We start from the raw sequence: 69,822 nt of genomic DNA on the forward strand, positions 1-69,822 counted from the left end.
TTCTCCCTTTAAATACTTGCATTGAAAAATATGGGGTTTGGTCGGATTGCTCAGACCCCTGCTTAGACGGTGTTTGACCCCGTGAGCCCCTGGTCCCTCCGTGCTTCTGTTGCCACTGCTAGAAGCCACCCTTTAAAAGCACAGAGAGATTGGTGACCAGTCCCCCAGCCTTTGTCACCCCCTTGGTGCCTCTCCCACGCCCCTTCTGTATCCACAGACAAGACCAGCGCGGTGCTGCTAGAGCACGGGGCTGGCAGGAAAGCCGTAAGAGGAGACCAGTAGCAGGGTGTTTCAGGTGTTCTCCAGGGACATGAAGTGATTTCAGCTCTGCCCTGGCTTAAACAGGATTTAAATCATGACTTTTTCTTTCCCTCAGCTACTCCATTTCACAAAGTTCCCTTCACCAGACCCCCTCTCCTTGTCTTCTCCTTGCTGATGGGCGCTGCATGCTCTGCGTGGTGACGACCCATGCATTCATCTGTCCTTGCGTTAGAAGTGACTGCCCCTGAGTCGGGGTGGAAAGCCTGGGGCTCATATAAACCTGGGGCTTGGAGGCACTGATTTGGTTCCTGGGAGACCTTAGGGGCGGCTTCTTGCATCTTTATGCACCCATTTTCTTATTCTTTCTGCATCAGATATCCCTTTAAACAAGAATTGGTTAGTGTTAGGGTTGAATAATTTTAATAATTTGTTAGGGTTTCCTGCAGTCTTAGCTGGTTCTCTGACTCGGTTTGCTTAGTTTTCCAGTATGATGGAACTCCTCTTGGAGCTGAGGCTTGGCTTAATTCTAAAGGCAGGTTGAGGATGCAGCACCGAAAAAGCAAATAAACAGCTGTGCCTCACGAAGGGGAAAGGAGCCTCTCTGAAAATGGATAGAGAAGAATGTCTGTGTGCGCACATCTGCCTGCGTTTCTCTTGCACACGCCGCCTTGCCCGTGCCTTGGGCTTGCGTTTCAGCTTGTGGGTGGTTCATTAGCAAGGGAAACTTTGCTAGCGCGGTGGTTTGGGGTTTAAAACCCTTACATTGTCAGGCCCCTTTGGCGCTAATGGAGCCTGACAGTTCTGGGAAGCAGGACTTGTATTTCACGACGTGCCTGACATTCCTCTCTTGTGCAGGTCGGGAGGTGGCTGCCAGCCCCTCTGGGTTAGGGATGGAGAATATTTCTCAGCTGAAAAGCCAGAGCTGCCGGCAGGATCCTGAAACGCAATGGCTAGCCAGCGAGGGACACCGGTGGGGTGACAGGACTTCCCCAGACCAGGGGGACTCAGGTCCAGGGGCAGAGGAGGCCGGAAGGGGACGGTGGGGTGAGCTCAGAGGTCTCCATCTGAGGACATCAGTGAGTGCTCTGGCTGTTGGAGACAGTTCCCTAGGGTGGGAATGGGAGAGGCTTAGTTCTGTGTTCAGTGGTGCAGGGGAAAGGAAGCCTGAAGGCTGAGGGTTGAGGACTTGGATGGAGTTCAGGTACCAGAGGATCCAACTGGGGTTGTGAGGGACCCCCTGCTCACCTGGGACCTCGCCCCTCAATTCCAGAGACACCAGTGCCAGGCATCCCGAGTCCAAATGCACTGGCTGCGTAGGCTGCTTCTAGATTCAGCCCATTTCTTGAGTATTCTTCAATTCACCTCCTTGTCAAGGTGAGCTCAAAAACAGGGCTCCCTAGAAAAGCCTATTTCTCTGCCTTGTCTGCAAGAGCAGCCTTGGGCAAGAAAGCTCAGGTAAGGCTGTTTACTTTGCCAGCGTCTGAAGTTGTGAGATTTCTCTCACCCATCTATGAGTTTGAGTCCTTCAGTCTCAGACCCTGCACCTTAGTTACAAGATCACGTGTCTCTTCCCGTCTCATGGTGGCTATCTGCCAGGGTTCCTCACCCATCACGAAGGTAGATGCTCTGGGTAGCAGGCTCTACACACCCCTTCTCCCCCAAATTCTCACTCCCCACTGTACCCTCCAGATGGAGACAGCTTCTCTAATTCAACCAGCTCGCTCAGGGGCAGAGCTCGCTCTTGTTTTGGTCCTGATGGGACACGTCCTGCTTGGAGGCACGTAGATGTGGAATTAACAGTTTTGCAAACAAGCAGCTCTTGCCAGAGCTGGCACTTGAGTGTTTATGTTTCAACCTTGGGGGTAAATGCTGTGTGGTTTGTCCCTTCCCAAACTGTGGCTCCAGGCTGCCTGTTGACCTGGGAAGACAGCGCTACCGCCGTTCACATCTCATTATCCTCGCTAGCTTGGGCAAAATGACCAGCGTCGTTATTTGTACCTTGAAATCCAAAATTCCTGATCGTGTGCGTGCAACCCAGGACATACCACCTCCAACACAGCCGTGGTGCACACGTCCCTGAGTCAGATCCGGGTTTCTCCACCCCGTTGAGCTGGTGCCTGATCTTGCTGCAAGATCCCTCTGGTCTGGCTCAGTGATACTGGGTTGCTGTGCTGCTGGGGATCTGAACAGCAGATGGAAACTCCTTCTGCTCTCTGAGCCCGGCAGACCGAGAGGGACACATTGCTTCCTTTGTAGCGTGCCCTTGCTTTCAGCTGACTCCTCGCTGCAATTTGTTGTATTGGATTTCTTCCTTCGTGAAGCCAGAATAATTCAGAGGCCTCGGAGACGGTCTCTTGCCTATTGGGTTACTTCCCATGAGCACATCTTGGAACGTAAAGGGGAAAATGCCAATTACTTTTAAATGCTTTAGAATTGCAAAGCTCTAGCTATATTTCTGTGTCAGTAGAGAAAAGCCTGGCATTTGTAAGCCAGCCAGCCCCTTCATGATTTAGGGGTTGCAGCCCATTGAAAGCTAATTGAAACTGGGCTCCCAAACAGCTTTGTTTTAAAAATTAAAAAGCCCCAGTGATTTTTTTTTTTTTTCCCCCCAAAGCACCTTGGATCCATCCACTGAGGAGGCAACTACCGCAGCCTGATATTGCTGCTGTGGTTGCAGAAGAGGGCAGGGCCGTGGCTGTGGAAAGCCCAGCAAATGCAGGGCTGCTTGCATGTTTGTGGGGCTTTTGTGAATGCATCCTTCTCTGCCAGAAGAGTCCAAGGGGGTGGGCTGAGCTCTGGGACCTTGCACATCTTAGACGGCTGGACCCTGTCTCAGCTGAATTCGCACTCTCCCCTCTTCCCGGAGTCTGAAGGCACGTGGGGAGGCAAGTCAGTCTAGTACGTGTGGTGGGCTCGGGAGCTGCCAGCCGTGGAGGGATCTTCAGCTCTCGGAGAGCCCCAGGCACATCCCACGATGCCCCCGATAGCTGCCTGCAACGCCGAGGCACGCCTCTTCCAAAGTGCTTCCTGCCATATTTTCTGAAAAAAATATTAAGAAATAACATTTCCGTTTTCCAGTGAGAAATTTAATTAGAAGGAATTAAAAGGTATAGTTTATTTAATAGTTTATAGTTTAATTTAATGTGATGAAAAAAGGATTAGCTCCCTCCCCCTCCTACCCAAATCCCAGCCGAAGACGATGGCAGCCTGGCCTCCAATTGCATCCAACAGCCACAGAAGGGAAACGCTTACCAAGAAGAAAAGGGAGAGAAATTCCACCCCAGATTTACGACTTGTGAAGCAGAGGTTGCATGGGTTAGCCTTATTTTATGTCGCGCTGGGTCCCACAGACTCGACTTTGTTGTGTGCCCGGGAACGGGCTGAAAACTGATTTTTTTGGCTGCTTTCGCAGGTCACTTGTGTGCTCAGGTGCTATTTTGGGCCACTGAGGTTCTCGGTTGTGTGTACGTGGCGGAGCGTGTGGTTCAGACATGCGGGGAGCATGCGCGCTTGTCCCTGCAAGGTGGGGTTTTTCCCTCCCAGGCGGTTTCCCCTTTTTGACTTTTTCTTTTTTTTGGCTAGTGACAGTGATTAGGAGCATCAGGCAGAAGTGAATGGGAGGGGTTTGGCCCCAGGGACATTGGCATCGTAGGGTTTCCCCCCTGCCATGCTCAAGCCAGTTGGGTGGCAAGTTCTGTTGCGCAGGAGAAACGCTCTGCCTGGTGGCCCCTGCTCCAGCCCTTCTCTATCATAGACTTTCCAAAGCAAACATCTGCTGTTCAGGGGAGGAACCCAGATGTGGCTTCTTCCTTCAGGATCGGTCAGGCTCGTGGCACAGCCCGATGCAAGGGAGCTTTCTGCACCCTCCCAGCCCTGGTGGTTTTGCCCTGAAATGACCTCTGGGGAATCCTTGCACAGCTCAGGACTTCAGCAGAACCAGGAAGACCTACGGCAACGGGTAACAGCATAGTCGTGCCGATTATCTTTGATTGTGCCGCTTATTTTGCTCAGAGGCAAGAGGTGGTGGGGATGGGAGCCCTGCTCTGAGGTGGCACAGGGAACCCTCCTCCTGTCACCCTGGTCGTGCTTTGTTTCTGCACCAAGGGCTAAGTTGATCACCAGAGCTGGGACCGGGATGGAGCTCGCCTCCTCCATTACCTGGAAGTTTGGGAAGCAATGCGGCAGGATCTAAATGGGTTGGCCGGGAGGCACACGAGGCCAGAACAAATGACCCAGTGATCCTAGAAAGCCTCTAATCCTACCACAGTATCTACACTTGCTGGCAAATGTGCTCAAGGCATTCTCCCCAGGTGTTGCACCAGGGGCACCCAGGACACATGGGAAGAGGGGGCCCAGCCACTGCCTGGCCCGGTACTTCACCCAAAGTGCAGCACTGGGAAGTGGACCCTGGGACATGCAATGAAGTGCAGATGCCACCTTTGAAAATGCATCCAGGCCTGGAGGACAGGGACTACGCCTGCTGCAATATATTTGCTCTCTGCCCTATGCTGGATAAGGTGGAGAAGGCAAAGGCGATGTGGAAATGCCATCGTCGGCCTTACAGGGAAAGCAGCACCTGAACGCATGTACGGTGACAACCTTCTCCTTGAAGCCAGGGAGAAAATGGACATGTTCTGCAAATGAGTCGTCTTCTCCAAGGAAAATGGATGTCTTTTTCTTTTTCCAGCTTTTGAAGAAGTGCAAATTTCTTTTAAAGAAAAGTGTTGGTAGATTTTTTTTTTCTTTTTCTCTTTTTACAACTTTTTTTCCCTGTATGTGAAAAGGCCAGGTGATTTCTGTCCTTTTCACTACTGGAAGTACTTCCAGGTGTGCTGGCTCTGCAGAGGGACAGGGCAGGGCTGGTGTTAACTGCTGCCGGTCCCACACCCTGCAGGTGAGAGGCTTCCAGAGATGGCAGAGGATGTGGTCTCCCTGTGTGTGGGCCATCGCTTAGATGACTCCCTTCTACAAACCAGAGCAGCTACAACCCCATGGACTCGTGGTCACGTGCTGAGGTATGGTTGCTTTTCTGAGGGACGTGGAGGCACGCACGAGTGGGGTCAGGTGCTCGGCTGCTGGAGCAGGATGGGCCTGGGAACCTTGCTGAGCATCGCTTTCCTGCAGGATGTGTGGCTGGGGAGGCTCCCTGCTCTCTCCTTCCTCCCAAGAGGATGTTGTAGAGGCAACGACCGAAACAAGTCTGGCCCGGGGGGCCCATATGCCTATCTTTACTGCAAGGTCTGCTAAAGGTTAATAGCATAAATAATGCAGAGAAGGAGAAGCTACTTTCTACACAGGAGAAACTACTTAAATATCTAAAATAACTGATACAACCCCAAAACTGAGACAAACAGAAGGAATTTCATTTTCCTGAGAAAAGCAGCAGATATAGTCCACGTGCCCAGGGTATACCAGGACCTGCCGTCTCCCCGTCTCCTGCTGAACCACATTTAGGGAGGTCTCGTGCTGCAATGCTGTGGAAGGGAACGGCCCTTGGTCTCCATCCGGTGTAACTGCTTTTGTTTGAAAGGCTAATTATGGATGTAAACTCCTCCCTCCCCCAAAGGCCAGAAGAGCCTGTTCCAGATGACCGGGATATAAACTGAGAGGACTTCCATTGATTTAATGGAAAAGGCATATTTTAACAGAGCTCTTTTTGTTTCAGAAGACTGACTTGGTCTAGCAGGAAATGGATGGGAAGTGGTACAGGCGAGCAGAGTGGAGGAGCTGCAGAGTATCTCTCAATTCCTGGGCTGGCAGCCTAGCCACAGGGACTGTTTTCTGGCTAACAGCTTTACGTTGGATTGGTTGGTGGCAAGAGGTGCTTAATTTCTTCTGTGCTTTCAGGTTTCTCTGCTTTTTGGAACAGCATCTGCTGATGCTGGAGACCAAGTGTCGGTTGTGCTTGGGAGGAGCTGGGGATACACGGCGTATTGCAGAGCTGTCTGGGAAGGAGAAGCTGTTTGGATAAGAAGCCGTTGCTCCGAGCAAGAGGTTCCAAGCTGGTCTGGCTTTAACCTCAAGAGGGAGAAAGGAAGTCTTTCTGTCCAATTCAAATAATCTCGGCGGTACTTCCAGTGCACGTTACAAAGCTGGAAACTGGAGTCAACCTGAGGTAGGTCCTTGGTCAGCATCCGTACATGGAGAGTAGGAACGCACAGGTGAGAACCAGAAGTGACACTGATGAATTGTGAATGAGCAGCACAGAGATGCTAGGCTTTGTCTCATTGCATCCTCTTAAAGGCAGACAAGCAGCCTTTAACCATTTGCATGATGCTTTTTCTTTTTTTCCACTGGAGAGACGGCAGTGGGAAGAGAAAAAGCCCAAGATGCTCCTCTCCACAATACCCGAGTTACTCTGTTGACCACCACAGATGTCTGTGCTGCAGTCCTCGTCGTAAGGATAGATGGGAAATGAATGACAGTGCTGTTTTCATAGCTCTCAGCTACTATGATGTCTGAGGATGTGGAGGACAAAGAATGACTCCTCCATCTCGAAGTGTCTTGTGAGTCTGATGGCTGGACATCAGAAAAATGGCATTAGAGTCAAGTATGTTTGAAACAGACAGTATCAACAAAGCACTCAAATGGTTAAATGCATGTATAAAAATGTACATAAACTGTATCATGGGGAGAAAGGTGAAAGTAAACAGACTGACAACAAATAGTGAATATAGAAAGGCCATGATGAACTCCTTTCTCCTGGCCTTCATTTGCACAGGTATTAAAGTCTGTAAATTTGGGAAACTGGAACAAAATGCTTGTAAAAGTAAGTGTTTCAACATATACGTTAACCTGAGAATAATCGCTATGATAGTGTGTTTTGACTTTGTGTCAACACTGAGGGAGATAGCTAGACATCCTCACTCCACTGGTGCTTGTGTCTAGGAAGTCCCAGGAGGTAGTGGGAAATGATTGCTTCAGAAAAAATGTAAAGCTAGGCAAGAGTGAGCTTGGTGAGCTCTCACCTGGCATATCGCACTCCAGCCTCTACTGGAGCAAGCCGAGACCTCATTTCTTTTCGCACTGGTTTTATAGCCATGTTGGTTCATAGAATCACAGAATCGTTTAGGTTGGAAAAGACCTTTAAGATCATCAAGTCCAACCCTTCACCTAGCACTGCCAAGTCCACCACTAAACCCTGTCCCTAAGCACCTCATCCAAATGCCTTTTAAATACCTCCAGGGATGGTGACTCCACCACTTCCCTGGGCAGCCTGTTCCAGTGCTGGACAACCCTTTCGGTGAAGAAGTTTTTCCCAATATCCAATCTAAACCTCCCCTGGTGCGACTGGAGGCCATTTCCTCTTGTCCTATGGCTTCTTACTTGGGAGAAGAGACCGACCCCACCTCTCTACACCCTCCTTTCAGGCAGTTGTAGAGAGCGATGAGGTCTCCCCTCAGCCTCCTTTTCTCCAGGCTGAACAACCCCAGGTCCCTCAGCCGCTCCCCATCAGCCTTGTGCTCCAGACCCTTCCCCAGCTCCGTTGCCCTTCTCTGGACACGCTCCAGCCCCTCAAGGTCTCTCTTGTAGTGAGGGGCCCAAACCTGGACACAGCATTCATGGTGTGGCCTCACCAGTGCCGAGTACAGGGGGACGATCCCTTCCCTAGTCCTGCTGGCCACACTATTTCTGATACAAGCCAGGATGCCATTGGCCTCCTTGGCCACCTGGGCACACTGCTGGCTCATATTCAGCCAGCTATCGACCAACACGCCCAGGTCCTTTTCCACCGGGCAGCTTTCCAGCCACTCTTCCCCAAGCCTGTAGCATTGCATGGGGTTGCTGTGGCCCAAGTGCAGGACCTGGCACTTGGCCTTGCTGAACCTCATACAATCGGCCCCAGCCCATCGATCCAGCCTGTCCAGGTCCCTCTGCAGAGCCTTCCTACCCTCCAGCAGATCAACACTCCCGCCCAACTTGGTATCGTCTGCAAACTGACTGAGGGTGCACTTGATCCCCTCATCCAGATCACTGATAAAGATACTAAACAGAACTGGCCCCCGTACTGAGCCCTGGGGAACACCGCTTGTGACCGGCCACCAACTGGATTTAACTCCATTCACCACCACCACTCTCTGGGCCTGGCCATCCAGCCGGTTTTTTACCCAGAGAAGCGTACGCCTGTCCAAGCCGTGAGCAGCCAGTTTCTCCAGGAGAATGCTGTGGGAAACGGTGTCAAAGGCTTTACTAAACTCTAGGTAACCAACACTCACAGCCTTTCCCTTGTCCACTAAGCAGGTCACCTTGTCATAGAAGGAGATCAGGTTGGTCAAGCAGGACCTGCCTTTCATAAACCCGTGCTGATGGGGCCTGATCACCTGGTTGTCCTGTACATGCTGCGTGATGGCACTCAAGATGATCTGCTCCATAACCTTCCCTGGCACCGAGGTCAGGCCGACAGGCCTGTAGTTCCCCGGATCCTCCTTCCAGCCCTTCTTGTAGATGGACACATTTGCTAACCTCCAGTCAACTGGGACCTCCCTGGTCAGCCAGGACTGCTGATAGATGATGGGAAGTGGCTTGGTGAGCACCTCCGCCAGCTCCCTCAGTACCCCTGGGTGGGTCCCACCTGGCCCCATAGACTTGTGTGTGTCTAAGCGGTGTAGCAGGTCGCTCACCATTTCCCCTTGGATTATGGGGGCTTCATTCTGCTCCCCGTCCCTGTCTTCCAGCTCAGGGGCTGGGTACCCAGAGAACAACTGGTCTGGCTATTAAAGACTGAGGCAAAGGCGGCATTAAGTACCTCATACTGTTCCTCATCCTTTGTCGCTGTGTTTTCCCCCCACATCCACTAAAGGACGGAGATTCTCCTTAGCCCTCCTTTTGTTGCTGATGTATTTATAGAAACATTTTTTATTGTCTTCTACAGCAGTAGCCAGATTAAGTTCTAGTTGGGCTTTGGCCCTTCTAATTTTCTCCCTGCATAACCTCACGACATCCTTGTAGTCCTCCTGAGTTGCCCGCCCCTTCTTCCAAAGATCACAAACTCTCCTTTTTTCCCTGAGTTCCAGCCAAAGCTCTCTGTTCAGCCAGGCTGGTCTTCTTCCCCGCTGGCTTGTCTTTCGGCACATGGAGGCCTGTTCTTGTGCCTTTAAGATTTCCTTCTTGAAGAATGCCCAGCCTTCCTGGACTCCTTTGCCCTTCAGGACTGCCTCCCAAGGGACTCTGTCAACCAAGCTTCTAAACAGGCCAAAGTCTGCCCTCCGGAAGTCCAAGGTAGCAGTTCTGCTGAACCCCCTCCTAACCTCTTTGAGAATTGAGAACTCTGTCATTGCATCATCACGGCCACCCATGACCCCATCATCACCGATTCACTGCCTAGTGCAACATGTACATCTGCACTGCCAAATCTCTTTTGGGTTGTCGTAACTGCAGGCTCACACCTGGCTCTTTGTGCATTGTCTCTCCAGAAATCTGGGAGAAGGAGAGATAGGACAAGAGAGGAAAAAATTGCTCCCTTTTACCTATCAGTTAATCTGGAATTCTTTTGCAACTGATGTGGAGCCCATCTGTCTTTCAAGATCACTCTTGCTGTGTTATGTTTAGCTGTAAAACCCAACTGTGCTTGGATTTTCCTCTGCAGTTCTTGCAGGAGGGATTTTTCTCCTGTCCCCTGTTTAGCATCCTTTCCAGATTTCACTCTGTTGCGCTCACCTCTTGCAGGCCAGGCTCTTCACTGAGAGTTACACTTGGAGACGGGGAGGAGGACTGCAAGGAGAGATAGATGTTATTTAGGTTGGACAAAGATGCATAGCCCTTCCTGGGGCGTGCAGCTTGATATAGCAGGAAGGTTTATTTGTTCTAGTTACACTAAGAATTTTATTCATGCTTCTTGCTGCTCCTGGCAGGGCGGGAGCTGAATAAAAGTACCTCTCTGTCCCTTCAGCAAACAGGCATGGGTCCAAACAAAAATGTCCTGACAGGAGAGCAACGGGATAGCTCTTCTGGAGGATGCACCAAGACCTTGATTTAAAGTGATCCTGAGCAGCCTGGATGCTGGGAAGCTGCTGACCAGAGAAGAGCCAGAGGAGATTTTCCAGTAGTGACAGGTTTTCACTGTGATGAAGCTGTGGCTGTCACCGTGCATGGGTGGAGTGGGACAAGGCAGAGGAGAGCAAGAAATGCCCCCTCGATGGCCTCAGCATCCCTGATGGGGTTCCCAGTGGCTGCAGGGGCAGCTCAGCTGAGGAGCACCTCGTGCCGGAGACCAGCCCTGGAGCCAGGAGGAATTCATGGGCCGCCCAACGTGCGCGGTTCGTAGGTAGCCCTGTGCCGATCAGGTAGCCTGGGAGGAAGGAGAGGTGTTCTTCTCCAGTTTTAGTGTTCCCTAGCGCTCAGCTTTCCATTCCTCTCCACAGAAGTGTCAAGAAAGGGCTGGTTTTATGTTTAACTCCGTTAGACGGAAGGCTGTAAACTCAGAGCCCACGTTAATAGGATACTTGTCTTTCGGAGCCAAAATGGAGGGTGAGAGACCAGGGTCTCTCGCAGCTAAATACTGTTCTATTGTGCTGCATTTTATATCTGCTGGTAGGAGCGACCAAAAGCTGTGTGGGAATGCGCGTTAAATGTGTTATTTCGTTAAAATGTCACTTTCTCAAGTATCATGTGCTGTATTTGCACGGGGCTTGCGGGCTCTCAGTATGCGACTGTGGAGAGCAACTGGAGCATAGGACCACCCGAAGGCATCCAGCTGCTTCCAATGCAGTGCCGCGGAGGGGGGGACAGCCCGCGGTGGAAGGCGCGTGTGAACTTCCATTGCTGGTCTCAGCATTTGCGTCTGCTGCCACCCGGGCTGGCTCTGCTGGTGGCTGGGCTTTGTGGGAAAGCCACTGTGTGATGCAGGAGAGAGGATGTCTCCCCGGTGGGAGAAAAGCGTGCTTGGAGAGGGAAGGAGCCCCTCCAGAAGGGCTAAAGTCCTTCCCAGGTTCATGTAGATGGGATGGCTTGATGGCCATGCAGGGCTGAGTCCCAGTCACCTGCTGGTGCTTGTGCAGAAAAGGAGTCCGGGAGCTGGAGGCTTTGTTGCACTGTTAAATGCAACAACATTTTTGGAAAGTGTTGGGTTATTAAGTGCAGATTTCTGTGCCCAATTAAGGCTGAAATATGCTGAGAAGGGAGGGGGGTTTATGTCAGGTATCTAATGCCCACTGTCATGGTTTAAGCCCAGTCAGCTTAGTTAAGCCCACACGCAGCCGCTCGCTCACTCCCACCAGTGGGATGGGGGAGAGAATCGGAAGGGTAAAAGTGAGAAAACTCGTGGGTTGAGATAAAGACAGTTTAATAGGGAAAGCAAAAGCCACGTACGCAAGCAAAGCAAAGCAAGGAATTCATTCACTGCTTCCCATGGGCAGGCAGGTGTTCAGCCATCCCCAGGAAAGCAGGGCTCCGTCACACGTAACGGTGGCTTGGGAAGACAAACGCCATCACTCTGAATGTCCCCCCCTTCCTTCTTCTTCCCCAGCTTTACATGCTGAGCATGACGCCATATGGTGTGGGATATCCCTTTGGTCGGTTGGGGTCAGCTGTCCCAGCCGTGTCCCCTCCCAGCTCCTTGTGCCCCCCCAGCCCACTCGCTGGTGGGGTGGGGTGAGAGGCAGAGAAGGCCTTGACTGTGTGTAAGCACTGCTCAGCAGGAACGAAAACATCCCTGGGTTATCAACACTGTTTCCAGCACACATCCAAAACAGAGCCCCATCCTAGCTACTGTGAAGAAAATTAACTCTATCCCAGCCCAAACCAGCACACCCACCGGAGTTCACTTCCAGCTCACTCCCAGGGCCTGCCCAGAAAATTTTTCCTTAATTATTTTGTGCAAGGCCAAAGTGCCCTTTCTCATGTCAAAGATGTAATTTGCTTTCCTGCCACCCCTTTGCCTCCGCTACTGTGGACCCCCACATCTCCATATACTCACAGTACTTGCTTTGACTGTCTCCTGGAGCTTGGCTCTCTTTTTACAGCCTTGCACTCATTGTCAAGGCTGTAGACACACTTGCTTGAGAAAGCTACAAGGTCAAGCAGGTCAAGCACTGATGCATCCGCTTGCTGATGGTCCTGTTGCTTGTTCTGAAGTCCCTGGGTGGTAAAGACCACTAGAGGACTGTGATACTGCTAAAGTTGTTTAAGAAATTGTCCTCCTTTGAGCTGTATCTTCTCTAAAGCATTGGGAGATGGAAATGGAGCGTCCCAAAAGTGTTCCCAGGCTCAAAATCAGGGATTAATTGACACGTACATTTATATGTGATTGGCTCTGACTCCTCTGGGGGGGGTTGCCTTAGAGGTCTGGAGGCTTTTTTTTGCTGTAACAGGAAACAAGGTGTTGGGTACGGTGCTAGGCTTTATCTGGCCAAGAAGATCAACATCTCTACAGACATCTAAAAGCAGGCAGGCAAATCTCGGGCTTTGGAAGAGCAGCTTATTACTAAACTCATGAGGAGGGAATCCTGGAGTGGGCCTAAGCCATCCTTAGAAAAGTGCAGAAGAGGCCGTTCAATGGACACTGCCTTGCTTGGCAGAAAAGGCATCCAAAACAGCAGGGTCGCTTGAAAGGGGGGTGGTGATACATCTGCTGTTGAGTCAAAGGACTGTGTCAACGCACCTTCTAGAAGAGTGGCTAAGCTGCCTCCTGATTGCTGAGAGCAGCTTTTGTGGGGGACAAAGAACCTTATGCATCTTGTAAGCATGTTGCAGGACAGCTGGCTGCCCCAGCGAGCCTTAGGTTTGGAGGAAGGATATTCTGACAGGTTGACCTGGAGGAGCTTTGCAAGTAGGTCTTTGCTGTGCCCCAGCCTTAGTTTGTGATCCATGAATGTTCCTGCCTCACAGTTCTGATCCAATGGTGGCACCAGGAATCTCTTTCTGCCATACTCTTTTCTCCTGCCTTCTGGCAGCTGCAAGTTGGACATCTGAGTTTCCAAGCCAGAGCTCAAAGACAGACTTGTGCCACCAGAAATCAATCTGTAGGCGTGATGAGTGGGACAACTCTCCACGGCAGCCCTTGCAGGGCAGGAGGAGCAAAATGTTGTTGGAGGCAGCTAGACCCCTGCTTTGGGGTGGGGACTGTTCTGTTTGCCATGTCTGGGGCCCTGGGGGTGGCTTGGGACCAGCATGCTGCGGTAACAGGAATGAAGACAGATTCAAATAAGACAAGTGATATGTTACCTTTAACACCGGGGAAAGCAGAAAAGGTTCGGTGAAGCTGAGACAACATTTCTGGAGCAACGTAAGGTTTTTTTAAACAATTTCCTGATTACTTTGACTGCTTGATCTTACAGCCTAAGTATTGCCCTGGTGTTATTTTTTTGCATTTCATTTCCTAAGACGTCCTGAAGAGCAGGGAGTGAAAAATAAAATAAAAACCTGGCATGTATTTTACAAGCTGCGCTGGCTTCTCCCACAGACCCCGTCAACCCTTTGAACCACAGCTGCTCCGATAGCTGAGGTCACTGGAAAGGCTCCTACTGACTTCAGGGGCTTTGAACCCAGCCCGTAAGTAGTGATGCAGTTGCAAGTGTGACCCAAAGGCCATTTTCATGGAAAAGCTCCCACTGGCTCCAGGAGAGGCTGGGTCAGCCTGGCCGTGGGCTTTGGTGATGGAGGAGCCACCTTCATAACGCCGTCGCTGCTGCCTGCACCGCAAGCTAGCGGAGCTGCATCAGCTATGTGCCACCCACTGCCTGACAGCAAGGGAAGGAGAGGCACCTCGTTTTCAAGTCTTTGGGGTGGATCAGGGTTTTCAGCCCATGGCTGGGCTCCAGTCATCTTCCTAGAGTGTTTGTGGCAGCTCCTGAGCATCAGTTTTTTCCTCTGAGCTCCACAACAAGAAGTGTGGTTAGAAATTTTTTTGAATGGGGAAAGTTTCTTGCCTCAGGCCAAGTGCAGAAATGTGGAATGGATTTGGATCAAACTTTTTTTTTTCTTTTGGAATTTTATTTAAAGAAAAAAAAATAGTGCCTTGGGCAAGAACTGAAGCATGGAAAATTTTATCCCAAAAGGTGGATGCTTTGTGAAATTACGAGCGTGTGAAAACAGGTGGTTAAACTGAAATGGTTTTACAGATTTAAGTACAGAGGGTGCTACCAAAAACCTGTTATAAATCCTGGAGTGAACTCTTCTTGAAAGGCAGAGGTAGAAGAACAGGCCATCAGCAAGTAACCTGAACCACTACCAAACCCACAGGCGGCTCCAGAACCGGTAAAAAAGCCAAGCAAAATGAGAAGAGGCTTTCTGAAAGGTCAGCAAGGGAGCCAAGTCCAGGCCTGGGCTTCGGTATTTAAACTCAGTCTCAAAAACGACACCCTAGTGACTGGTGTCTGGCTGGGACAAGTTTTACTTGCAGCACCTGATCCAAAACCTGCTCGAGTCAATGGCAAGCGAACTTCTCCGAGTGTTGGATCACGGCCTTTAACGTGCAGCCAGGAGGAAAAACATGTAAGGACTGTGCTGCAGCACGTTGCACGGTGGAGGAAGGGCTGGTGCTACGCAAGAGCCAGAACCGCACTGCCCTTTGCCGTGAAAACCAGTGGGCGTACTGCTGAAATGAGTCCTGGTGGAAATAGAGTCCTGAGGAGAAGAAAGTCACGGTGAGTTGGAGGTCTGCAGCTGTGAAAGATCAGGAGGGAAGGCTTTACGGCCGTTATTAGTGTCATTACAGCTAAAGGGGCTAAGTACATCAAGGCTTTGCTGTGCAAGGTGCTGTATAAACACATGACAGGAGAAGGACCCTGCCCTGCGCCGATCTTGGCTGGCGGCACAGAAAAGGGGTAGCAGTGCTTTTCAGCTGCCTGGATGGTTTCCAATGAGCACGTGTGGCTGTCATTGTCCTCTTTGTGATGGACTGTGTTCCTGCTGGAGCCTGGGGCCTCGGAAACACATCTTCTCTGTGGATTAAGTTAAACTAAGTAAGAAAATACATTTGCTTGTTCAATTAGTGGAATGATCTGTGAGTGAAAGTCCCTTTTCTGTGGATGAACATGCCTACATGTGTGCGTATATGCTGTAAAGGATGCTTGACTCCATTTTCTATACTTGGGGACTGAATATTGTCTTCACATGCCCAGATTGTTTTCCTATGCACTGACGAGAGAAAAAAAATCTATTTTTGCCCTATTGTCTTATCCCTTCTTCAGATGTCCTCGCAGAAATGTAGGACCTTCTCAATGTGCCTTGGGGAGCCCAGCTCATCGCAACAGTTAGCCTCAGAGACCTGCCAAGAAAACACGCACTGGGAAGCGTCCACCTTCGTGCAGACCTGATGTAGCTCAGCAAGGGCCTGCCAGGGAATAAGATGCTGCTCCCAGTCCCCCGACTCCCTCGGGTTCAGCCTCGTCCCACCGATGTCCTCCCAGAGGACCACTGAGGACAGCAGTGGGGGGCAGTGGTGCTCCAGCTCGACGCCTCACTCCCAGCTTCGTTATTAATGCACGCTGGTGTACTGCTTTTAGGCTCCCCATGTCACTAGGAATGAGCTGATTTCTGTCGTGTGACTAAAATGTAAGTGTGATTATGAAGTGTTATGATATACGGTCTGCAGAGTTTTACAGCTGTGTCTTAAAGGGCTCATAACAAGAAAAAAAAAAAGGGGGCTTAAACTAGAGGCCAGGAGTATAGTCAAATTAAGGAGTACAATGGCAACGCTAATTAAGACCCCTCGGAGAGAAGAGGGGGAAGGAAATGACCTAACTCCCAGCGCTGTCACAGGATGGTTATTGCCCAGGGACTAAACAAGGGAGAGGCAAACCAGAGGCTGGAGAGACTAGCTTGAGCGATGGGAGATAAAGCCTTAACTTCTCCTCTCTCCCCTGCCGCAGAGCAGGTGGGTATCCTTGCCTTGTCAGGAGAGCCAGGAGGGACATACCAGCCACGGGGAATTTGCCTGTTGCCTGAACACTTTGATGCATGGAAGCCATTAAAGAAGACCTCAACCAAGGCAAAGAGTTGCAGCCTGCAGCACTTTGTCCTAAGCATTTCCATTATTTCTTTTCACATTAGACAATAAATCTTTTAGACATCCACAGAGGAAGTTGGTTAAAAGTGTTTCTCTGTAGTTCTTACCTCGTGAGAGCATGGCTGCAGGCTCTGTGCTCTCCGCCTTGGTAAAGAAGTGTGTGCTGGCATCTTCCTGGGAAGTCCAGTGACCAAGAGATGGTGGGCTCCATGGCAGCCTGCAAGGGCTTCCTCCAGGTCCTGGGTGTAGGTAGGGTAACCAAGTGTCTGGACTGTAAAGTACAGTTTGCATGGCTGAGTAGCAGTGGAAAGAGGGTTTGAGATTTAGGGTATGAGATTCTTTTGCACCCCTCACAGTCAAACCATGAAAAAATTAATAAATGAGCATGGCACTCTTCAGAACAAAAGCTGGAACTTTGTCTTTACTAGCAAGAAAGAAGTTGTAAGGTTGCCATTTTCCTGCAGAAGCAAATTGTCTTCCTATGCACTCAGGAGAGAAAAATAATCTATTTTTGCCCTATTGTCTCACTGTTTCTTCACATGTCCTTGACTGAAAGGCAGGACCCCACCACCGTGCTTTGACCCCTCACAGCTTTGTCTTGAGTCCCTGTGAAGCAGGATGGGTCTTGAGGTTTCTCCACCAGCCTCTCCAAGAGGGCCTTGTTCAGCCACCTAGTTTTGACTCAGAGTAGCATCTCTTATTCCAAGCCCAGACGGACATAGCACAGCAACCGTTGGGCAAGTAACTGTCCAACCACTTGGGATTTCTCTTTGTGCGTCCAAGCCTGGCAAAAAAAAATCCCAGAAAGTGTGAGCCTGAAGTACGCCTCTGAGGTCAGTGTGAAACCTGCTGCAGGGGGATGGGATGCTCCATTTCAGCCTTGGACCTCACATCCCTCAGGAGAGCTCCAGGCCATTTATTCATGCCTTGGCTCCAAGCTTGGCTTTTGCCTTCAAACCAATCCAACTGGAAACTGTTTAGGAAGTGCTAGCCTTGCTGTTTCGCATTTCATCTGTTCAACACAGTATCTTCCATTCTCTTTGAGGTTTAGGAGTTTACTTAGGTGAGCCAATACTTTCTGATCATAGCCATAACTTCAGCATTAGCTGGGATGAAGGTGCAGCCTTTTGTGATGACTTCAAGTTCACCATCCAGGTTTTCTTAGAGGTAAGTAGGAGTGGATGAGACTTTTTTACATGACACCACTCAGCTGGGCTGCTGGATTACACAGCTTGATCCAAGTCTGTCCAAAATCCAGATAAATTTAGATCAGACATTAAGCCCTGCCAACGACTTGCAGACCAAAGCAATAAGAGCACTGGCATGGGAACACAATAACATTCACTATGTTGGCTTCCTCTCCAGTTCTGCAACAGATCTCTGTCAGTCTGGGGCAGGCCATCTCCCTTCCACTGCTTTGATTTAAATGGGTAGCAACTCGCAGCACCATCTTTGTGCATTTTTTTCAACAGTGGAGCTAGGGCTTGCAATAGTGCCGATAGAGATCAATAGTAATGATAGAGAAGAATTAGTAGGGGCTAATAATGACTATTTCTCCATCTGTTGGAGACTTGCTTTCTTATATGATCAGGTACAACTGTCTTTCTCTTCCTGTGTTATTGGCCTACAGCACTTTCTGCGTATTTCATAAGTGTATTTGGCCGCGTGAAATGCCACGCTACATTTTGTGGCATTGAAAGCCTCACTTTCTCAGAGTTAAAGAATTGTCCTTACAGACTCATTTGTGGTACCGCTAATGCACTATCTCAAGTGAACAGTGAAAATATCCTGTCACCACAATGAGTAAGTAACCACGATAGATCTTTATACCTTGCAAAGTTGATCCACCATACTCTGCATATGGGAAAGCTAATTTCTCTCTATTTTATTTTTTTCCTACGTCTAAAATGACTCAAACCCTTTCCTCTGTGTTCTGGAAGGATGTAATTTTCAAGGTGGAGAAACCTCACAGCATCAGGAGCTGAGTAAGTTCACAGAGAGCTGATCACACTTACTTGCAAGAACCCATGCTACATTTACTTCTCCTGGTTTAATGGGGGAGAGGAAAAGGAAGGAAGAGGATATTTCTGACAAAGGATCCGGCAGCACAGCATGTAAGGTAGGGCTCATTTGAAGGCAGTGCCCAATCAGCCCGAGGCAATTAGCACCAACGATGCAGCAGAATGTAACTGATCTTGAAGACACTGTCTTCTCTTAAGCTGAAGGACTATCTTGTTTTAGGACAACTGTTACAGTCAGAAACTTCCAGCCATGTGGGCTTTTCTTCAAGGACCGTACACAAACCCGGACTATGTTTCCAGCCGTACAGCTGGCCACTCTTCTGGAGCCCAGAGTCTGGGAAGGACAATCGGCTCTTCCCTTGTTTAACCTGAGCCTATTTGCTTGCCACTTGTCACTGTCCCACATCCTAATGCATCTCCTTTGCTGCGGCGCTGGGATCTGGGTGCCCAGCAGCAGCCCTTGTTTCAAGCCTCCTAGAAGAAAACCAAGTGCAAAACTGCACTTGAAGGTCGGAGAGGGTCACGCTTGTTCTGTGCTAGAAATCCCTCGCTGGCAAGGGGCCACTTTGGAGTGTCCAATTCCTTGTCATTACCTAGAGGAAAAGCTGCTTTAACCTTCTTTTGGCTTTCCTAGAAGCTGGGCCCTTTTGCTCAGGTGAGGAAAGGTGCTCTCCTCTCCAAGGTGACCTGGTGCAACTCCTCACACCAGCACCCAGTGGATGTAAGGCAGAGAAAGGCTTTCCAAGCAGGACATCGCAGTGCTGGTACATCACAGAGTCTTTTCACTGGGGTGCTGGGGTATGTCTGCTCTTCCACGATGATGAGGCATAGGGCAAAATCTGAGCAGGATGAGCTAAGTGCTGTAGCTTAAGTTATCAGGGAAGAAAAAGCTGATTTGCAGGCTCCAGCAGCAGGGAGCTAACAGCTTTTCCATCACCTTGTGTTAGAAGTCAAAGCTGCGAAGATCCGGCCACGACCAGAACCACAAGCAGAACCCAAGCAAAGTCTCCAGACAGAGACAGACTTGTGCCAAATGGGGAGCAGCCTGTGGTCTGCAGAGAAGAGACAGGCAGGGCCAAGGACCCAGAGCATGCCTGTCCCCGTAGTCTGTGTCCCGTCACCCAGAGGGACATGGACTCTTTCTTGGCAGAGGAACGGAATGCCGCTAACTGCTAACTCCCCAAGGTCAGGATGAAGTTAGAAGGTGAAAGAATAGGTGCAAGCCCCAGAAATGAGGAGTTTAAGGGTGACAAAGTGGCCATGGGCTGAAGTTTCCAGCTGCCTTTGTCGCTTCCTAAGGGAAAGAAATAAACACTCAAGCCTGACCAAAGCCCCTTCTGGAGGATACATTTCCTGGGAACTCTCACTTTGATGGCTGTGAAATCCATAAAGTTTTTCTTCTTATATGTGGGAAACTACAGTCCTTGGTTAAATAAATGACGGTAAAAATAACTCACAAATGCAACACCAACATGGGCACGTAAATCAACGCCTGAAGTGCCTGCTAAGATAAGGTGCCTCCTTTTGCAGGGCGTGTCTGTGAAGGAGTCATCCTGCAAACGAAATCCAGTCGAGAGGGAGGAGGCAAAGTCCCGTCAAGATATGACTCACAAATCCATCAGCAATTTCATTTCAGAAGAGATACAAGGATTTAACGTGGCTGTCAGCAGCATTCTTCAGGTCGCACTGCTGCATAAAAGAGAGTGTTAGAACCTGGGACTTAAACTAAACAGATTTCCTATAGGAAACACACACAAAATTACATTGCTTCTAAAGTTACTTTTATAGACATTTTCCCTGAGAAATATTTCTCCCTGGAAAAATAAATTCACAGGATGTAATTAAAACAGTTATATGTGTACACTGGAATGGCCCCCTTTAAGTGCTTCACCAAATGCACCACTAAATAAAGGAATGAAAGCCAGCTTTGTTTAAATCTATTAATAACAATATGTATTAATTATAAAATGAGACATTGTTCTGTTAGTTTATGGTTATGAAAATAGCCTTTAATAAGGCTGAGACTGGATAACTCAGCTTTTCAGTTGTCTGTGCTGTTAAAACGGCTTTGAAAATCTACCATAATCTACTTCTTTTACTTGTCAAACCCTGACCCGATAAAGGCAATGGGTATCAGATTCCATACCCTATGGATTCTGGTAATAACCAGGTGCTGATGACTGTATTTTTTCTGCTTTTCTTGCCATTTTCTTTGTTTTTAGCTTTTGTTTAAACAAAAAGAGGCAACTGCATTGTATTAGAGTTTAACTTTCACGCTTTGGGGAACAAAGCCTTAAGAGCTTTGTATTGATCCATCTCTCATTGCGCGGGGTGCATTGGTGCTCCCAAATCTGCTCAGATAATTAGGGATAATAATTACCTCCGCCCCCCCCCCCCCCCCCCAGGCCCCACTGCCCCAGTCCAGCAACGTGTGGCAAATCTACTCACCCAGCTTTGCAAAGCGCCTAGGATGCAACACCCCTTTTCTGCCTGGAAAAGCATCCTCAGGGGTGCAGAGATGTTGCAGCCTGATGCCAAGCGGGGGGTAGCTTTTTCCTCGTGTGTTTTCCTGCTTTTGGAGAAGCTTTGTGAAACATCAGGAAGGGAAGGCAGCCTGCTTCATCAGTATTTATAGCCCAGCTAAAATATTCTTGAGAGGCTATTCTGTCTTTCCTTCCCACTTCTCGCACCAGAAGGACTGTGTAATGTGATACTCCTGACCTGAGGAAGGGATGCTGGTGGTGTTAAAAGCAGGCTGAGATAGCCTGATGTGCTAGAGATGCTGCTCGTGTCGTGGCATCCGGCGATGTTGCTCCTGTAGCCCTTGCAGCTTCGGTGCAGCTGGGCAGAGGGTCATCGCTCTGTCATTTCAGGGAGTGATTTGGAGGGCCCAGGGGAAGTGTTTGCTGGGCTCTTGCAGGAGGGAATCAGTGCAGCGGCAAAGAAACGTCCCTGCCTGCCCCTCTTCTCTGCGTGCTCCTTACGTAGGCCATCTCTCACATTATAATTTATTATCACTGATTGGGTACCTTTTATTTTTTCTTTGAATAGTTCATTTCACCTTTTATTCTTTCTTAGTAGGGCTTTCTAAGCCAAAAGGCAAAATTACACCTTTGTACCAGTATAACTACAAAATGTTTTTAATTGCTATCATTGCTATTGCTGTATTGCTGTTCTGATCACCAATAAAACATTTCCATGTCCTTCAGGCATGACCGGCTGTATTTTCTGTATCTCCCTCAAGCAGAGCAGGGTGACATTTCTAACACATCTCCAGTCCAGGACCTCTTTTTGAGGGGAGAGGTAAGAACTCGGGGTCATTTGTTAAAAGAAATGTTGCATCGCTGTTAGCACTCGACGGAGGGGAGAGATACTGTAAGAAGGATTATCAGAACAGTCAATGTTATTTCTTTACTGGAAGCTGATTTTTGGTAACTGAAACATTTTAAATAGCCTCTCTGGAGCCACTTCCAATAAGGAAAAAAAAAAAAAAAGACAAAAGAAGCAGAGAAAAATGAACAGGCGTTGATCTGAAATACCTTGAAACAGAAACCCCTTCCCTGGGAAGGACTGGGAGCAAGGGGAGGTAGTTAAATGTGTGGAGTCGAGAGTCAATTTTCATTTCTTAATTAGCTCTAAACCCCCGCGCCCTGCCACCGCGAGTGAAAGCCAGGCCAGGGAACGCTGCCTGCACGTCGCTTCGCAGCTGTTCAGCATTGCCGCATCTGAGCGGGGAAAAAAACTGGGGAAATGTTTTATGTTCACACTCCACCTCGGAGGTAGGCCAGCATCCAGAGCGTGCCGTAAAACAGGCAGGAATGCCGCTGGTTGGAAACGCGCTCGTAATTCTTGTGCCCCTCTTTCCAAAAGACACCTTTCTTCATTTAATTGTTTTAAAACCGCAACATGTTCACATTACCCTCCGCGGAAATCACATCTGAAAATGACTTTGTAGTTTCTTTTTTTAGCGTTGGGATTTGAGTAGGGGGGGGTAGTTCTTGCTTTGTTTAGTTTCCTTAAATCCCCCCTCACCATAACAGCCGGGGGCTTCTTTTCCCCTTTTATTCTCCTAGGGCTCAATTCAATAAATATACATCCGGCTCCTTCACAGTCGTAGTCTGGCTTAATGAAATTGTGCTAGGCACTTCCAAGAGAAGGATGTTTATTTTTCTCTGCTGATTCGGTTAGGCTGGTCCAGGTCTCGTGTGCCCGGAGAGCCGCTCTATAAAGAGACCCTTGTGATTGCAGCGGGGACGCTGTGTCAGCCGGTAAGTGCCTGCACTCACTCAACACTGGGATTCTCTTACTGCAGAGCCGGGGTGCGGGCGGGCGGCTGTATTTTCTATATACAACGCACAGGAAAAAAAAAGCATGCTAAGAGCGCAGTGTTAAGGTGGGAAAGTCAAGCACTCGCGAGGCAGATATAGCTAGAGCTGTCTGGAGAGCAGGCTTAATTCATCTGTTTATGTGAGCACATTATGAAACAGTCTCCTATTTTTGCATAGTCCCGTGCTTGTTTTCTAGTTAATGGCATTTTCTAGCTTTTGCCAGAACTCGCCACCTTCACCGTGTGCTTTCTCCATAGATGTCCAACACCGTGGAGATCCTGATGCCTGCTCCTAGCTGGATGCAGCGGTGAAGTCAGGCATCTCCAAAAGTACAGCCTCTGGAGGAAAGAGGAGGTGTAGACGCTGCCACGGGGGACTCAGTAAGCCTTTTATCACTAATGCAGGTTTATGAGTTTGTTGCTTAATGCTGGTGAGACCAAATTTCGTGGCAGACCTCATGTGAGACAGCAGTCCTATTCCAAGGCACTGGGAGCTGCACCCTTGGGCCTGGATCTGGACTGCCTGAAACGTCTCAATGGGTTGGACTCGACGATCTTTAAAGGTCCCTTCCAACCCAAACCATTCTGCGATTTCTATGCAATATTCACTGTTTGGCTTCCCTGAGTGTCAGGGGACAAACGCTGGTTTGGGACATTTTGCATCTTTGCAGTGAAGTAGGAAAGCCTGGCAACGTGCAGTGTGGATGGACTGATGCAGAAAAGCCAGACGCATTCAAATGCCAGTAGTTCAGGGTGATTCCTGTTCCCTTTGGGCCTGGCACTGAATGGTCACAGAATAACCATGTTCTTTGCCTGAGAGACCTTCAACCAAAGCCACAAGGCAGAGGAAGTGTCATGCCAGCGTTGCCCGCAATAAGCATTGGGAAATCAGGAGTCGGGTCTCTCCTAACCCTTAGTTCTTGATCTGAAATTGATTTTGCAAAGCGTCAGATTAAAAGCAACTCACATATTTAGTTCTTTCATTTTTGCCTTCCCATTCACAATTTCAAAGTTTTCTACCCAGTGATGAAGCCCGCAATATATTTTTGAACTAAAGCTGAGTGCCTTTTACAGCATCTCTGGCTCTGCTTTCCATGACACGGGGGTTAGGAAATCTCCATCTTCCCATGGCGGGGGGGATGGTGGCTCAGGGAGCATCAGAGACCTGGCAAAGATCACAAAGCAAGAGGCAGGGGTGGGAACCCAGATCCCACGAGGGGTAGTCTGGTTTCTTCCTACTTGTGTTGCCCTCAGCTTCTTAAACAGCACTCTTGCTTTGAGACGAGCTGGTCTTGCTGCTTTGAGTTAGATTTGCTTCCCACTTTGCTCCTGATGGAAATGTTTGATGGTTATAAAAAAATGGAAGTGATTCCTTTCAGATTAGGTTCTCCTCCTTGTTGATCTGCAAAACCCAGCCGAGTGTTTCCATTACGGCAGCTGCTTCTCCCTTCGGCCGAGGATGGAGATGGCATGCTACAGGGTGGAAAGGGTGTCCATCCATCAACAGACTGCTGTCAGCTCTGGGGTAAGCTGGTGCTAGCTCTCTGGTGGGTACACCTTGGTGCACAGGAGATCCTGGCCCAGAAAAAGAGAGGATGAAACCAACTGACTAACTATAACTTTGAACAAAGATCCCGATCCTGTCTGTTGTTGTTTAACATTTTAAAAACAGGAAAGGTTTTCAGATGAGACTTGTCTCCTCTGCGTTAACACTCCTCTTGTGATACAGAAAGCCCCACGGCTGTACCAGACCTTTCCTTTGCTAGAGACAGAGTCTACAGCCTTGCTGTAGCTTATATGAAAGCATTGGAGTTGCCTTGTATTCGAAATTTTTGCCTAGGAGCTTATGTACATTTTCAGTGTCTTCAGCAATGGTGCTAGTAAAGTGAAGGACAAACATTCCCATATTATCCAGCAAATTGTGTCACGGTCTCTTCTTTTCTCTGTTTGGGGATTAATTTTCATCCCACTGGAACCAGCATCTTCTCCAAACCTAAGTGAAATACCTATTTTTAAAAATTGTTCCTAAGAGTGCGAGGAGTCTGTTTGGGCTGTTGAAGGAAATGTATGAAACAGGGAAGGATTTCCATTGTCAGGTTTACATAGGGATGTATCTGCTTGGTGAAAGGAATCAGAGCTGTGGGTCCATCATGTGAGGGAAAACAGGGCATCAGGCACTTGATGGAGCCAGGTCTCCCATCCCACATCACCTCTACTTCTTGCTTTTATCAATAATCCCTGCTGCTGGATAGTTCTCACTGCTGATAGCAGTTTCCCTCCCCATTTCCATGCAGGTACGATTTCCATAACTGATTTATTTTCCTCCGATTATTTAACAGCCAGGATACTGCTCCTAACATTCCCTTTGCTTACTTAATGTTATAAATGGAAAACCCTCTGGGAGCTTTAGCCATTTGGTTTGCTTTTCAGCATGGTGTCTTGCATTTTTCAACACTGAGAGCAAATGCAAGAGAAACCACCTGCCTGAGGGCGAAACCTGCCCCATCTCGTTGCTTGGTGGACCCTGTCTACCTCTTCTCTGCAAGAGATGGGGTCCAGCCCTGAGGAAAGGGTGCACATCCTACAGCACAGGGCTGAAGATGGCTTTGCTCAGGGCAGTGGGATGAAGTGGACAATGGCCAGACTCCGAGGAAGAGGGAGGGACAGGGAAGGCTGCAGAGAAGCGTTTTGCACATGGGTTGTGTATGTTGGAAATGAACTTTTCTCCTCCCCAGCTCTTACAGCTCTTTTCTTTTTTCCTGCTCTTGCTTTTCCTTGAGGTATTTCTTCTGACAATTCCACACAAGTGGTGAAAGAAGTTGTTCAAAGGGCAAAAATGAAGGGGGAAAAAAGCTTTCCAGTTTTATTTTCCCGTAAAAATCGGAGTATTTTCTGAAGAGAAAAAATAGCAAAAAATATAAATAAATCCCTTTTGTCTGGAAATCCCCTGGTGGGAGTGGGGGAGGCTTGACTGAAATGTTCCTGCGTGACTCATTTCTGGGCAGCTCTTTGCCGTCAATGGAAACTTGTCCTCAGCAGATTTTATGTTATTTTCTAACCTGCCTGCAAGGAGGTGTTTCGTTTGTTGACTGAGGTAAAGGAGGCGCCTGCTTCTCCTTTGATATTCCCACATCTGCCATCAGAGGAAGGCTCCAGATGGCCATTTCTCCTGGAAAATGGTGATAAAAACTCCATTGGTGTTTTCCTCCCTTGCCTCATGCTGAGGATGTCTCTGATGCTGCCTCCAGCTGTTGATGATAATGGCCGGATCACAGTAATGCGCCTGGGAGAGTAAATACCCGCAACCACGCTTGCTCCATGAGCTGTGGACCTGTGGCCAAAGGTATGGACTGCATCCTCTCTCACGTGCTGGGCGTGCCTGAGAGACTGGACTGGTGCAAGCCCTTCCTTGGGTCCTTCGTGCTTTGAGCTAGGCTCTTCTGAGGAGTTCCTGCAGGACAGTACTGGGCTACCGGAAAAGGATTTCCAGAGCTGGAGCCTTTCATACCCTTAACAAAAGTAAATGCTAGGAAAAGTATGAGAAAAAAGCATGAAATCCAGCTCTCTCTCAGGTGGTCCCATAATTTTATTGGGAGGGATGAAAGGGGCACGTAGGACAATGATTGTCTTGTTTCCTTATAAACAGGCATCCTCTGGTCAAGGCTAAAAATACTAGAAGAGCAAGCATCCAAGGATCAGAGATGCAGCGTGACCCACACCTCTCTGGGCACAACCAGTATGAAATACATCCTTTTTTTGGCCATTTTGCCTTAATGGCGTCGTTGCATGGTGAAGCCAGTGTAAACTTTCCTTTGGGACCATGTTGGGGCTGGCATCCCCAATGAAGGTGAGATGTTCATGACCTGCCAGTGCCCACATCCAGGCTACCGATTTTATCTGTGTTTATCCAGGTGGTTCTTTACTCGATTTTAACCCTCTTTCCTCACTTGCAGGACCGATTGTACCAGTCTGCTGGGAGCAGCAGGGTTACCGTTCATCTCTGTTTCATGTTGTGCCGTGCTGAAGGTGACGGATGGGTGGGATTTTCTAGTCTCTGCCTTTCTGTGGTGTTACAGTATAACCTCCACTCCATGTCCTCCACTTTCTCATGGTCAGGATTGAAGGAGCAAAGTCCTGGACACCTGATGGAAGGTCAAAATACAGCTAGCTGATGCATCAGCCCTGCCTCTTCTCCCTCAAGACAGTCATATTTAGGCATGTCAAGGCACATTTGCAGGGTAATTAACTTACTGGACTGCAAGCAACCTATCAGTTGTCGTCTTTGTGATTACAGCCCCAGTCCTAATGACAGTCCCGGATGCTGGAATTAAGTTCTCCTCCCATCTCTCATTCCTGTTTTCTGTTGCAGCGCCTTGTTAATGTAAATCTTCATGACCACTTTAGAAACTACACAAATTCCACAGAAAAATGTTGAGCTGTGTTAAAAATGGGGGGTTGGAGGATTTTCCCCCCCTTCTTTCCCCACAGATGCATTTATCACCAGGGCAACTTAACTTCAGAGTTCACTAAAAATTCAAGCTGTTGGCTTAGATCCAGGAAGGGAGAAGTTTTATAGACTGAGCTAAGCGTGAATTACAGTTATGGTTACGGCATTTTCTTTCTTTCTTTGTCTTTCTTTCTTTCTTCCTTTCTTTCCTTCTTTCTTTCTTTCTTCCTTCCGTCCTTTCTTCCTTTCTCTCTTTCTCTCTTCCTCTCTCTCTCAAGAGCAGCTTGACTGTTACTCTGGCACCGAAGCAGTTACAACTGCTAAGTATTTCATAATGCAGCTTTCTTCTGCTGCTTGGCAGGTCTGGGAGGAACCCTGGGGGATTTAAAAGGTGGTGCCTCTGGAAAGGGCATTGGAGGTGGTGGTGGTGGTGGGGCTAACCACTCGTTTTAGCACCAGGTATAAATAATTGTCTGTTTCAATCACAGAAGAGAGTGGCCTGCCTGGCTGCAAGGCTCTCAAGATGTCCTTGTGAATCCAGAAATGAGGGAGAAGGAGGTGCAGTTCTCTTCTCAGTCTTGTGCTGTGCAGTCTGGCACTAAATGCAACCACTGGCTTAATTCCAGGAATTAAAAGCAGTGGGTTAATAGGAGTTCACCCCTGCCCCCTCTCTTCTCCTCCACCATGTTCAGGTGAGACAGACCTTCTTGTCCACAGAGGGGGCTTTCACAGCCCTGAAACTGGAAACTCTTGTTTGCAATAATCCCAGTGACAAAGTGCAGAAAGAAGGGTTAAGCCGCAGGTCTTCGTACGTCCACGCCCCATGCTATTAGCTTTACAAGTGCATGCTGCTTGTAGGGGACCCCGCAGAAGAGAGACCACCGCTGGGCTGTGGGGCTGGTGGCAAGGGAGACGGGAAGGTAGGCTGTGCAGAGAGGAGCAGGTTGGAGGGCACGTGCCCGGGTCCTGCGGGGCAGGGACTCTCTAGCGGTGCCCCAACAGATGGGCTGATTCCTTTCTGATGTGAGTGGTGCTTGATAGGGATCCAGCACCCTGTTCTCAGGAGCGGGATGGGGCCAGGGTGGGTGAACTCCCTGTTTCACTTGGAGAATAAGGAGCATGGTTGCGAGAGGATGGCAAGTGGGAGGATGTGTCCACTCAGGAGAGGCAGTGGGAAATGTCAGTGAATGTGGTGGGGTGGTTGAGCTAGCTGCCCATGGCTGAGGGCTCCTCCGGAGAATCAGAAGGAGTTTTCCTTTTTTTTTTTTTTTTTTCTTTTTCAGTGCTTCAGTGTTAGGAGCTGGAGAAAAGGTCTTGCCTAATGAGCGAGTCAGTGTGTGTTGGCTGTGTTGGATTACTGGCTATTTTTAGATACTGGAAGCTCTCCTTGAGAGAGTCATGGGCCTCAATTGCTGGGTGGATTGGTTTTCAAGTGGGATGGGATCAGTGCAGCAGTCCGAAAGGCCACCCACAGATAATGAACTGCTGGCCATGGAGGGAAGAGGGGCCAAGTGAGCTCACCTGCCCTGGCTGCTTCTCCCTTCTGGTGGTGGGCCTGGCCAGGGCAGGTTTCTAGAGGTATGTATGTGCTCCAAGACAGTGAGCCAGCAGATCCCGATTCCTCTGGAGCTCTGCTGTCTTGTGCCAGTGGAGGATCTGCCTGGTGTACCTCAAACAAGCAGCAACTGCCTTTTGCAGTCTTTAGAAACAGTCCATGGACTTCAGCACTGTTCCAGTTACAGGAAGCATTGGCTGATTATTATTAGGATTATGGGATAATTCAGGCTGAAAGGAACCTCAGAGGGTCATCTAGTCCAACCTCTGGTGGGGCAGGCTGGAACAGCAGCCAGGGCTGCCCACAGCCTACGCCCTCAGCTTGTAAGAGATGTGTCTGGTAGGAGCACTCAGGTATGCTGGACCTAGAATTACTGCTCCAGACTTGGAAAAGGCATTTCCTAGGTCTTGGCCAAATGTTAACCTGTTTGCAAATTTACATTTTCCCATTGCACTCACTTAGAGTGATACAGATTCACATCACAGTGTATTGCTCCATGGGATTTCTCTTAAACACTTATGGATTTCCAGTGCTGGCCATCTCCAAGGCTGGGACAGCACAGTCACTCCCTTTCCACCAGCCCCGCACAAGAACTCGTTAGGTCAACTTGGGATGGGTTGGTTTTCATGTGCATTTAAGGAAAACATACAAACAAAAAAAAAGAGAAAAAAAAGCCTGGTTCAGGAGATAAGCTTCTGCTAGAAAGTATAACGGTATGTAAAAACTTTCTGCCTTTCATTGCAGCATGTCTGTAAGTGCAAAAATACATATAAATATGTGGGTGAGAGAGAAGAGAGTGGTTAAACGGAGGCATTTTCTGCAAGAAGAACTGAATGAACCTTGAATCAGGAGCGATCCAGACGCTGGCATTCCAGCTTCGTCTGTCCTGTTTACCAGCCACTTTGCTCCTCTCTGGGCCTCTGCTTTGTCCACAGGGACAACTGCCATATTGCAAGCAAACACTGCTGCGTCCTCTGCTCCCCTTTCTTGCCTGGCTGCACTTGGCCCATGGGAGAAGAGAGAAGAGTCAGCTCCAAATGACACAGAGCGAGTAAACAAATCTATTTTAAAGAAAAATTGTGCTGAGCAGGAGCGGCCTGTTCCTAAGAGCTTTGAAAACTGGCATTGCGTTCTTGCTGGGAAGGCTCTGAAGTACAAAGGTTTCTGTCCCTTGCAGTAACTATCCCCTTGTGCACACCGGCATTATGGCTTTTGGTCCGGGGCCATGTGTATGAAAGCCCATGGACTAACATGCCTTTTTCCTCTGGACGAGACCTCATTGTTGGCCAGCAGTCCAACACAACGCTTTGCAGCTGGAGGAGCTCATTAAATCTAGTCCCATTAAATCTGTAAGGGCTGCAGACGATGCAACAGCTAGGAAGCTGCTCTGGTCTGTCTTGTGCTATCCTCAGGCACAGCAACAGGGAACTGAGTGTATATGGCTGCTTCCCCGCCCGTGAGCAGACACAGAGAGGGTCACACGGAGCCTCTGTAGCTGGATGCAGATGTAGATTGGGGTTAGAAACCAAGGAAGGAATGCGGAGGAGCCCACTGGAGGGCGGTGGGCCTGCTCCGTCAGGACGCTTGCAAACTCAGCAAAGGCACCTCCCAAAGAGCGGCCAGCCCTGCGGCAAGCCCACCTCAGCAAGCTCTGCCTGAGCCCATCCCAGTCCTAGAAAGCCTTTCACAACCATGGGGGAGCACGGGCCGACCAAGCTGAGGGCTGGAGCTCCACCTAGCCCCGTTGTCTGGTTTCCAGATCTGGTCCCTTTGAATCAAGGAGGGCCAAACAGACATTGAGTCAGGTTTCCAGACTGGCAGCCAATTCATTCCAGGGGACGTTTCTTGGCCCCGAGTCTGCCTCATCTAATGGCATAAGGACTGCAGGCAGGGGAAGGTGGCAGTGCTAGCCAGCACCGATGGCTTCTGAAAATCCCATCGATTCCATTCCCCTTTTGATCTTTCACCAGGCAAGGCGGATGGGTTCGATTTGCAGATCATGCCTCTCTCCTCCAGATTGCTCGAGCCCAAATAATAACAGTTACAGGAAACCGTGTTTGCAGCCAGAGTCTGGCGTCTGTGGACTGATATCCTGCCACGGAGCAGCAGGAGTGGAGCTGCAGGAAAGCTAGATGGATTACCACCGTTCCCCTCTGGCACTGGGGACTCAAAAACGTGCACTCAGAAGCTGAGGGTGTGTTTCAAACACTCGGAGAGCGGCTCTGCGCCAGGGCACCAACACGACGAGCTGCTACAGCAGCTCCCCTGTGAGCATTGCCCTGGGAGGAGGTCGGGTTCGGTGCGAACCGCTTTCCTGGCAGACCTTCTGCGTGTGCGTGCATCTTTCCCTACACCTTTTGCACTCCCAAAGTGTTGTGCCCGTGCGGGCACCTAACAAGTCCTCTACTCCTTTTTGAGGGTGCAGCTCTGGGCGCCGTATTTGAGGCTGCCTGGTGGGGTTTACGCAGAGCGGCGGCTTTTTGCTCAGACCCTGCAGGGCCTGGCTGTTTCTCTGTGGCATTTTCACGACCACCTTGCCTTTCTGCTTGCTCCCAGCCCGCTGCAGCTCTGCCCACCCTCACACGGGCTGTTTTCTCCCTCAGGCTTGCGGCAACCTGACGAAAGCCCCGGGGAGCCGTGCTGCAGGGAAAAACAGGAGAGTAAGATCACATAAAACCCTCTCTGCAGCTTTTAGCGGTGGGAAACAGCTTTCTAGCCTAAGTAAAGCAAAACTGTCCGCTATACCAGCTTTCACACACTTGGTATCCCTTCTGCAGAGGTGCAGGTGGCGGCCGTGAGGCTGCTCCAGGCAGTGGAGACAGCACCGTAAACTATCAGCCCCATTTTTGCCCGTCGCTGGAAGAAGGAGCCCCCAGGCCCCTTCGCCGGCGGCCCGAGCTCTGCCGGGCTAAGGGCTTCGGCTCGGGACGCTGAGGGCCGCCGCCGGGAGAGCGGGCCCGGGCCGGGCCGGGCCGCCCCAGCCTCCCTCCCGCCGAGGTGCCGCCGCAGGGCGGGTCTGAAGGAGGAATGGCTCCGGCGTTGCTCCGCGCTGCAGGAGCGGACGCGAACCGCCCTCCTCCCGCCGGGAAAAACCACCTTAACGCGGAGGCAGGAAGCCGCCGGGCCGGCAGGCACCAATCAGGCCGGCCCGGGGAGGGAGGGCGGCGGCGGCGGCGGCGGCCGGGGGACGCTGCCGGCGGCGGGGGAGGCCGAGCCGGCCCGGCGGTGCGAGGGGCAGATGGCGGAGGGCGGCCCCCCCGGCGGCGGGGACCCGCCCGCCGCCTCAGGCGGGCAGGCAGGTAACGTGGCGGAGCGGCGCTGCCGGGTGGGCCCGCCGCCGCCCCGGGGGCTCCTTTCGGGCTCGCCTTGTGCCGGGAGGGGACGGGACAGCCCCCCTGCCCCACCCCACCCCGCCGCCCCGGGCAGCCTCGGCCCAGGGCTCAGCCCGGCTCCCCCCCTCTCTCTCCAGCGCAGGTCGTAACCTGAAGGAATGGCTGCGGGAGCAGTTTTGCGACCACCCCATCGAGCACTGCGAGGACACCCGGCTGCACGACGCGGCCTACGTGGGGGACCTGCCCACCCTCAAGAGCTTGCTGCAGGAGGAGAGCTTCCAAAGGTGAGGGGGGCTTCTCCCACCCCACTCCGCCCTGCCCGCACCCTCACGCTGGCTTCGGAGGCCCTCAGGGGGACGAGGGTGCGAGGTCCCGCTTAAACGATTTTGGGTGAATGGCTTCCTGGGGCTGCTCACCCCACAGCCGTCTCCCCGCAGCCTGCTCCTTTTGGAGACCCCGTCCCGCTCTGTTTTTTACAGGAGAGGTGTCAGGTTGGGAGGATGCTCCGCTCGCCCCTGAAATCGTCCCCCGTGGTCTCCCAGGAGGCAAATCTCAAGCCCGTTCGTAAGCGTGCGGCGGCCGCGCACGAGCTCTTTTCAGATCAGGGTGGAAATGTAATACCATGAAAATAGGAGCCTACGTATAATGAGAAAAACATACAGAAGGGATTACAATCGAATATAAACCTGAAACACCCTATGTTACAAAATCTGCCCAGTGCTAAGTCTGTGACTGTGGGGATAGTTAATTAATTTTCCTGCACCATGGAGAAAACTGCTTAGAGTGCAAAATGTCTCCCAGCCTCAAAAAAAGTGTCCTTTCAGCAAAAATGAGAATGAGCAAGCCCCTCTTTCTGCCACCTGGGCAGCTGGGGCTCTCAGGTCCCTCGGTCTGAGATTTTTGCCTTGGTTTTGTCCCATGCTGTGTGGGAACCCTGTGGCAGCAGGACCAGGCGTCCTTCCTTGCAGGAAAAAGCAAAGTTTGGTGGGAGAAGGAGGGCTGGACCCGCAGCACCATCACACAGGTGGTGAAGTGGACAGAGAAGTGACTTCTTTGAATTTGGGGGTAGGTATGGGATGGAGATCCCCAAAGCTCTGAGGTTAAAGGGAGGACTTTTATGATAAGACTTGACAGCTGAGGGCTTGCTGTGGGGCTCGTGCTACTCCTCTTCCTAAAACATGGTTGAAAAAAAAAAATTGTAGCATTGCTCTCCTAGCAAACTTTGTAAATGCACTGTATAAAAACTGCTTTGTCCTGTACCAGTTACGTGGGCCTTCATGGAGTGAGCTAGAAGAGCGAATCCACTGCCGCACTAGTTAAAGAGCACTTTCGCCAGCCTACGTTGGCCTAAATAAATCCCTTCCTCTCTGCGTGTTCCTGCTAAAATGGTACCTGCGGTGATTTGCAGAGAATTTGGGAGTGAGGTCTGGTTGTTTATGAGATTTGTAGGGCTAACCTGGGATCTGGATGAGCATGACAACTAATACAGGTGATTTCAGAGGGGATCTAAGCAGGCACCAGCCAGAGCCATCTCTTCTATAAGTTGGAAAAGGCTCTTATGCCAGTCCAGCCATCCAACAAGGATGCTAATGGCCTACTTATGCTGTTCAGTGCAGGATGGCCGCACCTCCCAAGCTTGCTCCTTGCTGGCAGGGCTGAGTTTCCCTGCATTTGTGTTCATGTCATCCCATGGTGCCTGGCTGAGCGTGGATGTTGCCAGCGGTGCAATATGGATGTACGCCTGCGTTTCCATACGTTGCTCCCCTCCTCCTGTGTCCTCTTGCTGTTTCCCTGCTGCTTTGACAACCTGTCCCTTTTGGAGCAGCTTGAATTAAATGGTTGTGATCCCCAGCTTGGTCACTTCTGATCTGGGACATCTCCCTGTAAAAAGGGAGTATTTTAATTTTTTTATTGGTAATTTTGTCTGAGTTTTGAGGCGGGGTTTGTCCCTCACTGTGCATATGTGCAGCTCCTGACACAGCAGAGCTACGATAAAGCCCGTCTTCCAGGTACTACTCCGGTACATCCCATAGTCTCTGGCTACCTCTGTGCAGTGCCTAGTCAGGTTATTGGCAGGAGCTTTTCAGGGCTGCTATAAAGTGCCAAAAATGGGGAGGAAAACTTCTAGGGAGCTGGTTGGGCTCTCCCGGCATCCTCCTCCAGGGCTGGGGGAGGCAGGGTGGTGCAAGGCGGCAGGAGGGCTTCTCTGATCCAACGTTTCTCCCCTCTGATGCCAGCCGGATTAACGAGAAGTCGGTGTGGTGCTGTGGCTGGCTGCCCTGCACACCGCTGCGCATCGCCGCCACCGCCGGCCACGGCCCCTGCGTCGACTTCCTCCTCCGCAAAGGGGCCGAGATCGACTTGGTGGACGTGAAGGGGCAGACCGCCCTCTACGTGGCTGTGGTCAACGGGCACCTCGAGTGTGCCAAGATCCTCCTGGAAGCTGGGGCTGATCCTAATGGCAGCCGGCACCACCGCAGCACCCCTGTCTACCACGCGGCACGCGTGGGCCGAGCAGACATCCTCCGGGAGCTGATCAGGTGAGAGCTTGGCTCCAGGCTGGAGATGGTCCTGGTGGGGAGATGGGTGGCTCTGCCTCCCTCTCTTTATCCCTTGGGATCTTTCCCCCATGGGGCTCAGAGCATCCATTCCCTCCTTGCATGCCCAGTGCCTCCACAGACCTGGTGAAGCTGGCCAAGAGATGGACAGGAGAGAGGGTGGAGAGGTGCCCAAAGGGATATCCTTGTCTTCCCCATCCCTTGGCCCTGGCAACAGGTCTGTGCCCTGCTGTGTGACTACCATGACTGTTCTAAGACAAAGCCCAAGAGAGGAGTCTCCGTTTCTGAGCCCACCATCCACTATTCAGTCAGAGCCAAATCTGGCAAGGTATCTTCCCCCCACCTCCATCTTGACTGCCGGCTCCATGCCCCTGCCTGAATTTATGAGTGAGGTGGGTCCTCCAGCGAACCAAAAATTGTTTGGAAACACATCTCTCCTTTGTGTAGGTCTGCTGCTCTGACCGTTTTCTGTCATTGGAAGGAGAGGTGCTTGTCGCTGGCACTGGCTGTTCTTGGCTGCCTGGCATTTGCCCATCACTAGGACACCCTCCGTGGCATCTGATTCAGTCTCCCCTTGCTGGATACCTGATGCACAGCTCCATCAAAGGGGTGGCATCTCTGGGACAGGGAGTGACAGCCATCACTATGAGGTGATGAACAGTAACCTTAGCTGGGTGGTGGGTGGCTGGTGACCTCCCATCCCTCAGGAAACTTCCTCTGCAGCACCAGCCATGAGTGGGCTCAAGGTCTAGCAGTAGGCTGTGCAAACTTTCTTCCTCTGTGGCGTGCCATGATACTTCCTTTCTTCTAAATCGGAAGCTTTTTGTATAAGGGACCATGCTGAGCAACTGTATGGGCCATTGACACCAAATAATAAGGGATCATGAGGGGAAAATGTAGGTTGTGGAAAGAAATAGTAAAAGAGAAGAAAGTTTGTTTGGATTCACACAGAAACACTCTCCAAGGAATCCCTTCAATGATGGCAAATGCTAGAAAATAACAACGAAAAGGATTTGAATAGAAAAATTTCAAAATACTTGGGGATTTTCTCCTTTCCTTTTTGCTTGTGGGGAAGTTAATTTTCGTGCAAGTGCAGCTTTAAGGAAGCTGGCAAGTAGAAAGAAGGGGGGACAGTTCCTCCTCCTTGCTCCTTTCTCAGCAACCTGAGAGAAGGATGTCCCCGTTGCCACGTGCTTGTTGGTACAGGGTTCAGCTCACATGCTGCATTCCCGAGAATCTCCCCTGATAAATCCGCTAAGGCAGGGTGAAATGTAGCAAATGGTATTTCAGCAGCACATGGAGAGCTGATGCATTGATTTATATGTCTACTCCTTGGGGTACCTTGCCAGCAATATTAAAAGCAAGATTTTGGAAAACTTTCAGGATTAAAAATTAACTGGAGTTTGTCCAATATCTTTTTATTAGACAATGTCTCTCCCAAGGCTGCTAAGCTAATACCAAATTGTCAGATTGCCCAAAATTTCAAATATCTCAGAGTACGGATTTCACAGATCTGTTCAGAGTTGCTTACTTTAAAATGCAGTCTTATGTTACAAAGCTCACTCAGAGATTTTAAAAATGTTGATTTAAAGGATTTGGCAGGGGGAATGCGATGAGGAGGACACATTTACTGAGATATAAGGAAACATTTCAGCATATTCAGCTTGAGAGCGCCTCAGTGTCCTGAAAAGAAAGCCCAACCCAGTTCAGGCTTGCCACAGGTGTCTAAACATCACCTGGTTCTTTTTTTTTTTTTTTTTTTTTAATCATATGGTAGCACAATCAGGATTCCTGAATCCTACCACAATTGCTGAACCAGCTAACCAAGCAGTAGGTGAAATTGTATCCATTAATAGTAAATACACTGTGGTGGGTTGACCCTGGCTGGACGCCAGGTGCCCACCAAAGCTGCTCTATCACTCCCCTCCTCAGCTGGACAGGGGAGAGGAAATATAACGAAAGGCTCGTGGGTCGAGATAAGGACAGTTTAATACAAGCAAAAGCAAAGGCCACGCGCGGAAGCAAAAGGAAAACAAAAGATTTATTCTCCACTTCCCATCAGCAGGCGATGTCCAGCCGCTTCGCGGGAAGCAGGGCTTCAGTATGCGTAGCGGTTGCTCCGGAAGACAAATGTCATAAATAACGAATGCCCCCCTTCCTCCTCCTTTCCCTCAGCTTTTATTGCTGAGCGGACGTCATGCGGTATGGAATATCCCTTTGGTCAGTTTGGTCAGCTGTCCTGGCTGTGTCCCCTCCCAAGATCTTGCCCACCCCCAGCCTACTGGTGAGGGGGGGGAATGCTGGAGAGACAGCCTTGATGCTGTGCGAGCACTGCTCAGCAGTGGCCAAAACCCTGGTATGTTCTCAACACCTTTCCAGCTACCAGTCGAAAGCAGAGTGCTATGAGGGCTGCTATGGGGAAAATTAACCCCATCTCAGCCGGACCCAATACAACCTCCACCCCTTATTCTATACCATTTGCGTCATGCTCAGGTCCCACATAATTTAACACACACATATATAGATATCTTCTAACCATTCCATTGTATTTAATTCTCATTACTGAAATTCCTTCTTACCAACACTTACAGCTTAAACTACATATACCCAACAGACAGATTTACAGATTCTCATTAACTACTGTCCCCTGTCCTTTAACAGATAGATATTACTCTCCTGTTCCATGGACTTCCTCCACTCCTCCAGGTGTTCACAAACAGGCTATGACTTGGGGCCCCATCTGTCAAGATGGGTGGTCAGGACAGGAGAAACAGTGTGTTCAATTGTTGGGCACCAACACCGGCTTGGTTTGAGTCATCGTTGCACTCGTCTGGTTCCTTGTGAAACTCACTCTTCGTCGGTTCAGGTCATTCCTGCTAGATTACTTCCTACACCATACAACTCGCATCACAGATTATTTTTCCCCCAAGGTTAAATCTTCTTGAGGCAGATACTGGCTCTTCTCATCCTTCTGCATTACCCACCAAGTACACCCAGGTCTTTGAGCAAAGACAACCCCATGAATGGATTTACCTTTTCCCATGGGAGGAGCAATCCACACCACCGTCCCCAGCCGCTTCCCTATGTGCACTATGGGGACCTTATCTCCTCCCACAGTATGTAGGGGTTTTCTTTGGGGAGGACCAGAATGCTTAGCAGATCCTCTGGTGTTAACTAGCCAAGTGGCTTCTGCTAAATTTGTATCCCAGTGCTTCCATGCCCCATTGCCCAATGCTTTCAGCATAGTCTTTAACAGTCCATTATATCTCTCAGTCTTTCCAGCAGCTTGTGGGTGATAGGGGATGTGATACACCCACTCAATGCTGTGTTTCTTTGCCTAGGAGTTTATGAGGTTATTTTGGAAATGAGTCCCATTGTCTGATTCAATTCTTTCTGGGGTACCATGTCACCACAAAATTTGCCTTTCAAGGCCTAAGATGGTGTTTCAGGCAGTGGCATGGTTTACAGGGTATGTTTCTAGCCAACCAGTACTTGCTCCCACCATGGTGAGTATGTAGTGCTTGCCTTGGCGTGCTCGTGGCAGTGGTTCAATTTGCCAGGCCTTGCCATATCGAAAAGCCAGCCACTTCCCTCTGTTCCAGGGAGATTTTACTCGTGTGGCTCGCTTGATTGCAGCACATGCTTCACATTCATGAGTGACCTGTGTGATGGCCTCCATGGCCAGGTCCACCTCTCGATCACTCACGAGCCCATCTGTATGTTGCATCTCTCCCTAGATGTCCCGATGTTTTGTGGGCCCATCGAGCTACACATAGCTCACCCTTATGCTCCCAGTCCACGTCCACCTGAGCTACTTCAATTTTGGCAGCCTTGTCTACCTGTTCATTGTTTCAATGTTCTTCAGTGGCGTGGCTTTTGGGCATGCGAGCATCTACACGACATAACTTTAGAGCCATGTTTTCTACCCAGGCAGCGATGTGCCTTTTGAGCATCTACATGACGTACCTTTAGAGCCATGTTTTCTACCCTGCCACAATACAGCAGCCCAGACGGGTTTGCCCCTGCGCTGCCAATTGGTCTTCTTCCACTGCTGTAGCCACCCCCATAGGGCATTAGCCACCATCCAGGAGTCAGTATAGAGGTAGAGTACTGGCCACTTTTCTCGTTCAGCGATCTCTAGGGCTAGTTGGATGGCTTTCACTTCTGCAAACTGACTTGACTGACCTTCTCCTTCAGTGGCCTCAACGACTTGTTGCACAGCAGCTTTCCACTTGCAATGGTTTCCTACCACACGACAGGATCCATCAGTAAACAAAACATAACGCCTTTCATCTTCTGATAACTCATTATATGGTGGTGCTTCTTGGGCGCGAGCCACCTCCTCAGGCAGTGCTCCAAAATCTCTGCCATCTCACCCGTCCACGATCTCTTCCAGGATTCCTGGGTGGTTGGGTTTCCCCAGTCAAGCTCATTGCGTGATCAGTGCTACCCACTTGCTCCATGTAGCACTGGGTGCGTGATGTGTAGAGGGAATGTTTCCTTTGAACACCCCGTGTAGCACGGGCAGTCGCGGTGCCGAGAGGAGATACGCTTCTGTGCCGATGACTTCTGAAGCGGCTTGAAGCCCCTCATATGCTGCTAGTATCTCTTTTTCAGTCGGAGTGTAGTGCGCTTCTGATCCTCGATACTCCCGCCTCCAAAACCCTAATGGTCGACCTTGGGTTTCTCCTGATGTTTTCTGCCAGAGGCTCCAGGTGAGGCCATGCTCCCCAGCTGCAGTGCAGAGTACATTTTGCACAGCTGGTCCTGTCCGGACAGGCCCAAGAGCTACCGCACAAGCTATTTCCTGTTTGATATGCTCAAAGGCTTGTTGTTGCTCAAGGCCCCACTCAAAATAGTTCTTCTTTCGGGTTACTTGATAGAGAGGGTTCACAAGCTGACTATAACCTGGAATATGCATTCTCCAGAACCCCGCAAGGCCTAGGAAAGCTTATGTTTCCTTCTTGTTAGCTGGTGGAGACATAGTTGCTATCTTGTTGACCACATCCATAGACACATGATGGTGTCCATCCTGCCATTTTATTCCCAAGAACTGAATCTCCCGTGCAGCTTGCTTGACCTTGCTTTTATTTATGGCAAAAGCAGCTTTCAGAAGAATCTGAATTACTCTTTTTCTCTTCTCAAACACTTCTTCTGCCTTGTTTCCCCACACGATGATGTCATCGATGTATTGTAGATGTTCAGGGGCATCACCCTTTCCCAGTGCAGTTTGGATTAGTCCATGACAAATGGTGGGACTGTGCTTCCACCCCTGGCGCAATCGATTCCAGGTGTATTGGACACCCCTCCACGTGAAAGCAAACTGTGGCCTGTACTCTGCTGCCAAAGGAATTGAGAAAAATGCATTGGCAATGTCAGTTGCAGCATACCGCTTGGCTGCCTTCGACTCCAGTTCATACTGGAGCTCTAACATGTCTGGTACAGCAGCGCTCAGTGGTGGCGTCACTTTGTTCAGGCCACAATAGTCTACTGTTAACCTCCACCCTCTGTCATGCTTTTGCAGTGGCCATATGGGACTATTAAAAGGTGAGTGAGTCTTGCTGATGACTCCTTGGCTGTCCAGCTGATGAATCAGCTCATGGGTGGGAGCCAGGAGGTCTCAGTTTGTGTGATATTGCTGCCGGTGCACCGTCCTGGCAGCAATTGGCACCTGCTGTTCTTCAACTCACAGCAATCCCACAACGAAGGGATCTTCCGAGAGGCCAGGCAGGGTAGATAACTGTTTGATCTTCTCTGTGTTCACAGTGGCTACACCAAAAGCCCATCGGTACCCCTTTGGGTCCTTGCAGTACCCTCTCCTGAAGTAGTCTATGCCAAGGATACAAGGGGCCTCTGGGCCCATCACAATGGGGTGCTTTTGCCACTTGTCCCCTGTTAAGCTCATCTCAGCCTCCAATACAGACAATTCTTGGCATGCCCCTGTCACTCCAGAGATCCAGGTGGGTTCTGTGCCCCTGTACCCTGATGGCACCAGCGTACACTGTGCACCAGTGTCTGCCAAAGCCTTATACTTCTGTGGGTCTGGTGTGCCAGGCCATCGAATCCACACGGTCCAGTATACCCAGTATACCAGTATACCAGTCATCCCTTTCCTCCTCCTGGCTGAAGGCAGGGACCCTCTATTCCTGTTCCTCGTCAGAGTATTCACTGTCTGACCCTTGCAGTGCCAGACCAGAAGTCCCCTCACCAGGATGAAGGGAGGTGATTTCAGTTCTATGTCTGGGAGGTAACTGGTTGCCACCTTGTGTCTCTACAGCAACTAAGCTGACAGGCTTCTTGGGTGGCCCCTTCTTAACAGCTGTCCTCCCTCTCAGTTCATGTACACGGGCTTCCAGCTTAAAGGTGGGCTCACCATCCCACTTCCTCACGTCCTCCCCCTGGTCATGCAGGAAGAACCAGAGTGCACCACGTGGCATGCGCCGGGGGCTCCCCTTCCTCTGACCAAGGCAGGACAGGACTGATTTCTTGGGGTGCCCCTGACAGCCAAGGTGCTGGCCTGTAGGGATGAGGAGGTACAGAGATTTTCTTCAAAGTTTTGGAGCCAAGAAGACACTCTTTCCACAGTTGGTGTGTCCATATCCGGGCAATACATCGCTGCCAAGCTGTTTGAATATGACGCTGGGGCACTTTGAATCACCCTCCTTCACATGGCTTGTGTGCACAGGACATCCTCTGGATCTTTGGAGACCTCATCATCATCTAGATCCCTGTAGATGACTTCCAGCACTGCTAATTCTCTCAGGTACTGGATGCCTTCATCTGTGGTAGTCACTTTCCTGGGGAGTTCACAAGATCTTCCTTGAATGGATATCTTGCCCTCACACTTGAGAGAAGCTGTCTCCAGAGACTGCAGATTGCTGCCTTTTTTTCCAATTCCTCTCTCAATTCCCCAGTGTTTAGCAAGGGATCCCAGCTGTTGGGCTTCCTTACCTTCCAGTTGCTGACTGTGGGCCCCATTATCCCAGCATCGGAGCAGCCAGGCAGCAATCCGCTCACGTGGCTGGCAGCTGTAATCTTTCTGCATGTCTCGAAGTTCTGATGAGGTCAGGGACCGGGTAGTTTCAGCTTCTTGATCAAACCTTTCCTCTTCTTCCTTCTCCCTTACTAATCGATGATACGGACCCGTTGATCTCCTTGCCCACTGTTTCTTTTTCACTAATGGGGCAATTACCGTAGTTGTTGTTGTTTGGGTCCCTATCTCAACCATGGTGTCCTCAGATGCAGTTTGGGTCCCTGGCCCAACCACAGTCCTCTGAGACTACTGAACTGTGGCTCAACAGGCACAGGCCAGCCCCCAGTACATTACTAGAAGCTGCTGGTTTTCATTGGGGTAGGCAAGGTACCTTTCTATCAGTGGCACGCCAGTTTGCCAGGGTTGCTTGCTTGTTCAGGTGTAAAGTCCCAGGTTATGGGAGGTGATAACCGTCCTAGGAGTCTGCCCAAATCCTTCCACACACCCTGCCACCCAGGGACCGGCCGCCTCAGGGCACATTTCAGTATCGCTTCACCCAAAAGTTGTCTTCTCTTACACCAGGACGAGACCAGATTCCACAAAACCTATAATATGCCCTCAATATTAATTAGTGGTATCAAACAGCTCATGTCAGGGTGAACAAAGACCTTGGGAGGGGACCCTGCATAATAAAACCATCCACATCAATCCCAGGTAGGGAGAGGGAGATGTATTCCCTCGTCTTCTCCACAAGATAGCTCCCCCAGCACAGCAAGGCCTTTAATGCCAGGGCAAAGCACAGAGCCATTATTTGTGTTAACATGTTCCCAAGCTCGGCAAAATAGAGAGAGAAGCAGTGCAGCCAGCAAACTCCGTGACTTGCACAGGAGCTTGCCACTAAGTAACTACTGTAGCTATAGTACGCTTAATACAAAACTGCCCTTGTCTCGGGCCCTACGTTGGGTGCCGAAAAGGGCTGTGGTGGGTTGACCCTGGCTGGACGCCAGGTGCCCACCAAAGCTGCTCTATCACTCCCCTCCTCAGCTGGACAGGGGAGAGGAAATATAACGAAAGGCTCGTGGGTCGAGATAAGGACAGTTTAATACAAGCAAAAGCAAAGGCCACGCGCGGAAGCAAAAGGAAAACAAAAGATTTATTCTCCACTTCCCATCAGCAGGCGATGTCCAGCCGCTTCGTGGGAAGCAGGGCTTCAGTATGCGTAGCGGTTGCTCCGGAAGACAAATGTCATAAATAACGAATGCCCCCCTTCCTCCTCCTTTCCCTCAGCTTTTATTGCTGAGCGGACGTCATGCGGTATGGAATATCCCTTTGGTCAGTTTGGTCAGCTGTCCTGGCTGTGTCCCCTCCCAAGATCTTGCCCACCCCCAGCCTACTGGTGAGGGGGGGGAATGCTGGAGAGACAGCCTTGATGCTGTGCGAGCACTGCTCAGCAGTGGCCAAAACCCTGGTATGTTCTCAACACCTTTCCAGCTACCAGTCGAAAGCAGAGTGCTATGAGGGCTGCTATGGGGAAAATTAACCCCATCTCAGCCAGACCCAATGCATACACACATAGCTATGGAATGGCGATCCATTTTATAAGACAGCTGGTGAAAATATTTATGGCTATATTGCCAGGGTATAGATTACTTTCCTAACAGCTTGTGATGTGATCATGCTGCGATGGGATCGGACTGTTGCATTATACTTGGAGTGTGACTGAGGGCTGACCCCAGCGTATTAAGGACAAGAGGGTCCTTTTGCCACACTAAAAACAGTGAAAAAGAGATCTGACAAATCATCCCGATGCCTCAGGCGCATGCCTAACTGTGATGAATGCAGAATTTTGTGTTTTGCTTTGAATTGGGGGTTTCCACTGAGAATTTTGATGACAATAATGAAAAAAAGAGGACTGAAATGAAGGGGTACCTGCTGTCTGGTCAGGACCACAGCCATAGGAGGCAGTGGCCATACAACAGCCCTGCGAAAGTCCCACAGCAGCACAGATGACTCTATCCAAATGCTCGTGTAGTCTGATTTTAAGAGGTTTATCTACAGGGAATATGTGCGATTGCCTGTGGAGAGCAGACCCCTTTTCTTATTTAGCCCTCTGTGTTCCAGCATAGGTGAAGTGATGCAGATTCAGCAAAGTGCTGTGGAAGTCCCCAAAAGATGGGAATGTCCCCTTAGTGTGCAGTGATCCCTGGGCCAGCTGCCTGGCCTGGGAAGCAAAGCTTGGTCCTGTGGCTGGTGCAAGGACCAGCTCGCACTCAGCAGTGTTGTTACTGCCTCGCTCCGTCCTTTTTCTGCATTTCTCCACCCCACAGGTCTCCTGAGATCTCAGCCAAGGTGTTCATGCTTGGGAGATCTTGTGCGTTGGGGTAAAAATACACTGCATGCCATTTGCAGCTCTTAGACAAGTTTCCTCGGCTCTTGTTCTGTGTGCGCTTAATTTAAATGAGACTATTCCCATCCTCAGAGCTGAAGCATTTGGTTGAGTATTTGCTGGATAGAGACCAGGCCCTACTGGGTTCAGCGAGAGCTGTGCTTGCCTTGAGGCAGAATTTGTCCCCAGGTGGTTTCCTTATTTGTTTTATTAACAGCAGAAAGGAATATAATGCTATCTAGGAAGACAGAAAAATCTAGTTCTCTGAATGCTCAGTGTGCAATTTTGGGAGGGGTCTTGTGGGTGAAGGAACCTTTTATCCCTCTGTGGGGAGAAGGGACAAGGCTTTGCTTGATCTGCAATGCTGCAGTTAAAACCAGCTGCTCCTCAGGGGATTGCGTTGTCTTCCTCCGTGTTCCTGTCCAAGCTGCGTGTGAAGTAGATGGAGTTAGTGTCCCCACTGCTTGGGTGTTACCCAACCTGGGGGAAATAAGTGCTTCTTTCTGCCGTCTCTTCTTTCAATGCAGCATTGCCATTTTTCAAATTCCATGCTTTTCCAGAGAGCGACAGTTGGCCTTTTTGCTCCCATTTACTTGGCTGCATTCTTCACTTCCTCCAAAAAAATGAAAAGAACCAAAGCCAATAAGCCTTGTTTTCTGCTCGCTCACAACTTAGTGCCATCTGTACTTCCCCAAAAGAAGTATGCTGTGGGAGCTGCTTCTGTTTGATGATGATGCTGATGTCCACTGAGCAAGGCTTTAGCTTGCTCGCATGCCTTCTCTACGCCATAGCAAGCCTGGGCCCGCTTTGCTCTGGCCGCAGGACCTATGGAGCAGTTGGGACACCACGGCACCATGCAGCGAAGACATGAAGTACAGGTTTCTCTGTGGGGTAGAGCGAGGCAGGAGCCAGTTGCAAAAGGCTCGAGAGGTTTGCTGCTGCAGCTCGTTGAGGTCTCCCCTTCAGCGCCGGGAGTGCTGGCCAGTGAACTGTAATCTCTCGTGCGGTATCTAGTACAGTATATAACCTCTGAATGGAGCTGCGCAGGATGGATGGGGAGAGCGGAAGGTCTGATGCAATTATTTTGTGTTTTTCCAGTTTCCTATGTGCTGAGAGTTGACGGGTACATCCCTTCAGCTGAGCTCAATACTAGGGAAAAGGCTTCTTTTTGACTCCCTGATGGGATTTCTGATGGGATTTCAACCACCGCAGCTCCTTCGGGAGCAGGATTTTGTCATATACATTTCGCTGTTGAGCACAGATTTCTGTTTCCATTTCCCTGCTGTCTGTGACAGTCAGATCGATTGCCTGTATTGCTTTTTGGCCTGTTTTATCCTGGTGGGGAAGTTATTTCACTGCATATCTTCAACTGAGTCATTTGGAAACATCCCTGCTCCCCAGCTGGCTCATTAGCATCCAACATTACGTGGGGCTGGCTCAGGGCTGAGCTGTCCCTTGTGCCAAGGCCATGCTTGGCACATCCTTCAGGAGGGCAAGGAAAGCTGTTCCTCAGCTGCTCTCTCCCAAACCTGGGCTGTTGCAGGCAGAGAAACAGCTTTGCTTCTTGAAGATCAGACTGTGCCGGATACGGCGTCCCTGCTCAGAAGCCCAGCCAGGCCCCTCTCAGGGTAGGTATGGGCAGTTCTTGGGTGGTGGGCCCCAGAGGTACCAAAGACAGGCAGGGTGCTCACACTCCGGGTGTCCTTCAGCCTCATCCCCTGCCATTTTGTCACCCTGGACTACAGTCGTGGTGCTGTTGCCCTTGTTTCCAAACCTCTGCTCTTCTCTCCCCCCCACCCAGGTATGGCGCAGACGTGGACGTGAATCACCACCTCGCTTCCCGGGTCCCCAGCCTCTCCCTGCGGCCCCTCACCACGCTGGTGGTCTGCCCACTGTACATCAGCGCTGCCTACCACAACCTCCAGTGCTTCCGGCTGCTGCTCCAGGCAGGAGCCAACCCGGATTTTAACTGCTGCGGGCCCATCAACATCCAAGGCTTCTCCCGGGGCTCCCCGGTGTGTGTGATGGACGCTGTCCTGCGGCATGGCTGTGAAGCGGCATTCGTCCACCTCTTGATTGACTTTGGAGCCAATCTGAACCTGGTGAAAGTGGAGGCCTTGGGAGTTGAATCCACGGGAAGGGTCAAAGTCAACCCTGAGGCTCTGCAAGTGTTCAAAGAAGCAAGGGGTGAGTGGCTTTGACGTACTGAAGTGGTGCTGGTTTTATCTAGCTCTGGGTTCAGGAGAACTCTGAGTTTATTTGGTAAGGAGCTGTTAGGTGGTAGGGTGGGTGTTACAATCCCTTTTTGGGTCTGTTTGTTCAAGTGCCTTCAGCCAAGTGCAAAAAGATCGTGTAAACAGGTTAAAAGGTCGTATAAACAGGTTAACTTAAAAGTGTAAAGCAATTCTAACACACAAAAAAGATAACGGGGGTTTAACAAGCTGTTAAGCTAAGCGTTAATGACTTCACCACCCCTGATATGGCTCCCAAAGAGCTGTTGCTGGCCAGGCAGGCATCAGGCAGGAGAGGACTGTGGGGCTGTCCTCTGCGGCTCCCTGGCACGGATGCTCAGTGTTCCCGAGCTGCTGCCTGCCTCCGGCTCTGTCAACACTGATGACTCAACCCAATGGCTTCCCCATAAGCCTCCAGCTAGACTCCCTGTTTTTCTCCTGTTGCATTTTGTACGTTCACGTGGTGTTTTCCCTCTTGAGTCCTTCAGCTACCAATGATGCCTATCTCAGCAGCCCAACCTCTGTCTGTAACTTTACCTTTTTTATCTTTCTCCCAGCTCTTTTCCATTGCCTAACCATGTCCTCAGCAGCCTGAGGCAAAGTTTAGGCAGTGGGGTCCTACCAGAACCGGGCTTTGGGTCTCAAACCACAGGCAGGTTATGGCATATCCAGTGAGACCTAGTTTTCCAAAGCCATGCAGATGTGCCCTCACTGTTCTTGAGTGACCCTGTGCTCTGCAGGGGGCCCCAGGGAGGGACGGAAGAGGTAGTTGTATCTGGACAGGCTACTTGGGAAGTAAAGTCACAAATGATGGTAGCAACTGGCAGGAGGGAGCTCAGATGGTGGTGGAAAAAGGTGGGAAAAAGCTGGCTTTTTGAATTTAGCATCCTCTGGGAAGCAAATGAGTTACAAAAGAAGTAAACCAGAGCCTCAGACCTGAACATGCCTACATTTACCTGCTATTTCTTTCTTTTTATAACAAAAGCAACATCAACACAGTGCGCACCCTTGCTCCAGCAAGGGCAGCACCTCATAAAACCACCAGGCTCAGCTGGTGAAGGCCAAGGCTTTGCACCAGGGTCGGAAGTGGGGTTTCCCTCTCGAACTCCAGAGAAATTTGAAAGGGATTCAGGATGTGGGATACAGCCCCCAGCCCCCACCCTGAAGTTATTCAGCTTTGCATGTGCCTGGTTTTTAAACCTGCCTGGACTTTTGCTGAGAAGAGGCGCACATAAGCTGGAGCAGGTGGTTTCCATTAAGCCTGGGTTTAGGAGGCAAATGGGACTCCTCAGGTAGAGCATGCAGGATAATGGAGTGGTGCCTTGGAGGTCCAGTTCCTGAATCGACATGAACCATCCTCTTGTCCCTGTGCTGGAAGAGCTCTCCATGAGCTCAAAAGAAGCCCTCAAAAGAAAGCTGGGATAAGGCCTGAGCTGGCTGTCAATGCTGTTTTTTCCCAAGGGGTGGTTTAGAGCACAAGTAAAGTCCACATAACTTTAAAATGATCCGAATAGTATAAAGCCTCTCACAGCCTCCCCTGGTGTGGATTTGGCAGTGATCTCTTGAACCCTCTCATGCAGGGACTGGCTCCATGGTCACAACCCCATGCGGTCTCCAGCTTGCCCTGCCAAACTGCCCGTGTGGCAGCTGTCGTTGCTCCAAGTCTTTGGCCAAAAGGTTTGGCCTCCTCACAGGGAGGATTTGTGCATGCTCAGCTTTCCTGCGCTGCCTTCGCGTTGCTGTGCAGGACGTGGCCTCGGTGTTTGGAAGGGGTAAAGGGCTCCTCAGCTGTCAGCCAGAGCTCACCACAATTTACACGCTGTTATCCCTCTCTCTTCCTTTCTCTGTCCCTCAATAGTTTTTCTCTGCTTTCTTTATTGCAGGCCGCACCCGGAGCCTCTTGTCTCTCTGCCGCATAGCTGTACGAAGAATACTTGGCAAATCTCGTCTGGATCTGATCCACATCCTTCCAATCCCAGACCCCATTAAACAATTTTTACTTCACGAACACAGTTAAAGGGCATCTGGCTGCTTTCCGGGACAGTTTGATTTGGTAAATGAGTGCGCTGATAAAGCCAGGTGCCAATCCTAACCCTTCCCCCACAGTGAAATACTGTGTTGCTCATGGAGTGCACATAACTCCCTGCCCCTGTGATTTTCCCCTCCAAAGTTAGGGTGCAGTGATTTTGTGTGTCTATTCTTAAGCTACCGGTTATCTAACTGGTGATCTCTTGTTTGCAACTGGCTGGGTGACGAGGCCAATAAGCGTGTGTGGCTGTTACATGAGCAAATACAATATATCCTGTAGCTGTTAGCATATGTCTGTTTGTAATGACTCTACCTCTGTTACTGCTCTGTGTTACACACAACTCGGGTCTCAGCGGCACTTCGGCGTGAGGAAAGTGTCCGTACTTAAGCCTTTCCTCTTCCTATAGCATACAAGGGAGTCTCTCCTTGCCTCGTAAGGGTTTTACAACAGCACTGTTCTCTTTCTGCCATCAGTACCTGGCCTTTCTCTTCCCTATGGAGTTTGTGATTGCTGCTGTAAAAGTGGGTGTATTTTATTCTGTCCTCTTCTGGTGTGAAATGCATCAAGTTTCCTGTCCAGTGCCGTGTGTTACTTGGAGAATTGTATCCGTGTCTCTGCGTGCTGCAAGGTAGCTGCTGACTTGGCTTTCTTTGTGTAGAGGCCCCATCGCACAGATGGGAGAGTAGCAGAATATGTAATCCTATCCTGTCTGAGTCGTTTCTACAGAGCACCAGATCTGCTGTGGCAGCTTGGCTCTCTCTCCAGCACTGTAATGGACAAGGCAGGGGCTGGCCGGTCCTCCTCCCGACTGCTTGGGACTGGGTCAAGTCTTGTGACCACTGCCGTAGCACAAATGAGAAAATGTGGAGAGAAGAGGAAGGGGTAGTTTCACCTCTGGAAACTGATAGCTACACAGCCTGTTGTGGGGATGTGATCCCTATGGTTCCGTTGCCACTGCAGTGGTGGTGGGACAAGGACTGTGATACTCAGGTGAAGCCAGCACGTGAACCTGAAAGATTTCTAGGGTACTTTTTGGAAAAGCAATGGCTAAATCAATCTGTTCACTGTAAAATGGTTTTGAATATTTGAGAGTGACCAGGAGCAACAGTGGAGGGGTTGCTAAATTAAACTGTTGTGTTGCTGTGCTGGATGGTAGTTGATGCAATGCCTGTGAATGTATCTGTGTGATTATGGAGAAAAAGACACCAAAATGATCTCTAAACTGCCTTCTTGCAATATTGCAGTGATTATGATGTTATCGGAGGCCCAGTAAAGTAGCTGACAATGCACAGCACACAGAAATAGAAGTTTCTACCTACCTTTTACTCCATATCCCACTGTGGCAGTATGACCAGAGAAAACCCTCCCAGATCCACTTAACAGGTCTTTTTGTTTGCATACTGCTTCTACCAGCATTGTGGAAAAGGGAGAAGAAAGGACTTTTTGTCTTTTCTTGACGAGTTAGGAGGTTATATGCTTCTAAGTGCAGTGTTGCATCCAGCAGCCTGGGCTCCTTTGATTTCCAGTGCCTCTACATTGCTGTTTACCTTTATGTCACAAGCTCACAGAAGAGTGTCATTCTGCAGCGAGTCGACAGCCTTTCATCGGGATCTCAGGGTCAGCCAGCTCCTTAAAGGTAGCGACGTAGTCATTGTATAGGAAACGTTGTCAAAATAGCAACTTTAGAAGGACAGAGGTGATGGTCCCTCAGGATCTTGGGTAAAAACTCAGGTGATAATTGGTACTTGCTTTTACTTTACTGATTACAGTTCTTTCTAGTCCCTGTGTTACAGGTTGATTTTTTGGACAATTTTTCTTTGCCAGATGTTCTTCCCATGCTCATGCAGTTGGCAAGGGTATTTTTCCAGATGTGATCCTAAAGATGTTGGGGATTTATTTATTGTATGGTATTAGTGCCTAGGGACCTGTTGTTGAGAGCTGAGTTAAGCATGGGATGGCAAGGACAGTAAGACAGCCCCTCCTGGGAATGGGATCTAGCTCTGGTCGCTCTTCTCCGTGACCCGCTGCAGTAACAGGGAAGTGGGGTTGTTTAAGCTACCTTGCATTTCGGATTCGAATGCCTTTGGCCGACAGCCCTGGTTATCCTGCCTCTACAGGAGCAGATCCTCAAGGCTGCCCCATAGACTCGCCCCATGGACTTGCCCCATAGGTCTTGACACTAGTTACGCAATGTTCTTTTTCTAGAGGCAGAAATGAATGTGAAATCACAGTTCAGTTTCTGGTCCTCCCACTATGGGAGGCGTTTAGGGTGGAGTTCGATAAGCAACGATGGACTTTCTTGTATGTTTTATTATCTGCTGAAGAACATGTGCCTTTCCAAGATGTTTTCAGAGAAGGAGGAAGGGCAGGAAAAACACAGTCCCTTATTGTTTCCTGTTATTTCGGTTCCATGGCCAGGCCTGGAAGGTCCAGCTGGCCCCTTACGTTGCTCTGCTCACTGATTTTAGGATAAGGTGGCAAAATTTGCACTGCTGGGAACAAGCTGAAGTGTGGTGGTTACGCTCAGTGCTCAGATACCAAAGCAAAGGATACTTTCAAAACCCTCATCAGGTGAGATATAACGGCAAGGATATGTAGCTGTAGGCGTGCTTTCAAGGTGAGAAGGCAGCAGTTTTGCACTTTTTCCTGTTCAGGCTTGCAGATGGTTTAGGTTTTCACCATGCTGGAGGCCAGGGCAGCCCATGAGCATGTTGCCTGAGAGTTGTGCGCTTGCTTTATAGAAGTGTTAACATGCCTGAAAGATGCAAACAGGTTGTAAAGCCTCTTGTCACCTTGCTGGTGGAACCATAATGTTTTGCAGGAGCACAGGCCGAACATACTCTCTAGCTCCAGTGTAGAGGCAGAAAATGAGGGAGGTTGTCTTGAGAAAGTGCCGTGGCAACAGCTTCTTTGGGTCGACTTTCTCCCCCTTGATTTTTGCTTGTTCAGACAGTTTTGCAAACCGGTCATACATTAGTGCCTTTTGGGAGAAGGTAGTCGGGTGGATGTGGAAGGCATATGCTCCTCTGGGGAGAGCTGGCTCCACCTGGAATGAGCTACGGTGAAATGCCATGGTGTGGATGATGGAGGGTGGCCCAAAGAAATTAGGAGAATTTAGTTGTTATGGGCATGATTAACACAGTGCCTGATGTGACTCGAGTATCTAGTTAAAGCTAAGCCTCTGCAGATGACCTGTTACAATTTTCATTATAGCTGCCTTCAGTAATTGATTAGTTGACCGTTGTGCCCTTGACTGACACTGTCCTACAACATGTGTGTGGATAGCCAGCCAGTGGCTCCCTGACCGGTCTAGCAACTGTGCTCCCTCCCAGAACTGTAACTCCCATGTGCGTGAAATTGAGAAGAGCACCCTCTTCCCATGCACAGAGTCAGTACCTGGTACTGATAGGGTTCCTTTGTAGGTCCCACTGGTGGGGGTGAGGACTTTGACCTCTGTTAGTTTACCATTCTTTATTTATAATCTGAGATATGACTATCATGGTGCTCCAACAGTGTGCTGAACTTGTACGTATGGGTAGTTCTTTTGACCTCAAGCTTGAAGGACTACATGGGTCTTCAGATCCAACCGATGTGGAGTCCAAAGGATTCCCCTGACCATGGATATCTCCAGCCCCTGATCCACAGGTCAAAGGATGGTTCTGCCAACCCAATAGCAAACAAGCTTGAAGTTCATCAGTCACTTGGACATTTGCAGAATCAAAGCTTTGAAGTGCAGGAGACATTTTGCTGGGACGACCCATCCAACTCCCATCTTAACTGAGGGACTGTGCTCCCTGCAAAGGTCTCAGTGTTAAACCTGGGTGGTCTTTCTTTTGGCTTGAGGGCCTGAAGGGAGTCCAACTCAGGGGGACAACTCACATAATATTAAGCCGTAAGTGCAAAGAGTACTGTTAGAGTAAGTCCCTAGGGACATTGGCGGCTGAGGCTACCTAAACCCAGCTTTGCCTAAGTGAATTGGTTTAATATGCAGGCCTAGAAGATCTGGAATTTTAATTGTAGAGAGATAATAATGAATCTCAAAATAGATTCATGATATTCATAGACCTTGGTGTCCTGTCCTGTAGGGCCGAAAGCTGTATCCTCTGGCTGTCCCTGTCCTTTTAAACCCAAGAAACAACAGTCTTCCAGTATGAAATCTGAGTAATATGTGCATATTATATATCTTCACACTATATAAACAGCATTTATTTTTGCCTTAACTCGGACTTCACCATTTCCTCCTATGTAGCAAAGCATTCTCTTTTGTAAAGATATTTTTTTCCATGTTGTCCACAGGGCATGCTCAGATAACATGAATAACAAATGCGCATCGTGAAGTCATGGGTGGGAAATCAAACATTTCTGCAGTGTACATCCCCTATATTGAAGAATGCCTATTATATTTGTGTGTAATATATAAAGTGTGCATTGTGTGGCCTTGCTGTAAGCTTGGGTGGGATAGGATAACAAGATTTGGAAAATGGTTAAAGACCAGAACAGATCTGGAATACGCAAAGCAGATCCAAAGCAGTCTTTTTCATGTGGGCTTTCTTCTTGTGTTTGTTGCTGTAGGGGATTTCCAGAGCACAAAATGCTGGTACCCAAATATAATTTCCTGCTCTTGGGGAATTTTGCAAAAGGCAGAGGAACAGCATCTGTTGGGTTGAAGTTGTTTTTTTTTTTCCCATCCCCGAAGTCAAGTAAAGCACTTTTTACACCACAACCAGCCTTTGAAGTACAGCACCTCTTTAGCCCTTCCTGGTCCAGCAAAGAAAGCATTGTAAGAACCTGCCCAGGACAGAGTCCAGCTTCAATTAGAGCTCATCAGTGGTCTGTTGATTTTGCCCAGCATAAAATGATTGTGCGCAGCAGCGAGATCAGATCTGAGAGCAGGTAGGAGGTACCTGTGGTGGGCCTGGATCCACGTGTAGCTGAATAAAGATGTTCCAGTGCAAGAGCATGGCTGTCTGCCTAATTATTTACCTCGCCATGGGAAGGGGGAGTACTGCTCTATGCAGCAAAGAGCAGGGACCGGATTTGCACAAGCACGAATCCTGCTGGCCTCGGAGGCTGTCGCTGACTCCTCTGCATGTTTTGTAGCCACTGGAGGGGGCCGGAGAACCGTGCTGCCTGCAAGGGGCTTACAGGCAAGCAGGCAGGGCCTGGGCAGTGGTTTCCTGCACCGTTGCCAACTCCTGCCTTGCCACCCCTGGACAATTTTCAGGAGGGATATGGCAGCCAAATCAAAGTGTAAACCGATGTGAATGTGCAGAGGAGCCCCACCTCGGGAGCCTCTGCCCCCCCTCAAATCCTCTTTCACAAGCTCGCATGTCCTCTCAGCGGTGCTGGCCTGCCCTTTCCTCAGGGTGCCGAGGCAGCTCGTGCCAGTGCAAGGTGGCTGCTGTCACCCACTGCTGGTTAGAGCAGCCCAAAGCTCTTGGCTTTCCACCTGGTCCTTCAAAACGGGCTGAAGAGGGCTCTTCAGACCTCTCGTTTCTCCTCCTCCTACTTTGTACCCAGCTCTGGAAATGTAGCTCCTCAGTTTCTCCTGGCATGAAAGTACTCAAGTTGGTGCAATTCCTCATAATATTTTGATTCTTGTAATTTAGCTTTTTCCAGCGTTTTCATTGGAAAACTCCCTACAAGCTTAAGCTGCAAGCATTTCTGATGGTTGCTCTGTTCTTCCTAGGGGTTAGCAGATGTGCAGGCTCTGTCTGCAACACCCGGACAATTTACGTTCTTCAGCTCAGGTGGTAGAAAGAGCATTTCGGGTACCTGAGGATTTAGTCCCTGTAGCTATCTCCAGCCAAGGGCACAGTCCCTTTTTTAGGATTCCTGCTATTTTTGCTTGGGAGATGTTTGTCCGAGCTGGTGCCAGCATTTCCTCTAAAGGCAAAAAGAGAGTTTCTCCTAAACTGGAAGAAAACAATCAAATGGTTTGGAATTATGGCGATGGTGATTAAAACCAAAGCAAAACAAACCCTAATTTGAAATTCTAACATCTCCAGTCTCGATATTCCTGTAGCTCAAAAGTGGCTCCCTCCCACCTCCCAGTGCATCTCCCCCCAGGCTTGTGCAGTAGCCACCCCAACTTGGTACCCACGACCTCGCTGGGTGGTGGGTCAGCGATAGCATCTCTGTGCTGCAGCTTAGAAAGAACCGGAGATTTATCGTCAGCTGGGAGAGATCTGTGTGTCTGAGCTGCAAACCTCGGGACAATAAACGTTGACATGTTTAAAGGGCTGCTAGACTCCAGCCGTGATTTTGCATGCTATTAACGTGTCCCCTCTCGGTTATCTCTCTGGAGTAGACAGGCTGGGGTTTCTGGTCACCTCTCACTGAGTTTCATGTATGGCTGAGGAGAAGAGCTCATGGGTGAGTCTGTCCTTGGTTTATATAACTGCATTGCAACATTTTCCTTATTATTCACACTCATCGTAAGATCTAATGCGGAGTTCCCTTTCCTGCAGCAGCAAGGAAGAGAAGAGATTTTGCCTTGCACTGCGGGATGCTCAAATACTTGCTCTGGGCTATGAGAACCGACCAAGACTGCAGTAAATCTCACGCAGTCTCAAAGCATTTCCTCTAGCATGCGTTACTTCCACTCCCCCAGCCGCTGCCGGGGAAGCCCCTGCTTGTTTAACTTTTTTTTGTTGTTGTTCCCTATCAGCTCCTTCAGGCTTGTCTTCCCTTCCAAATAAGCTCTCTGTCCCCTGCAAGGTGCAACCTGGAAGAAAAGTAAGAGGTCCGCGGCTCACCTGCGGTGTGCCTGAGAGACAGGGCAGCGCGTGCGGGGTGCCTGGCTCCCGTGCCCATGCCAGCCCTGCGCAGGGGAAAGGAGGCTGCCGACCCCTGCGACCGCAGTTGCACTGCGGAGCTCATTAACCCGTCTCCAGGTACACGCATTTCCCGCTGCTTTCAGCACTTTCCCCCCCTGCCCCGACGCATATGTACGAGCCTGATCCGTACTGTTCTGTTTTGCACTTTTTTCACTTTTTTTTGGTGTTGTTTATGCTTCAGAGACAAATGAAATCTGCTTTTGTTTACTGGAAAGTATGCTTTATTTTCCCATTGTCGAGCATCTGGTGTTTGTAAAATGCACGACGAATCTTTCCAACAGAAAATCAGCCAGCCTGAGTGTGCCTGGCCAGGAGTTCACGTGTGCCACGATCCTTATCCTAAAAAAGGTACTAAACCATCCAAACCCAGAAAGTGCCGGCCAAACATGCTGCACGTGGGTGAAAAGCTACAGGTAAAATGCTGGAAATTCACATTTCCAATTAAATGTATTTTTAGCAAAGGCTCTGAGTTACTGCAAGGCTCAAGTAAGCCTTTGCCTAAAAGCTTCGTGCACGAAGGGAGCAGTGGCAGGTGTAAGTACCTGCGAGCCCCAGGAACAAGCATCTCCAAACATTTTAATAGGATGCTTCCATCACTAGGAAGTCAGAGAGAAGAATAAAGCCAAGATGGGTAAGATGGAGTAGGACAACCGTTGCTGTTGATTAATGGCTTCGGCCGTCCCCCAGAAGGTAGCAGGATGATGTACGATCTGTACACAGTCCGCTCCCCGTGGCACAGGCTTTCTATAAGCTTTCCAAACATACCAGGGTGAGGTGATGCTTGCAGACACAGCATTTTCTCTGATGGCATCTTTCCACAATCATCTGAAAGCTGCTAAGGGAATTTTGGAAGCTGGTTTCCAGCCATGATTCGCTTGGCCAACTCTGCACTTGCCTTTAATTTTAATAATTTGGCGACAACCATTTATTTAACATTTTGCAAAGCGGGGTCTGCGTTTGCTCAGAGAAAATGAGAGTTGAAAGATGGTAAAATGCCTTCATAAATTGGAAGTTAAATTAAGAAATCACTTTAAAAGCACTGAGTGCTCTTAGCTCCGTGTAGTGGTGTCACTTACAGCATTGCGAGCTGTGGTACCGGTTGGAGGCATGGAAGATTAAGGAGGCGCAGGGAGCGGGGTGGGTTGTTTTGTGGGTGTTTCTGGCCTTTCTGAGCCTGTTTTTGTTTGCAGTTGGAATGTAATAATAGATTTATCCCTTGTTTCATTTCCCACAAAACACATTTTTTACCAACGTGTCTTAATTTTGGAAAATGTCAGCAACTGAACATTTCCTATCACTATGAAAGCAGCTTCTGAAAGTTTTCCCTTATATTTGATCATATCAATGTTATTCCATGACACTGTCGGTAGTGGAAAGTCTCGTGATGCAATAGATGCAATATTTAATTTAATTTAATTTTTTAAATTTTATTTTCAAATTCCTAATGGTAGCTGCAGCTTGGTCTCGATTGAGACATACATCAACTTAATTTGTTTAAATTATTATTTTTTTAAATGAGAGCTGTTTTGCTTTGTTCCGCATTGCCCTAGGATGAGGTTAAAGATTATGTGCTGTCGTAGACGCTACACATGTTTTCAGGGGTTGCTTGGGCACCACTGAGATTCACAGATAGATGCTCTGAAGAGCAGTCCAGGGCATATCAGCATGGTGCCATCTTGCACAGATGACCGACGAAGCCTTGGTCGTGAACTGGTGCGGGGTGGCACCTCCGAGCAGCGCTTGGTAGGATGAAGCTGCTGGGCCAAGAAAAACCTGGCTCTTTCCTGAGACGCTGCACTCTTTGAGCGTTTGTGGCTGCGTAACAAACAGTGATGTTCCTCACATCTCAACACCACCCTAGCACTTGAACACGCACCTCCAGATACTTCTTGTCAAGCTGGAAAGGAATTTTGCTTTATAATAAATGTGTTGTACGACTTTCTGTTGTTTAAAGGCGTTCGAGTCCTTACCTTCATCGAAGCAACCAATGAAGCCTCCTATAAATACTCCCTCAGAAATCAGAATTTTCCTGTTAGCCTAGCTCCACTCCTAGTATCAGTTCCTATAATTACCAACCTCCATTAGTGCAAACTTTCTTAAAGCCAAAACATCAAAGCAGAGGTTCTTCTTTGCCTTAGTTGGCAACCGCCACCAGTCTGGAGGTGGGTCATCTTGGACTTGGTGGACTTCACAGTGCTAGGTTTACGGTTGGACTTCACGATCTTAAAGGTCTTTTCCAACCTAAATGATTCTGTGTTTCTATCTGTGCCTTCACGCATGCCAACTGCTCTTTCCCTGCCTGCTGCAGCATCTCCCTGGCCTTCATGACACAACACCGCAGTGTCCTGTCCGAATCACCCATCATTCAAACCGAAACTGTAGCCTAAAGGCCATCTGTGAAATCTGAAAGTTGAGAATTATTTTTAACTCCGTAGCCTGAGACAGTGTCTGGTCCTTCTTGCTGGGAGTTGTTCTTGCTGGGTGTTCAGTGAACTTTGGGTTTAGTCCATAAACTTTCGGTTTAGTGATAACCCTAAATATTTCATGCATCGTAGACTATGAATGATGCAAAGATGTCAGCAAAACCTGTTGTGCCAATGCAAACAACGCTAGGACGTTCGTTTTACTGTTCCCATTTCTGGTGCATGAACCTTGTTCCTCTTCACTCCGTGTATGTGTCTGTGCATCAAGAGAGGCCAAAAGAAATGACGTGCAGGTAAATTTGAATCCCATAATGCTATGCTGTCCAAAGACAAAAAATAGGACAGTTGAAGGCTATTTGTGCATTCAGATTTCCGTAACGCTGATAGGAGCTCTGTGCTGCTGTGAACTGCTGCAGGTTTGTGTTTGCTTCGCAGCAGAGCGCATTTAAAATGCCACAGAAACGGGGTGAGTGTGCATCATTCCACTCTGAACCAGCACAAAATTCGCTGGGCAGCCTTGGCTGGATGTACTTTCATGTGGGATCCTCTTCAGGGTCCGATGGGAATATGGACAACACCACCCTGCCGTTTGGAAGAAATGACTTAATTGGTGATGCATTCATTTCCAAGGTCAGTGAAAATGGTAAATGCGCTGGCAAACGGGACGTCAATGGGTGTCCGCTATGAATTTGGCTCTTCTGATGTTCCTTTTCTCTGGTATGAAAAATGATTCACCCGGCTTTGAAGTACCCAATCTTGTTAGCATGGGTCAGATGTTTAAACATAACTAAGGATATTATATGGGCTAATTAAATCAAGGCATCTGGCGCGCATATCATTCTGCAGATAGGTTTCCATGGAAAACAGTTTGTATGCCATGAAAGTCATTAGAAGATTAGATTACAAATCAGATGGATCTTGTGTTCTTCCAGAGGCCATCTCTCTTTAAAATGAGGTTTAGGCTACTAGATGGAGCTGGCTAAACAGCCCTGGCTGCTTGGGTGCCTGTTTGGCTCCTGAGCAGTTGGCGTTTCAAGTCTACAGTCCTACTCCTCCCTGCAAGCATCTGCAGCTCACAAGAAGATATTCTTGACGTTTCTGTCCAGGTGACTCTAAGTGTGCATTGGTGCATCAGCATTTTATCTTTCAAGTGTCTAAAGCTGCCTATTTGCCTTCTCTGTAGCCAACAACAAGAGCAATGAGCTCTCTGGCTTAACGTGGCTCAGGCACGTGCAGTGCTCAGGTCCCATGGTAGGTATGAGCCTGGGAGCCTCCAGACCCGTTTTTCCAGTGACTCGGGTTTTTTCCTTCACGTCACTTTCCCCCTCTCTGCCCAAACTTCCCCGAGTCCAAGCTGGGTCACTGTGGGCAAGTGCCATGTCTGCTCTGTGTGATTCACCACCGGCAGGAATGTGTGATGCCGGGATGCGGGAGGCCCAAGGCCAGCGATTCATTTCCCTGCAACGACCGAGCACTGACGTAGGTTTATCCCCACTGGGGGTAGGGAGAAAGGATTTTTCACCAAACTACCCCAAATGTTGAAGTCCCCACATGTTTCAGCTATTACTCATGCTCTCTTAAAACAGAAGTAGCCCCTGGAAGGATGGGTCAGAGCCTCCCTTCGTGCAAGTCGGCATGGTCCATTGGAGAAGCAAAACCAATTTGTACCAGAAGATTTTAATTAGTTCAGGAATTTAAAAGCCCAGCGGAAAACTGGGCTTGGGCAAACACCATTTTATTTCGATGTCTGAGACAGTGCTGCACCTTTCGCTCTTGTTTTTTGCTCCCCTATTCACCTTCAAATTTGACAAGGAGCTGTGAACCATGGGCCCTTCAAGTCCACAGTGGTCTGAATGATTATGTCTGCAGTGGGAGGACAGCAGGTCCTCAAGCAGTTCTGAAAGTCCCCCTGTGCAACACAACGCCACAGGACAGAGATGGCCCCAGGTTTTTTGGGTCTCTGGACAGATGGGAGGCATGCAGCATTTGTTTTTTGGGTGTCTTGTGGCTTGTGGGACTTTTGTCAGGCTGCAATTCAGCAGGAGCCGGTCTCCCCCAGTGCTGCCAAGATCCAGGAGTTAATTCTTATTCCATGGGAAGGCCAGAGCTTGCATCCAGCCAGTTCCCTGGGGTGCAGAGAAAGAAACTCTCTGAGAAATAAACACAGACACAAACAAACACCAGACTTGGCACGCGGCTTCGCAGGCAATGGGAATATCTTTTAGATTCCCGCCGAGGTAATTGGACTGCAAGGAAGCTTCCCTGCTCTGCCCTTTGGCTCCCAGGGAGGGTCCGCTTGCCAAAACTCTTTGTGGCCCCTTGAGCCGTGCCTGCGATGGAGCCTGTGCTTCTACCAGTCCATCCCACCCCAGCGCTCGCCTGCGCACTTGCTGCATTCCCCGTCTAACCTATTCCCAGGGATGTGCATTGAACCTCCTCCCCAGTAAACCCACCCTCTTCTCATGCATTTTATTCCAATTCTTGGAGTTCCTCATGAGAAAGCTTCCCTGAATGTCACTTACGTCATCTCACACCTACTGAGGTTGTCCTTTCTGCAGGGTCTTTCCCATAGCTGGGTGCAGGCCGGTCCTGGCTTGCAGGTATCGCCGTGTGTGATGATGGCTCTTCTCTCCTGAGCCTTTGTTTGCACCTTTGCATTGCTCCACACCTTTCTTGAAAGGCAAGACCCAATCTCAGGTCTTACCTGCACTGAGTAATACGCCAGCACTGAATAACACGCCAGAGCCTGGATGCTTTCCTCCACAAAGACGTCTGCAAGGTAAACATGCCAACATTTTTCAGGCTTTCGGAAATCATGGGAATATGGAAAACCCCAGACCTTACAAACCCTCTCTTTCTGAGCTGCTGCGTTTTCCCCCGCCTTCCTTTTGGTTCCTGCAGCTTTGCAACTACTTTGCGAATTTTAAAATGCTTGCCAAATATTCTCCTTGATCAGAAGGAGGAGCAGCTTTGCTCCTTACCTCCCAAATTGCAGCATTTCAGCAGGTGAAACTCAGCAAGGCTCAGTCGTTCGATGCATTGCCACAGGCAGCATCCTTGGCGTGTGGTGGGCTGGGGGGTCTAATAACACTCCTGTAGAGGAAAGCAGAAATGTGTGCCTGCACAGGGGGTTAAATAGCTGCAGCGCTCAATGTGGGCAGCCAGATTTCAGTTTGATAGTGAGTTTGTTCTGATTTTATCCCATGTCTCACATGAAATGATACAGCCTAATATTTCTCTGTAATTCTGCGGCTTCCTTTTCGTTTGGTATTGATGAAGCTTGTTTCAAAAAGCAATTTCAAGTGTAAATGGAAGCCCGTCCATGCATGGGGCAAGAAAAATGAATTCTTAAGTGGGACTAAAAAGGATTTAACTATGCAGAGTCTAGTAAATACTCACTTTGGGAAACAAATGGCTGTTTTGCAGCTTAGGCTGGGGATGCTTTTAAAAAATAGATCATTCACCAAAAGTGAAAGGCAGCTTATTTCTCGTGGATCCTTCTTCAGGCAGAAACAGTTTTCCTCAGGACCATCTCTGTATCCTAGAAGCTCGACCATGCTTCGTGCCAAGCAAGGAAAGTTACACCCTATGGTTTTTGAATTACAAATGGGAAATCCATACTGTTTTGGAATAAACAGCACTGGCCATTAGACAGTCTATTTGGTTACTATTTGGTTACAACTGCATAAGGAATAGCTCTAGCGGAAAAAAAAGAAGCAGCAGTAACAGTCAATCGTCACTTTTTTTTTCCCCTGCCTGGAAAACTTGGAGTTTTATGGCCTATGAACCACAAATTAGAATTGCAGGCAACAGATAAAGCTTCACTATAAATCCAGCTAATGCCAATGCCTGTTGGCGACTGCAAGGAGGCGGTTGTCAAAATGCCCCTTGGCAATTATTGCCTGAACGGGATCTTTCCGACCAGCCAGGATCACCAGGTGGGTCCAGACCCCTTCAGAAAGAGCATCCCTGGTGCAGCAGCCACCGCCGCTGCTCTGGGAACCCCCCGGCAAACCCGGTCCCCTGGGTGGGGACAAACGAGGAAGCTGCTGCTGCTCCCGCAGTCAGCATCTGCCGTCCCAGTAAGTCTTGAAGGGCTCCTTCAGCATTTCCCCCAACCTCCATTTTCTCCAAGGAAACCCAAACCTGTCCTGTCTCTTCCTTCCTCAGAAAAGCAGATTGCTTGGCCAGGTAGGTAGACTTGAGCCAGCTTGTCTTCAGAAAATTAACCCCTGTACTTGTTTGTCCTTCCTAATAGCAAGTTTTCTATAATTTCTGACCTGAACCCATCTGGCTGTAGTTTAAGCCGGTGCTCTGCTCTTCACCATGCCACGCTGCAGGGGAAGGACACAGACCTCCCCAAGTGCTTCACGTGCAGGGGCAGGGATAAGGTCGCTGGATGGAAAAAACATTTCAGACATCCTGGTCTGGAGTCAATTGCTCAAAGATGTTGCCACTTCAGGACTGGCAAGTTAGGCTGCCAAGTCTCCCACTGCTGCTCCAGAAGGATATGGGACCTCTGTCACATCTGCCAGCGCCGCTGTCTTGAGTAACCCAAAGGAGCTCCGTGCACGATGCTCCCATGTTTAGGAAGGAACCCAAATGGTTCATGGAAGTTTCAATGCCCACCCATGGTGTTTGTTCACAGCTTGGGTGGCTTCCAACAGGAAACAGGAACAGCCTCAGGCAGCAGCTGCTCTTCCAGGAACCAAGAGGGTGGTAAGAAGTGCCGTACCACCATTAGGCATGTCTGAGACATCATACCTGGGACCTTGTGAGGTCTTGGTCTGATCCATTCCAAGGCCACTATTTGAGGAGCACAGGCCACAGTTTTGACTTTTGCATTTCTGCTTAGATAGGCATTTTCAGAAGTACTTAAATGTCTTAGGTGTCAGGGGAATGTATGTTCCTAAGTCACTGATGAACATCGGGAAAACCTGTCACCTCCTAAGCCAACAGTCTGAGCTGTTGTTGAAGATGTTTGATGCGTGGAGTCCTGCTGGCTTGTCTTTGCTGCTTGAGCAGAGAATTCAAGATCTTACTGATGGGAAGAAGTGTTGAGTTTATCCTTGCTAATAAGGAAGAGCTCACAAGCTTTTTCTTTTATGCATACAATTCTTCTTGGTAACCAGAGGAGATGTGCAGGGCAGCATGACACCTTTTCCCAGCTGGGGAGTCTGCAGAATAGTTTTCCTTAGATATTCACAGATGACATAGAAGGATGCCAGGGAAGCATTAGGGGAAGCTTGAGTCCTTGCATCCTGCCTTGGGCTTGTCAAAGCACAAGTTTTGTTGCTCACAAAAACACTTGGACTCCTGAGATCTCTTTCAGATTGAAGGCAGAACTTCAAAGGTGTACAGAGCCATTTCAGAGCATCCCATAGTCATTCTTAAATGTACATATTTAAAAAATGAGAAAGAAATGTACTATTTTCCTTGCTCTCCATGCCAACAACAGGGATGGAGTATGGCTTACAGGGAAATTTCATAACCCTCCAGGATATCTTCTTTTTTTTTTTTTTTTTTTCTAATAGAGTCATTCCTGGCAGCTACCCAGGATTTGAAAGACAGGTTTACGAATAAAGTCCACACAAGACCCATAGCGATAAGACTATGGTTTTGCTGGTTGACTTGGGAACTAATGTGGAGGGCAGGCACTGTGTGTCAGTTATACACATTTCTTCCTTTTTTTTTCCATTAACCATCACCATTAGCAATTGCACTCAAACAAACAAACAAACAAATAAGCACATTTAAATACTGGAGTTTTTTCTGTCCCTTCAACCATGAATAATTACAAAATAATCACCAAAGTCTGGTTTCACTCGGCAAATGTTTCCAGGTTTTGTTTTCTTTTTAAATAATTCTGGGTTCCAGCAGTCCAGCCCCCCACACTTTTATTCTTTTGGAGGCAATTTCAGCTGGTCACATTTACTGATGCCTGGCCCAGCACGATCAGAAAGCATGTGAGCTTCTTTAATGCATTTCATCTTTACAGCGAACCTTTTCCCTGCCTTTGCTAATAGCCTGAGCACGCAACTTTTCCAAGCGTATGCGGCCCCAACCTACACCCCGCTGCAAAAGTGGCAACATCTGCTGGCAACACAAGTTTTCTCCCAGTTAAAATGCAGGCAGGACCTAACCAGGCCCTGAAAAAAAATCCTGTAATTGGGCTAATTGCATGTGGTTGAAACCATGTTGAAGCTCAGTTCCAAGTTCAGTGTTAGATTTATGTGCTACAGGCTGGCGTGGAGAGGGTCTTGGATGCACGGAGGTCAGTGGTTTGGGTTCACATGAGTTCAGGAAAAAAACCACCTTTTCATTTCAGCTTACCTGGTTTCCCTCTCTGCCTTTTCCTCGCCCCCCAAGTTTTCCTTTGTGCTTTGGTTTCACCCCAAAGAAAAGCACAAGTTTGCTTAGTTTTGAGCTCAGATGGGAAACAACTGAATTTCATTCACCACCATGCTATAAATCACCTTGGGCTGACTTGCTGCATGGTGCAGGCCTATGGAGGGCAGGGAAGCCTTTCAGTAGAGCAGGCAGGAATATCAAATTCAGATTCTTAATGCAGCTGCAAAAAAAAAAAAAAGAATTTTCACCTGATCGCACAGTGCTGCCTTTATATGGAGGCAGGAGCTTTTCTTTCACTTGCAACCTGCCTTGTGTCAGACCCAGGTGTCCAAAATGAAGGTTTGCCTTGTTTTATTATTGGAAAACTCACTGCTTAACATATCATCGTACTGCTTGATTCGGGAAAGGCAGAGGAGGGTTCCGAAGACAAGCTGTCTTATTTCACTGCCGACATTTTTATTGTGCAGTGTTGTGTAATGTGGTGGGAAAAGCTGCTAAGGCAGATTCCCTGGGAAGGTTTTGTATGGGCCCCCATCAGCTACCTTCTCTAATAGCATCCCTCGCTTCCCCCTGCCCTGAAGTACTCCCTGCCCCCGAGGAAGCCTGCTGGGAATAACACATCACTTTGCTTGTTTGGTACTTTTTCATTTGGCAAGTATCTTATTTTCCTATTAATCCTTTTTTAAACAGTCTTAGGGTTTCCCAAAAGATGTTGTTTGCTAATTTTGTGTGAGAATACATACAGGCAGGAGAAAGGGTGGTTGCATGCACATTACATGCCTTTTGTCAGCAATTGAAGTGCCATGATTATGTTAATATTTGTTGCATGTCTGTTTTTATTGCTGGACTCTCTCCGTATCATGGCAGACTGGACAGCAACAAGCCACTGTGTGAGTCGCTGCAGAAGAGAAGTGGCTTAAGGTTTAGGAGAAGGGAAGGTGGTGAGTTCTGGCAACTGGTGAGAGGGATGTGTGTTGCGAGTTTTACACAGCTGCCATGAGAGCTGTCTCCTCGAGGATGAAGGAGAGAAGACAGAGTGATGCCATCTAACAAGATTTATTTATGTCCTAAGTAAAGTTATGAGTTGTTTGATTGTTTGATTGAGGTTTGGAGGTGGTCTGGGAGACTGTTATATTTATGCTGAGTCTTTTTCTACCTACTTGGCCTTGCAAACCATGGTTTCCTAGAAGATGTGTCATGAGGATGAGACAAAAAGTTCAGTTTGTGCATGCCCCACCTTTACAGAGGCAACGAGGCACCCTGAGGAGAGAAATCAACCTTGGAAACACCGCAGTGCTGTTTGGTGGCTGTGCTTAGTCTTGGCCTCCCAAGTGCTCTGGGTCCCTGCCCTAGCGAGGACTCCCAAAGGAGCCCCCTGAATGCTTTAGGGTCCTCGTGGGCGCGTTGGGTGCTGTGGCCCTGGCTGTGCATCTGTCTCAGGGAACTTGGAACCTGGTTAGTAGGAGCATTTGCAGTTAGCAGGCTGTTGGGGCAGGAGACAAGGCTGGGCAGGGCTTGCAGTCATTGGGAGAAAGTGGGAGGATGGTAGGCACAAGTCCTGGTCTGCCTTGTGCCATCAGAGACCCCCTGGTCGATGTGCAGACATGCAGAGAGAGAGAGCTTGCAGGATGCTGAAGAGCATGGTGATGAGAGCTGGGTTAGCTCAGCTGTCACCTTCACGATCACATGCATTTTCCTGTGCTGCCTTGCACTGCAGAGAAGGGCAGAAATACTTCTGTGCTGATGAAATGCTGCAGATTCAGCTTGAAAAACAAAAGTGCAGAAGGGGCCTGGATGTTGCAGTCAAAGACTTGTGGACATGCTTCAGAAATGCCTTTGTTTATGCCAGGCTCACGATCTGCAGACACAGCTCTGTGCTCCTCTTTCCTTGCCACAGGGATGGGGACATGTCTTGGTGGGAGGGAAGAGCACTGGCTTGTCTCATACCAGCCAAGGCCTGGTTCCCTTCTGTGAAAGCCTCTCATGATGCAATGCAGGTTCTCATGAGCCTGCCCCGCTCCCTGCCACGTTGGTGCAAAGCTCAGCCCGTGCCTCAGGTCTCAAGCTGAGTCCTTTGCTTTCTTGCGAGATGAGGTGAGGTCTCCATTCCTTATCCAGCAGCCCTGCACAGCATCCCAGGAGGGTCCCCGCTCAGTCACCCCTACAGGGATGGATCCAGAGGTGTCTCTGAGAAGACGTTTTGTACCATAGGTCTTCTGATTCATCCCTTCTCCCTGGGAGCAAGGAGAAATGCTTGGCACTCAGTCTTGGGGCAGTACCACACGCACTAATGCCATGCAGTGAGTGTTGAGCATTACGTGAAGCAAGGGCCTGAGGGTAGGACGAGCTTCATCATCACATCCTAAGGAATAGGGATACCGAAGGGCAGAGTTAGATGGCCTTAATTTCATCTAAGCCCTAAGTTTCCTGTGTGTCTGCAAAGGACTCTAGCCAGGCAGCTAGATAATGACAAGGAAGGGCTCTGATGGCCATGGGTGACCTGACCCACACACAGGCAGAAACCAGGCTCAGCTCTGATTTATTTTTTCCTTTAGCTGATGCAATCTGATATGTGCACCTTGGCAGCTAGGTTCCTCCACAGCATGGCTGGTTGTACGCATTCACTCTTTCACATTTTTTAAGAGTCTTGATGGTGAACAAGAGGTTTGGATTCTGCAAGGCATTTCCTTTGAGACACCAACAGTTTCAAGGCTGCTGAAGCACTGGCTATAAACAGCCAACCCTATCGCTTTATCTTCAGTAGTCTTCTGTATCTCCAATCTGCCTGTGTCTCCACTTACTGGGGGATGGTTGTGGTTGTCAACATACACAATTTACTCTCACCCTGCCCAGCTGTGGATTTCCCCACTGAGATCAGTCTTGGTAGAGCACACCAAGGGATTTGGTTGTAGTTGACTTGAAACGAGTATTGCATTTGCCTTCAGAAATCTCTCTTTCCCCCCTTCTTCCTTTGTGCCGGTCCTTTCTCCCTCGGAGTCAGTTTTCTGGCCATCTGCAGTCTAATGTTTACTCAGCTGGGACGCATAACTTTCCTTTCTGTCTCTCTGCTACACTATGTGTTGTCCATACATCGACCAGCAGTGATGTCCTCCCTGCTCCATCCATATCAGCTTCTGACCTAGTTGTCTGCTGGCAGACTGGCACTGAAGTCACGGTGAATGCAGACATCCATGCAAACGTTTTCTCATGCAACAGAGGGACTGAGCTGTCATTGTCCTTAGACAACCTCGTGGGGTTTGATCAACTTTCCAAGCCGATAACATGGAGCCTGAGCACCAAGTGCAGCAAGGGCGTGAGGGTAGGAGGAACCTCATCATCACATCATAAGGCACAGGGAGACCAAATTAGACAGCCTTCATTTCACCTAAGCCTGCTGTTTCTTAGGTGTTATTTGTTTGCAGACAGTAGAAGGCAGTGGATTTTGACATGACACATTTTCTGTGTCATGTTCAGTTCAATACCAAAGGAGAAAAGGAAGGAATCTGGTGTATTTGTCAACCTCAGGAAAACCTATTTCTTCTTCCAGCCTTTTTTTTTTGCTTCCCTTGTTCTGGTAGGCACGTCCCCTCCTCTTCTTTTCTTGCTGGGACCTTGGGACTTCTCTTGGTTCCTGGGGCTCCAGAGGTGAATCCTTGGCTGGTCCCAAATGGGGGAGACTTTTTCAGATCAGGAGATCCCTTCTGCTCTACCATTGATATCCCACTGCAGCAGGCTGCCAGATCCCAACTTTTCAGTGAGAAAAATTGTATTTTAAGCCTTCTGAGGTTTTGGGGATCTCCCTGTGTTCTATCAGGCACATGGTATGGGGGACATTCTGTTTCATGGAAGAGGGAGAGAAAGCATTTATGGTACAAAGCATACACAGGGATGTATTTCAAGGTGCTTTCCGTAAGTCAAAACCCCTGGTTCTCCAAGTTTTTATTTTCCATGGATTTTCAGCAGTCATAGGGCAATGTTATGAGAAGGTGCTCCTGAAAGAGAGGAAGATTGAATTAAAAGGCGATTGGTGTTGAAGCCTTGCGGCCAACATGGGAATGAGTCCAGTGACTGGAAGGAAAAATATTATTAATAATTATAAGAAGAAGATGAAGATGGCCAAAATCAGAAACATGTTCTGGAATCCTCCAAAAATAGTACAAAAGAGATGCCAAACCTAACAAGTGAAGTAAAGCTCTTAGGGCAGGGTAATGTGCTAAGGGAAATTAAAACGGTGAGAGGATTTTCAGACAGGACCTCTCTTAGGGTGACACTGTGGCCTCGCGAGTTCAGCTATTTTCCGAACTCAGAAGCATCAGAAGGTAACTCTGGCCTCCAAGAGTATTTAATGATGTTTGGAGTCCTCCAGCACGGCCTGCTTGCTGCATCAGCTCCTGCCAATAAAATAAATAATAGTGAATGAATGCCCCTGAGATTTGGACCCATCAGCTCCAAAGTGGAGACTGGGATGGGGATTTTCACAGTAGCTGGAGCAAAGGTGATGCCTGGAGTCTACTGACACTCTTCTCTGAACAGCGGCTTAAATATTGACAACACCTCCTGATCAAAAAACCAGGCAGTCAGAAGCTAACAGGAGAGCTGGGAAGAGACTTCCTCACATCCGCAGCAGCTGGCTAGCTGGGTGAAGACGAGTGCCCAGTATCAGATGTTTGTCCTGAGACAGCAGCCCCAGTCCTGTATGCAAGAGATGACAGATGGGGTGACAAACCCTTCACTCCTGTGGCATGATGGCTCGCCTCTGTCCTGCTTTTGCTAGCCTGGGGTGAGCTGGGGTGAGCTGGTTGCCTTTTTCAGCTACAGAAAGTATAAAGATTCTTGGGACAGGCATTAAATACAGATGCATCACTAATGTCTGCTTTAAAAAAATAAAATAGACTGTATTGGTTAATGCTAGTGCCCCGGGCAGTTGCAATGCTGGATTCCTCGGCTCCCATTTTGCTTCCTTCTGATGCATTTCGAGTTTCTCAGCTGTACTCTTTGTAATCCCTTGCTCTGGGCGGGAGGGCAGCGCCCTGACCACACACAGGCTTCAGGCTGCCCTGGCAAGCCCCCAGGAGCATCCCAGGCAGTGAGCAACCGGCACCGCCGAGCCCACCAACCACTCCGAGCACCCGGGGTCAGCGACCGTCAGCTGTCCAAACAGAGGCACAGGTGTGCTGGGACCGGTTGAGGAAGACCCAGCAGAACCAGAGAGCTCCTTGGCTCCAGAGGCAGCACGGTGGCTCTCTGAACCTGCCCTTCTCCTTTGATCTTCGCCCTACCTTCCTCTGCTGCTCCACTTCACCCCTGGTTTGTTTTCTTCCTCTTCTTTCCCTAGGTGGTTCTGGTCTCTGTTCAAGCACTGTTCTCCACCTTGGAAATACTGCCTTGGGCTTTCAAAGGCATCTGAGAGCGTGTCCTTCCTCCAGAATTAACTCAGCTTTCACTGAGAGGGTGTCCTGTTCCCCATCCAAATGCTTCAGCCCACCCAGGGGACCGAGCTAGGAGGCAGAGGCAGTAGGCAAGCACCACTTCTCTTGTATTATTTTGCATGTTCTCAGCTATATTTTCTCACCTATGTTTTACTCTTCCCTACAGGAATCACGTCTTACTCCAAGGATCCCCTCCTTTGCTGGGGTACTTCCATTTCGCATCTAAAAAGCAGCTCCCTTGAAAAATAAAATGGGAGCTAGCCACTCTTTCTTGCTTTAGTCAGACATGCTGGAACAGGGTACACGCTACACGTTCATTCATCCCATCTAATACATTTGTTTCTTGTTTAGATCTGTTCAAAATGAGACCCAGTGCGGACATCTGTCTTATTATCCAACAGTAGGTTAAAAAAAATAAACTCCGCTGGCTCTGTGGGGGGGATGTAGATAAATGGCAGCTGGACGCAAGAAGTGGACTTCCAGAAGCTTTCATCCCCGAACCAGGTAATGGGCCTCAGTGTGGAGAAAGTCCGTCCCATGCCCTTGCATCTGCCAGAGCAGTGGAGGGGTTTGACACCACCTTCTCCACAAGGTAGCTGTCACCAAGATTTGCACCATAGACGTGCTCAGACACACTCTGTGAGAGCCAGAGGTCAACTGCCTTATTAATGAAAGAGAGATTTTCCCATAATCCGAGGGGGGGGTTTCTCTGTC

The 69,822-nt window shown here is 49.3% G+C and overlaps 1 protein-coding gene and 2 long non-coding RNA genes across 7 annotated transcripts; all 3 read left to right on the forward strand.

Annotated features, from left to right (window-relative positions):
* Window positions 1-6,193: 6,193 nt before the first annotated feature.
* LOC140657699 (uncharacterized) lies at window positions 6,194-21,338 on the forward strand. Of its 2 annotated transcripts, none has more exons than XR_012044433.1 (3): window positions 6,194-6,376; window positions 15,390-18,326; window positions 19,759-21,338. It is a non-coding gene; the product is annotated as an uncharacterized lncRNA (long non-coding RNA). The 2 variants fall into 2 exon arrangements; XR_012044434.1 differs by lacking the exon at window positions 19,759-21,338 and having other exon boundaries at window positions 15,390-15,753; window positions 17,253-19,105.
* Window positions 21,339-21,455: 117 nt separating this feature from the next.
* Window positions 21,456-24,438, forward strand: LOC140657700 (uncharacterized). Its single transcript, XR_012044435.1, has 3 exons — window positions 21,456-21,531; window positions 22,417-22,496; window positions 22,814-24,438. It is a non-coding gene; the product is annotated as an uncharacterized lncRNA (long non-coding RNA).
* A 7,126-nt stretch (window positions 24,439-31,564) lies between these two features.
* Window positions 31,565-53,010, forward strand: ASB1 (ankyrin repeat and SOCS box containing 1). 4 transcript variants are annotated; one of them, XM_072874687.1, is made up of 6 exons: window positions 31,565-31,856; window positions 32,027-32,173; window positions 34,127-34,429; window positions 45,608-45,993; window positions 47,921-48,090; window positions 52,639-53,010. In XM_072874687.1, exons 1-5 carry the CDS (start codon window positions 31,585-31,587, stop codon window positions 48,052-48,054), a joined length of 1,242 nt encoding a protein of 413 aa, XP_072730788.1. In that variant the 5' UTR covers window positions 31,565-31,584; the 3' UTR covers window positions 48,055-48,090; window positions 52,639-53,010. The 4 variants fall into 4 exon arrangements, with proteins under 4 accessions (XP_072730788.1, XP_072730787.1, XP_072730790.1 ...); XM_072874686.1 differs by lacking the exon at window positions 52,639-53,010 and having other exon boundaries at window positions 47,921-48,356; XM_072874688.1 differs by lacking the exon at window positions 52,639-53,010 and having other exon boundaries at window positions 31,671-31,856; window positions 32,032-32,173; window positions 47,921-48,356.
* Window positions 53,011-69,822: the final 16,812 nt, after the last annotated feature.

Source organism: Ciconia boyciana, chromosome 10 (assembly GCF_034638445.1).
Source record: "Ciconia boyciana chromosome 10, ASM3463844v1, whole genome shotgun sequence".
In the NCBI taxonomy this organism is placed as follows: domain Eukaryota; kingdom Metazoa; phylum Chordata; class Aves; order Ciconiiformes; family Ciconiidae; genus Ciconia; species Ciconia boyciana.

Bases quoted from the DNA above. Each gene is read 5' to 3' on its own strand.
- ASB1 (XM_072874687.1), top strand. From the start codon at position 31,585: ATGGCTCCGGCGTTGCTCCGCGCTGCAGGAGCGGACGCGAACCGCCCT. The intron at 34,430-45,607 runs GTGAGAGCTTGG...CCCCCCACCCAG, and splicing joins ATCCTCCGGGAGCTGATCAG to GTATGGCGCAGACGTGGACG. The intron at 45,994-47,920 runs GTGAGTGGCTTT...TCTTTATTGCAG, and splicing joins AGTGTTCAAAGAAGCAAGGG to GCCGCACCCGGAGCCTCTTG.